This window comes from Triticum aestivum, chromosome 4B (genome assembly GCF_018294505.1).
Source record: "Triticum aestivum cultivar Chinese Spring chromosome 4B, IWGSC CS RefSeq v2.1, whole genome shotgun sequence".
Classification (NCBI taxonomy): domain Eukaryota; kingdom Viridiplantae; phylum Streptophyta; class Magnoliopsida; order Poales; family Poaceae; genus Triticum; species Triticum aestivum.
The window spans coordinates 428672653-428744741 of NC_057804.1; the positions used below are offsets into that span (position 1 = coordinate 428672653).

At 44.7% G+C, this 72089-nt stretch overlaps 1 protein-coding gene and 4 long non-coding RNA genes across 8 annotated transcripts; 1 reads left to right on the forward strand and 4 right to left on the reverse strand.

Moving 5' to 3' along the window:
- Positions 1-31310: 31310 nt before the first annotated feature.
- Positions 31311-35698, reverse strand: LOC123092539 (uncharacterized). 2 transcript variants are annotated; one of them, XR_006444720.1, is made up of 3 exons: positions 35449-35698; positions 34469-35369; positions 31311-33958 (listed from the first exon to the last, which is right to left on the reverse strand). It is a non-coding gene; the product is annotated as an uncharacterized lncRNA (long non-coding RNA). The 2 variants fall into 2 exon arrangements; XR_006444721.1 differs by having other exon boundaries at positions 31311-31553; positions 31654-35369.
- Positions 35699-37467: 1769 nt separating this feature from the next.
- LOC123094940 (vegetative cell wall protein gp1-like) lies at positions 37468-38916 on the forward strand. Its single transcript, XM_044516799.1, has 2 exons — positions 37468-38080; positions 38172-38916. Exons 1-2 carry the CDS (start codon positions 37823-37825, stop codon positions 38571-38573), a joined length of 660 nt encoding a protein of 219 aa, XP_044372734.1. The 5' UTR covers positions 37468-37822; the 3' UTR covers positions 38574-38916.
- Positions 38917-42795: 3879 nt separating this feature from the next.
- LOC123094941 (uncharacterized) lies at positions 42796-44326 on the reverse strand. Its single transcript, XR_006446050.1, has 2 exons — positions 43415-44326; positions 42796-43051 (listed from the first exon to the last, which is right to left on the reverse strand). It is a non-coding gene; the product is annotated as an uncharacterized lncRNA (long non-coding RNA).
- A 19215-nt stretch (positions 44327-63541) lies between these two features.
- LOC123092540 (uncharacterized) lies at positions 63542-66551 on the reverse strand. Its single transcript, XR_006444722.1, has 2 exons — positions 64395-66551; positions 63542-63847 (listed from the first exon to the last, which is right to left on the reverse strand). It is a non-coding gene; the product is annotated as an uncharacterized lncRNA (long non-coding RNA).
- A 1554-nt stretch (positions 66552-68105) lies between these two features.
- LOC123092541 (uncharacterized) lies at positions 68106-71740 on the reverse strand. 3 transcript variants are annotated; one of them, XR_006444723.1, is made up of 2 exons: positions 70964-71740; positions 68106-70719 (listed from the first exon to the last, which is right to left on the reverse strand). It is a non-coding gene; the product is annotated as an uncharacterized lncRNA (long non-coding RNA). The 3 variants fall into 3 exon arrangements; XR_006444724.1 differs by having other exon boundaries at positions 68106-70884; XR_006444725.1 differs by having other exon boundaries at positions 70812-71740.
- Positions 71741-72089: the final 349 nt, after the last annotated feature.

Genomic DNA, 72089 nt, shown 5'->3' on the forward strand with positions numbered 1-72089 from the left:
TCCTTTATATACGGGGGCAGGGGGCACCCCATAGAAACACAAGTTGATCTACGGATCATTTCTTAGCCGTGTGCGGTGCCCCCTTTCACCATATTCCACCTCAGTCATATCGTCGCGGAGTTTAGGCGAAGCCCTGCACCGGTAGAACATCATCATCGCCACCACGCCGTCGTGCTGACGGAACTCATCTCCGGAGCTCGGCTGGATCGGAGGCCGGAGATCGTCATCGAGATGAACGTGTGCTGAACTCGAAGGCTCCATACGTTCGGTGCTTGGATCAGTTGGATCGTGAAGACGTACGACTACATCAACCGCATTGTGCTAACGCTTCCGCTTACGGTCTACGAGGGTACGTGGACGAACACTCTCCCCTCTCGTTGCTATGCCATCACCATGATCTTGCGTGTGCGTAGGAAATTTTTTGAAATTACTACGTTCCCCAATAGTGGTATCCGAGCCAGGTTTTATGCATTGATGTTATATGCACGAGTAGAACACAAGTGAGTTGTGGGCGATACAAGTCATACTGCTTACCAGCATGTCATACTTTGGTTCAGCGGTATTGTTGGATGAAGTGGCCCGGACCGACATTACGCGTACGCTTACGCGAGAATGGTTTTACCGCCGTGCTTTGCACACAGGTGACTAGCGGGTGTCTGTTTCTCCAACTTTAGTTGAACCGAGTGTGGCTACGCCCGGTCCTTGCGAAGGTTAAAACAGCACTAACTTGACGAACTATCGTTGTGGTTTTGATGCGTAGGTAAGAACGGTTCTTGCTCAGCCCGTAGCAGCCACTTAAAACTTGCAACAACAAAGTAGAGGACGTCTAACTTGTTTTTTAGGGCATGTTGTGATGTGATATGGTCAAGACGTGATGAGATATAAGTTGTTGTATGAGATGATCATGTTTTGTTGAAGTTATCGGAAACTGGCAGAAGCCCTATGGTTGTCTCTTTGTTGCATAAAGATGCAAGTGCCAAATATTTGCTTTACATTATCGCTATACGATAGCAATAGTTGCAAGAGCAATAGTTGGCGAGACGACCATGTGATGACACATTGATATAGATCAAGATGATAAAGATCATGGTGTCGTGCCGGTGACGATAGAGATCATGACAGTACTTTGGAGATGGAGATCAAAGGCGCAAGATGATCATGGCCATATCATGTCACATATTTTGATTGCATATGATGTTTATCTATTATATATCTTATTCTTGCTTTGATTGACGGTAGCATTTTAAGATGATCCCTCACTAATTATCAAGAAGTGTTCTCCCTGAGTATGCACCGTTGCCAAAGTTCGTCGTGCCCAGACACCACGTGATGATCGGGTGTGATAAGCTCTACGTCCATCTACAACGGGTGCAAGCCAGTTTTGCACACGCGGAATACTCAGGTTAAACTTGACGAGCCTAGCATATGCAGATATGGCCTCGGAGCACGGAAACCGAAAGGTCGAGCGTGAATCATATAGTAGATATGATCAACATAGTGATGTTCACCATTGAAAACTATCCATCTCACGTGATGATCGGTTATGGTTTAGTTGATTTGGATCACGTGATCACTTAGATGACTAGAGAGATGTCTGTCTAAGTGGGAGTTCTTAAGTAATATGATTAATTGAACTTAAATTTATCATGAACTTAGTCCTGGTAGTATTTTGTAAATTATGTTGTAAGATCAATAGCTTGCGTTGTTGCTTTCATATGTTTATTTTGATATGTTCCTAGAGAAAATTGTGTTGAAAAATGTTAGTAGCAATGATGCGGATTGGATCCGCGATCTGAGGTTTATCCTCATTGCTGCACAGAAGAATTATGTCCTTAATGCACCGCTGGGTGACAGACCTATTGCAGGAGCAGATGCAGACGTTATGAACGTTTGGCTAGCTCAATATGATGACTACTTGATAGTTTTGTGCACCATGCCATGGCTTAGAATCGGGACTTCAAAGATGTTTTGAACATCATGGACCATATGAGATGTTCCAGGAATTGAAGTTAATATTTCAAGCAAATACCCGAGTTGAGAGATATGAAGTCTCCAACAAGTTCTATAGCTAAAAGATGGAGGAGAATCGCTCAACTAGTGAGCATGTGCTCAGATTGTCTGGATACTTCAATCGCTTGAATCAAGTGGGAGTTAATCTTCCAGATAAGATAGTGATTGACAGAATTCTCTAGTCACCATCACTAAGTTACTAGAACTTCGAGATGAACTATAGTATGCAAGGGATGACGAAAACGATTCCCGAGCTCTTCGTGATGTTGAAATCAACGAAGGTAGAAATCAAGAAAGAGCATCAAGTGTTGATGATTGACAAGACCACTAGTTTCAAGAAAAGGGCAAAGGGAAAGAAAGGGAAACTTCAAGTAGAATGGCAAACAAGTTATCACTCCCGTGAAGAAGACCAAAGCTGGACCAAAGCCTGAAACTGAGTGCTTACACTGCAAAGGAAATGGTCACTGGAAGCGGAAATGCCCTGAATATTTGGTGGATAAGAAGGATGGCAAAGTGAACAAGGGTATATTTGATATACAGGTTATTGATGTGTGCTTTACTAGTGTTTATAGTAGCCCCTGAGTATTTGATACTTGTTCGGTTGCTATGATTAGTAACTCGAAACAGGAGTTACAGAATAAACAAAGACTAGTTGAAGGGGAAGTGACGATGAGTGTTGGAAGTAGTTCCAAGATTGATATAATCATCATCGCACACTCCCTATACTTTCGGGATTAGTGTTAAACCTAAATAAATGTTATTTGGCGTTTACGTTGAGCATGAATATGATTTGATCATGTTTATTGCAATACGGTTATTCATTTAAAATCAGAGAATAATTGTTGTTCTGTTTACATGAATAAAACCTTCAATGGTCATACACCCAATGAAAATATTTTTATTGAATCTCGATAGTAGTGATACACATATTCATAATGTTGAAGCCAAAAGATGCAGAGTTAATAATGATAGTGCAACTTATTTGTGGCACTACCGTTTGGGTCATATCGGCGTAAAGCGCATGAAGAAACTCCATAAAGATGGATTTTTGGAATCACTTGGTTATGAATCATTTGATGCTTGCGAACCGTGCCTTTTGGGCAAGATGACTAAAACTCCGTTCTCCGGAACAATGGAACAAGCTACTGACTTATTGGAAATAATACATACCGATGTATGCGATCCAATGAGTGTTGATGCTCGTGGCAAGTATCGTTATTTTCTGACCTTCACAAGATGATTTGAGCAGATATGGGTATATCTACTTGATGAAACATAAGTCTGAAATAGTTGAAAGGTTCAAAGAATTTCAGAGTGAAGTGGAAAAATCATCGTAACAAGAAAATAAAGTTTCTGCGATCTGATCGCGGAGACGAATATTTGAGTTACGAGTTTGGTCTTCAATTAAAACAATGTGAAATAGTTTCACAGCTCACGCCACCTAGAACACCACAACGTTATGGTGTGTCCGAACGTCGTAACCACACTTTATTGGATATGGTGCGATCTATGATGTCTCTTACTGATTTACCAATATTGTTTTGGGGTTATGCATTAGAGACAGCTGCATTCACGTTAAAAGGGCACCATCTAAATCCGTTGAGACGACAGCATATGAACTGTGGTTTAGCAAGAAACCCAAGTTGTCGTTTCTTAAAGTTTGGGGCTGCGATGCTTATGTGAAAAAGTTTCATCCTGATAAGCTCGAACCCAAATCAGAGAAGTGCGTCTTCATAGAATACCCAAAGGAAATTGTTGGGTACACCTTCTATCATAGATCCGAAGGCAAGATATTCATTGCTAAAATGGATCCTTTCTAGAGAAGTAGTTTCTCTCGAAAGAAGTGAGTGGGAGGAAAGTAGAGCTTGATAAGGTAATTTGTACCTTCTCCCGAATTGGAAAGTTGTTCACCACGGAAATCAGTTCCAGTGATTCCTACACCAATTAGTGAGGAAGCTAATGATGATGATCATGAAACTTCAGATCAAGTTACTACAAAACCTCGTAGGTCTTCCAAACTACAGTCCGCACCAGAGTAGTACGGTAATACTGTTCTGGAAGTCATGTTACTAGACCATGATGAACCTACGAACTATGAGGAAGCGATGATGAGCCCAAATTCCGCGAAATGGCTTGAGGCCATAAAATCTGAGATATGATCCATGTATGAGAACAAAGTATGGACTTTTATTGACTTGCTCGATGATCAGCAGGCCATGTTAAATAAATGGATCTTCAAGAGGAAGACGGACACTGATAGTAGTGTTACTATCCACTAAGCTCGACTTGTTGCAAAAGGTTTTCAACAAGTTCAAGGGGTTGAATACGATGAGATTTTCTCACTCGTATCGATGCTTAAGTCTGTCCGAATCATGTTAGAAATTGCCACATTTTATGAAATCTGGCAAATGGATGTCAAAACTGCATTCCTTAATGAATTTATTAAAGAAGAGTTGTATATGATGCAACCAGAAGGTTTTGTCAATCCTAAAGATGTTAACAAAGTGTGCAAGCTCCAGCTATCCATCTATGGACTGGTGCAAGCATCTCAGAGTTGGAATATACGCTTTGATGAGTTGATCAAAGCATATGATTTTATACAGACTTTTGGAGAAGTCTGTATTTACAAAAAAAGTGAGTGGGAGCACTACAACATTTCTGATAAGTATATGTGAATGACATATTGTTGATCGGAAATAATGTAGAATTATTCTGCAAAGCTTAAAGGAGTGTTTTGAAAAGAGTTTTTCAAAGCAAGACCTCGGTGAAGCTGCTTACACATTGAGCATCAAGATCTATATAGATAGATCAAGACGCTTGATAAGATTTTTTCAAATGAGTACATACCTTGATAAATTTTTTGAAATAGTTCAAAATGGAACAGTCAAAGAAGGAGTTCTTGCCTGTGATGCAAAGGTGTGAAGTTGAGTAAGACTCAAGACCCGACCATGGCAGAAAATAGAAAGAGAATGAAAAGTCATTCCCTATGCCTCAGTCATAGGTTCTATAAAGTATGCTATGCTGTGAACCAGACCTATTGTATACCTTGCTCTGAGTTTGACAAAGGAATACAATTTTGATCTAAGAGTAGATCACTGGACAGCGGTCAAGAATATCCTTAGTGAGGACTGAGGACATGTTTCTCAATTATGGAGGTGATAAAAGAGCCCGTCGTAAAAATTTACAACGATGCAAGCTTTTACACCAATCCAGATGACTCTAAGTCTCAATCTGGATACATATTGAAAGTGTGAGAAATTAGCTAGAGTAGCTCCGTGCAGAGCATTGTGGACATAGAATATTTGCAAAATATATACGGCTCTGAATGTGACAGACCCGTTGACTAAGCTTCTCTCACGAGCAAAACATGATCACACCTTAGTACTTTTTGGGTGTTAATCACATAGCGATGTGAACTAGACTCTAGTAAGCCCTTTGGGTGTTGGTCACATGACGATGTGAACTATGGGTGTTAATCATATACAGATATGAATATTGGTGTTAAATCACATGGCGATGTGAACTAGATTATTGACTCTAGTGCAAGTGGAGACTGAAGGAAATATGCCCTAGAGGCAATAATAAAGTTATTATTTATTTCCTTATTTCATGATAAATGTTTATTATTCATGCTAGAATTGTATTAACCGGAAACATAATACATGTGTGAATACATAGACAAACATAGTGTCACTAGTATGCCTCTACTTGACTAGCTCATTAATCAAAGATGGTTTTGTTTCCTAACCATAGACATGTGTTGTCATTTGATTAGTGGGATCACATCATTAGAAGAATCATGTGATTGACATGACCCATTCCGTTAGCCTAGCACTTGATCGTTTAGTATACTGCTATTGCTTTCTTCATGACTTATACATGTTCCTGTAACTATGAGAATTATGCAACTCCCGTTTACTGGAGGAACACATTGGGTACTACCAAACGTCACAACGTAACTGGGTGATTATAAAGGAGTACTAAAGGTGTCTCCGAAGGTACATGTTGAGTTGGCGTATTTCGAGATTAGGTTTTGTCACTCCGATTGTCGGAGAGGTATCTCTGGGCCCTCTCGGTATTGCACATCACTATAAGCCTTGCAAGAAATGTGACCAATGAGTTGGTTACGGGATGATGCATTACGTAACGAGTAAAGAGACTTGCCGGTAACGAGATTGAACTAGGTATTGGATACCGACGATCAAATCTCGGGCAAGTAACATACCGGTGACAAAGGGAACAACGTATGTTGTTATGCGGTTTGACAGATAAAGATCTTCGTAGAATATGTAGGAACCAATATGGGCATCCAGGTTCCGCTATTGGTTATTGACTGAGAATAATTCTAGGTCATGTCTACATAGTTCTCGAACCCGTAGGGTCCGCACGCTTAACGTTACGATGACAGTTTTATTATGAGTTTATAAGTTTTGATGTACCGAAGGAGTTCGGAGTCCCGGATGAGACCGGGGACATGACGAGGAGTCTCGAAATGGTCGAGACGTAAAGATCGGTATATTGGACGACTATATTCGGAGTTCGGAAAGGTTCCGAGTGATTCAGGTATTTTTCGGAGTACCGGAGAGTTACGAGAATTCGCCGGGGGAAGTATTGGGCCTTATTGGGCCATACGGGAAAGAGAGAGGGGCTGCCTAGGGCAAGCTGCACGCCCTCCCAAGGCCTAGTCCGAATTGGACTAGGGGGAGGGGCCGCACCCCCTCCTTCCTTCCCTTCCCTCTTCCCCTTCCTTGTCTCCTACTCCTACTACTTGGAAGGACCCCTAGTTGGACTAGAAAAGGGGGAATCCTACTCCCGATGGGAGTAGGACTCCCCTAGGGCGCGCCATAGAGAGGGCCGGCCCTCCCCTCCTCCACTCCTTTATATACGGGGGCAGGGGGCACCCCATAGAAACACAAGTTGATCTACGGATCGTTCCTTAGCCGTGTGCGGTGCCCCCTTCCACCATATTCCACCTCGGTCATATCGTCGCGGAGTTTAGGCGAAGCCCTGCGCCGGTAGAACATCATCATCGTCACCACGCCGTCGTGCTGACGGAACTCATCTCCGGAGCTCGGCTGGATCGGAGGCCGGAGATCATCATCGAGCTGAACGTGTGCTGAACTCGGAGGCTCCGTACGTTCGGTGCTTGGATCGGTCGGATCGTGAAGACGTACGACTACATCAACCGCGTTGTGCTAACGCTTCCGCTTACGGTGTACGAGGGTACGTGGACGAACACTCTCCCCTCTCATTGCTATGCCATCACCATGATCTTGCGTGTGCGTAGGAATTTTTTTGAAATTACTACGTTCCCCAACACTTAGCACCCAGGTCGCCGTTGTAGACCACCCTCCTGCAGCAACCTAGATAGGCCACTACCCACACACCGCGCCACCTGCCAACCGCTCAGCAACAAAGCTTGCCGGATCTTGCCGGGATCAGACCCGAGCCTGCCAGATCTGGCCTAAAGGAGATCCGCACACACCTGCCCGACTAAAATGCTCCCGCAGCCGCCGCGCATTAACCGGGAGTAGATACGCTGACGCACCACTCTCAGGCGACCACTCCGCCACCTAGCATGCCTGCCATCGCGCCACCACCCAACGCCGACGTCTCACGCTGGCCCCCGTCGGGAGGAGGGGAAGAAAGGCCCCGTCGCTGCCGCGCCAACCAGGCTTTGAAACCCGGGGGAGATGGTGACAAGGGGGAAATCCTATGAGATTGGGTCTCATCAGCGAGCATGTGAGATCCTACACGATGATTGACACGTGGCCTCTCTAATCTCAACATGTACATGGGGTTAGGTCTTATTTTCCATGACGACTATGGCGGCCATGCCAAAAGACCTGACGGCGGCGGCCAAACAGCAGGACCCAGCGACGACCTCCCGTCCATGGCCTCGCCAAAGTAGCTCGTCGCTGGCAGCCTGTCTGACTGCTCGTCCATGGCAGATGCACGACATGTTGTTCGCCCGACGGACAGGACGTTCACGGCGGCGGTGCACCAAGGCGTCGTCGCAGATGGCCGGACCAACTCACTGTCGATGGTGGTCGCGCACCAAGACGGCCGCTATACTGCTCTGCACTCGCTCGTGCCAGAGCTCGTCGCTGCCGTCGCAACGAGACGGACTGCTCGTCTATGGCGGCCATGCCGAAAGACCCGACGGCGGCGGCCAAACGGTAGGACCCAGCGACGACCTCCCGTCCATGGCCTCGCCGAAGTAGCTCGTTGATGCTTCCGCAAACCGTTTTAACTTCTTACATCCAAGGTGGCTTCATTTTGTCGACAACTTTTCTTGCAAATGCCCCAAGCCTTTGTTGTTGATCCAAATATGTAGCAAGTAGAAACATTGGAATCATATTACCTTTGCCAAGAATCTCTCGCTACAAGCCATCCCTGCCTAATCCTATTACCTTTGCGTTAGTCAAACTAGAAGCGCCAGTGCATACATATATTATGAACTGTTTCGTGTTGCGTACTTATCAGAAATGAGAAGAATGGAAGCTAGTTTAATTATTGTAATTCAAGCCTGGTCGGCAGGTGCTACGCACGACAAATCTTTCAGAGTCTCCGCGTCTGGTGCCGCAGGGCGGTGGTGCCGTAGGACGCCGTGATGGCGTCGACGGATGGTCAGACTTGCAAGGATGATGTGGATCTCTGTTCTGAAGATGGCTCAGCCTTTCGATGATGATGGCGACTTCTAAAACGTGTGCATGTGGTGTACGCTTTGGGTTTGCTGCACCGGTTGTTGTTTCCAATATGTTATGTGAATGGATCGGCCACAACACTGGTTTTAGAAATGAGGAGTGATAGCACTCCACATTATCAAGTTTGTACGTGTGAGTGATGGCTTCAAGTGGTTTGATGTATGTTCTTGTCGGACCTTTGTTGAATAATTAATAAGAATGGTTGTATGCTTCGATTGATGCAGAGGCGGGGGTTTTAACCTCCATCTCTAAAAAAATGCCCCTCCCTAATTTATTTATTTTATTTTATTTTGGCCCAAAACAATAGGGTAAAAACCCACTATATTTTTTATCAAGTAAACAAAGTATGTGAAGGATTGAATGAGACAAACCAAAGAAAATTTAAACTTAGAAAATCAAAAAGGAAAATATTATAACTGAGTGCGAAGCAAAACCAAGTGACATATTTCCTTTTTACTTTATGCCCAACCAAACGATCATAAGGCCAACTCCACCTCGCGACCCCAAACGGGCGTCCGTTTTGTCCGGATTCTGTCCGTTTGGGTAGGGGTTTGGGGTCGTGTCCGGGCCTGTCCTGGGATGCGGTGGCCGTGCGCCCAGCGCGCAGCCGCATCCATTTGCCCCATCCAGTCCGCGTATATTTCTTTGCAAGTCCTTAAATTTTTATATCATTCATTTTCGGTACATGACAATACATCATCACATTCTGACTAGTAAAACAAGGCCAAAGAAAACAAGAACCACAAGAATACATTTGAGAAGATACCCAACTTCCATAACTGCTCCCTTGAGTTGCGTTAGCGCCTTCTCGATGCACTCACTGTTGATCTATGGAGGAGGCACGACGTTGCCCCCTCCTTTCTTCTTTAAGCCAGAAGTCGACGTTGCTTCCTCACACGTAGTATCGTGCCTTGTTGCTTCTTCGCACGTAGTATCGTGCCTAGACTCTAATCTAGCAACAAGTGCACTTGTCTCATCTAAAGCCTCTAGGCTAGCTAAAAGTGTTGGGAACGTAGTAATTTCAAAAAATTTCCTACGCACACACAAGATCATGGTGATGATATAGCAACGAGAGGGCAGAGTGTTCGTCCACGTACCCTCGTGGACCGTAAGCGGAAGCGTTAGCACAACGCGGTTGATGTAGTCGTACGTCTTCACGATCCGACCGATCCAAGCACCGAACGTACGGGGCCTCCGAGTTCAGCACACGTTCAGCTCGATGATGATCTCCGGCCCTCCGATCCAGCAAAGGCTCCGGAGATGAGTTCCGTCAGCATGACGGCGTGGTGACGATGATGATGTTCTACCGGCGCAGGGCTTCGCATAAACTCCGCGACGATATGACCGAGGTGGAATATGGTGGAAGGGGGCACCACACACGGCTAAGGAACGATCCGTAGATCAACTTGTGTGTCTTTGGGGTGCCCCCAGCCCCCGTATATAAAGGAGCCAGGGGGGAGGAGGCGGCCGGCCTAGAGGGCGCGCCAAGGGGGGGAGTCCTACTCCCACCGGGAGTAGGACTCCCTCTTTCCAAGTAGGAGTAGGAGAAGGGGGAAAGAGGAGGAAGAGGGGAAGGAAAGGGGGGGCGCCGCCCCCTTCCCTTGTCCTATTCGGACTAGGAGGGGGAGGGGCGCACGGCCCCCTCCTGGCTCCTTCCCTCTTCTCCCTCTTGGCCCATGTAGGCCCATTAACCCCCCGGGGGGTTCCGGTAACCTCCCGGTACTCCGGTAAAATGCCGATTTCACCCGGAACTATTCCAATGTCCAAACATAGGCTTCCAATATATCAATCTTTATGTCTCGACCATTCCGAGACTCCTAGTCATGTCCGTGATCACATCCGGGATTCCGAACAAACTTTGGTACATCAAAACTTATAAACTCATAATAAAACTGTCATCGAAACGTTAAGCGTGCGGACCCTACGGGTTCGAGAACTATGTAGACATGACCTAAAACCATTCTCGGTCAATAACCAATAGCGGGACCAGGATGCCCATATTGGTTCCTACATATTCTACGAAGATCTTTATCGGTCAAACCGCATAACAACATACGTTGTTCCCTTTGTCATCGGTATGTTACTTGCCCGGGATTTGATCGTCGGTATCCAATACCTAGTTCAATCTCGTTACCAGCAAGTCTCTTTACTCATTCTGTAATACGTCATCTCATAACTAACTCATTAGTTATAATTCTTGCAAGGCTTAAGTGATGAGTATTACCAAGAGGGCCCAGAGATACCTCTCCGACAATCGGAGTGACAAAACCTAATCTCGAAATACGCCAACTCAACATGTACCTTCGGAGACACCTGTAGTACTCCTTTATAATCACCCAGTTACGTTGTGACGTTTGGTAGTACCCAAAGTGTTCCTTCGGTAAACGGGAGTTGCATAATTCTCATAGTTACAGGAACATGTATAAGTCATGAAGAAAGCAATAGCAGAATACTAAACGATCATGTGCTAAGCTAACGGGATGGGTCATGTCAATCACATCATTCTCCTAATGATGTGATCCCATTAATCAAATGACAACACATGTCTATGGTTAGGAAACATAACCATCTTTGATTAATGAGCTAGTCAAGTAGAGGCATACTAGTGACTATATGTTTGTCTATGTATTCACACATGTATCATGTTTCCAGTTAATACAATTCTAGCATGAATAATAAACATTTATCATGATATGAGGAAATAAATAATAACTTTATTATTGTCTCTAGGGCATATTTCCTTCAGTCTCCCACTTGCACTAGAATCAATAATCTAGATTACATAGTAATGATTCTAACACCCATGGAGTCTTGGTGCTGATCATGTTTTGCTCGTGAGAGAGGTTTAGTCAACGGGTCTGCAACATTCAGATCCGTATGTATCTTGCAAATCTCTATGTCTCCCACTTGGACTTGGTCCCGAATGGAATTGAAGCGTCTCTTGATGTGCTTGGTCCTCTTGTGAAATCTGGATTCCTTTGCCAAGGCAATTGCACCAGTATTGTCACAGAAGATCTTCATTGGTCTCGATGCACTAGGTATGACACCTAGATCGGAAATGAACTCCTTCATCCAGACTCCTTCATTCGCTGCTTCAGAAGCAGCTATGTACTCCGCTTCACATGTAGATCCCGCCACGACGCTTTGTTTAGAACTGCACCAACTTACAGCTCCACCATTTAATATAAACACGTATCCGGTTTGCGATTTAGAATCGTCCGGATCAGTGTCAAAGCTTGCATCGATGTAACCTTTTACGACTAGCTCTTTGTCACCTCCATATACGAGAAACATATCCTTAGTCCTTTTCAGGTATTTCAGGATGTTCTTGACCGCTGTCCAGTGATCCACTCCTGGATTACTTTGGTACCTTCCTGCCAAGCTTATTGCTAAGCATACGTCAGGTCTGGTACACAGCATTGCATACATGATAGAGCCTATGGCTGAAGCATAGGGAACATCTTTCATTTTCTCTCTATCTTCTGTTGTGGTCGGGCATTGAGTTTGACTCAACTTCACACCTTGTAGCACAGGCAAGAATCCTTTCTTTGCCTGATCCATTTTGAACTTTTTCAAAATTTTGTCAAGGTAAGTGCTTTGTGAAAGTCCTATTAAGCGTCTTGATCTATCTCTATAGATCTTGATGCCCAATATATAAGCAGCTTCACCGAGGTCTTTCATTGAAACACTTTTATTCAAGTATCCCTTTATGCTATCCAGAAATTCTATATCATTTCCAATTAATAATATGTCATCTACATATAAAACTAGAAATGCTACAAAGCTCCCACTCACTTTCTTGTAAATACAGGCTTCTCCAAAAGTCTGTATAAAACCATATGCTTTGATCACACTATCAAAGCGTTTATTCCAACTCCGAGATGCTTGCACCAGTCCATAAATGGAACGCTGGAGCTTGCACACTTTGTTAGCACCTTTTGGATCAACAAAACCTTCCGGCTACATCATATACAACTCTTCTTCTAGAAATCCATTCAAGAATGCAGTCTTGACATCCATTTGCCAAATTTCATAATCATGAAATGCAGCAATGGCTAACATGATTCGGACAGACTTAAGCATCGCTACGGGTGAGAAAGTCTCATCGTAGTCAACCCCTTGAACTTGTCAAAAACCTTTCGCAACAAGTCGAGCTTTATAGATAGTTACATTACCATCAGCGTCAGTCTTCTTCTTAGAAATCCATTTATTCTCAATAGCTTGCCAATCATCGGGCAAGTCAACCAAAGTCCATACTTTGTTTTCATACATGGATCCCATCTCAGATTTCATGGCCTCTAGCCATTTTGCGGAGTCTGGGCTCATCATCGCTTCCTCATAGTTCGTAGGTTCATCATGGTCAAGTAACATGACTTCCAGAATAGGATTACCGTACCACTCTGGTGCGGATCTTACTCTGGTAGACCTACGAGGTTCTATAGAAACTTGATCTGAAGTTTCATGATCAATATCATTAGCTTCCTCACTGATTGGTGTAGTTGCCACAGGAACCGGTTCTTGTGATGAACTACTTTCCAATAAGGGAGTAGACACAGTTATCTCATCAAGTTCTACTTTCCTCCCACTCACTTCTTTCGAGAGAAACTCCTTCTCTAGAAAGGATCTGAATTTAGCAACGAAAATCTTGCCCTCAGATCTGTGATAGAAGGTGTACCCAATAGTCTCCTTTGGGTATCCTATGAAGACACATTTCTCCGATTTGGGTTCGAGCTTATCTGGTTGAAGTTTCTTCACATAAGCATCGCAGCCCCAAACTTTAAGAAACGACAACTTTGGTTTCTTGCCAAACCACAGTTCATAGGGCGTCGTCTCAACGGATTTTGATGGTGCCCTATTTAACGTGAATGCGGCCGTCTCTAAAGCATAACCCCAAAACGATAGTGGTAAATCAGTAAGAGACATCATAGATCGTACCATATCAAGTAAAGTATGATTATGACGTTCGGACACACCATTTCGTTGTGGTGTTCCAGGTGGCGTGAGTTGCGAGACTATCCCGCATTGTTTCAAGTGCAGACCAAACTCGTAACTCAAATATTCTCCTCCACGATCAGATTGTAGAAACTTTATTTTCTTGTTACGATGATTTTCCACTTCACTCTGAAATTCTTTGAACTTTTCAAATGTTTCAGACTTGTGTTTCATTAAGTAGATATACCCATATCTGCTTAGATCATCTATGAAGGTGAGAAAATAACGATATCCGCCACGAGCCTCAACATTCATTGGACCACATACATCTGTATGTATGATTTCCAACAAATCTGTTGCTCTCTCCATAGTACCGGAGAACGGCGTTTTAGTCATCTTGCCCATAAGGCACGGTTCGCAAGTACCAAGTGATTCATAATCAAGTGATTCCAAAAGCCCATCAGTATGGAGTTTCTTCATGCGCTTTACACCGATATGACCTAAACGGCAGTGCCACAAATAAGTTGCACTATCATTATCAACTCTGCATCTTTTGGTTTCAACACTATGAATATGTGTATCACTACTATCGAGATTCAATAAAAATAGACCACTCTTCAAGGGTGCATGACCATAAAAGATATTACTCATATAAATAGAACAACCATTATTCTCTGATTTAAATGAATAACCGTCTCGCATCAAACAAGATCCAGATATAATGTTCATGCTCAACGCTGGCACCAAATAACAATTATTTAGGTCTAATACTAATCCCGATGGTAGATGTAGAGGTAGCGTGCCGACCGCGATCACATCGACTTTGGAACCATTTCCCACGCGCATCGTCACCTCGTCCTTAGCTAATCTTCGCTTAATCCGTAGTCCCTGTTTCGAGTTGCAAATATTAGCAACAGAACCAGTATCAAATACCCAGGTGCTACTGCGAGCATTAGTAAGGTACACATCAATAACATGTATATCACATATACCTTTGTTCACTTTGCCATCCTTCTTATCCGCCAAATACTTGGGGCAGTTCCGCTTCCAGTGTCCAGTCTGCTTGCAGTAGAAGCACTCAGTTTCAGGCTTAGGTCCAGACTTGGGTTTCTTCTCTTGAGCAGCAACTTGCTTGCCGTTCTTTTTGAAGTTCCCCTTCTTCTTCCCTTTGCCCTTCTTCTTGAAACTAGTGGTCTTGTTGACCATCAACACTTGATGCTCCTTCTTGATTTCTACCTCCGCGGCTTTCAGCATCGCGAAGAGCTCGGGAATAGTCTTGTTCATCCCTTGCATATTATAGTTCATCACGAAGCTCTTGTAGCTTGGTGGCAGTGATTGGAGAATTCTGTCAATGACACTATCATCAGGAAGATTAACTCCCAGTTGAATCAAGTGATTATTATACCCAGACATTTTGAGTATGTGTTCACTGACAGAACTATTCTCCTCCATCTTGCAGCTATAGAACTTATTGGAGACTTCATATCTCTCAATCCGGGCATTTGCTTGAAATATTAACTTCAACTCCTGGAACATCTCATATGCTCCATGACGTTCAAAACGTCGTTGAAGACCCGGTTCTAAGCCGTAAAGCATGGCACACTGAACTATAGAGTAGTCATCAGCTTTGCTCTGCCAGACGTTCTTAACGTCGTCAGTTGCATCAGCAGCAGGCCTGGCACCCAGCGGTGCTTCCAGGACGTAACTTTTCTGTGCAGCAATGAGGATAATCCTCAGGTTACGGACCCAGTCCGTGTAATTGCTACCATCATCTTTCAACTTTGCTTTCTCAAGGAACGCATTAAAATTCAACGGAACAACAGCACGAGCCATCTATCTACAAACAAACATAGACAAGCAAGATACTATCAGGTACTAAGTTCATGATAAATTTAAGTTCAATTAATCATATTACTTAAGAACTCCCACTTAGACAGACATCTCTCTAGTCATCTAAGTGATCACGTGATCCAAATCAACCAAACCATGTCCGATCATCACGTGAGATGGAGTAGTTTCAATGGTGAACATCGCTATGTTGATCATATCTACTATATGATTCACGCTCGACCTTTCGGTCTCCGTGTTCCGAGGCCATATCTGTATATGCTAGGCTCGTCAAGTATAACCTGAGTATTCCGCGTGTGCAACTGTTTTGCACCCGTTGTATTTGAACGTAGAGCCTATCACACCCGATCATCACGTGGTGTCTCAGCACGAAGAACTTTCGCAACGGTGCATACTCAGGGAGAACACTTCTTGATAATTAGTGAGAGATCATCTTAAAATGCTACCGTCAATCAAAGCAAGATAAGATGCATAAAGGATAAACATCACATGCAATCAATATAAGTGATATGATATGGCCATCATCATCTTGTGCTTGTGATCTCCATCTTCGAAGCACCGTCATGATCACCATCGTCACCGGCGCGACACCTTGATCTCCATCGTAGCATCATTGTCGTTACGCCATCTATTGCTTCTACGACTATCGCTACCGCTTAGTGATAAAGTAAAGCAATTACAGGGCGTTTGCATTTCATACAATAAAGCGACAACCATATGGCTCCTGCCAGTTGCCGATAACTTCGGTTACAAAACATGATCATCTCATACAATAAAATATAGCATCACGTCTTGACCATATCACATCACAACATGCCCTGCAAAAACAAGTTAGACGTCCTCTACTTTGTTGTTGCAAATTTTACGTGGCTGCTACGGGCTTAGCAAGAACCGTTCTTACCTACGCATCAAAAACCACAACGATAGTTCGTCAAGTTGGTGCTGTTTTAACCTTCGCAAGGACCGGGCGTAGCCACACTCGATTCAGCTAAAGTGAGAGAGACAGACACCCGCCAGTCACCTTTAAGCACGAGTGCTCGTAACGGTGAAACCAGTCTCGCGTAAGCGTACGCGTAATGTCGGTCCGGGCCGCTTCATCTCACAATACCGCCGAACCAAAGTATGACATGCTGGTAAGCAGTATGACTTGTATCGCCCACAACTCACTGTGTTCTACTCGTGCATATAACATCAACGCATAAAACCTAGGCTCGGATGCCACTGTTGGGGAACGTAGTAATTTCAAAAAATTCCTACGCACACGCAAGATCATGGTGATGATATAGCAACGAGAGGGGAGAGTGTTCGTCCACGTACCCTCGTAGACCGTAAGCGGAAGCGTTAGCACAACGCGGTTGATGTAGTCGTACGTCTTCACGATCCGACCGATCCAAGCACCGAACGTACGGGGCCTCCGAGTTCAGCACACGTTCAGCTCGATGACGATCTCCGGCCCTCCGATCCAGCAAAGGCTCCGGAGATGAGTTCCGTCAGCACGACGGCGTGGTGACGATGATGATGTTCTACCGGCGCAGGGCTTCGCCTAAACTCCGCGACGATATGACCGAGGTGGAATATGGTGGAAGGGGGCACCGCACACGGCTAAGGAACGATCCGTAGATCAACTTGTGTGTCTTTGGGGTGCCCCCTGCCCCCGTATATAAAGGAGCCAGGGGGAGGAGGCGGCCGGCCTAGAGGGCGCGCCAAGGGGGGAGTCCTACTCCCACCGGGAGTAGGACTCCCTCTTTCCAAGTAGGAGTAGGAGAAGGGGGGAAAGAGGAGGAAGAGGGAAGGAAAGGGGGGGCGCCGCCCCCCTTCCCTTGTCCTATTCGGACTAGGATGGGGAGGGGCGCGCGGCCCCCTCCTGGCTCCTTCCCTCTTCTCCCTCTTGGCCCATGTAGGCCCATTAACCCCCCGGGGGGTTCCGGTAACCTCCCGGTACTCCGGTAAAATGCCGATTTCACCCGGAACTATTCCGATGTCCAAACATAGGCTTCCAATATATCAATCTTTATGTCTCGACCATTCCGAGACTCCTCATCATGTCCGTGATCACATCCGGGACTCCAAACAAACTTCAGTACATCAAAACTTATAAACTCATAATAAAACTGTCATCGAAACGTTAAGCGTGCGGACCCTACGGGTTCGAGAACTATGTAGACATGACCTAAAACCATTCTCGGTCAATAACCAATAGCGGGACCTGGAGGCCCATATTGGTTCCTACATATTCTACGAAGATCTTTATCGGTCAAACCGCATAACAACATACGTTGTTCCCTTTGTCATCGGTATGTTACTTGCCCGAGATTTGATCGTCGGTATCCAATACCTAGTTCAATTTCGTTACCGGCAAGTCTCTTTACTCGTTCTGTAATACGTCATCTCATAACTAACTCATTAGTTATAATGCTTGCAAGGCTTAAGTGATGAGTATTACCGAGAGGGCCCAGAGATACCTCTCCGACAATCGGAGTGACAAAACCTAATCTCGAAATACGCCAACTCAACATGCACCTTCGGAGACACCTGTAGTACTCCTTTATAATCACCCAGTTACGTTGTGACGTTTGGTAGTACCCAAAGTGTTCCTCCGATAAACGGGAGTTGCATAATTCTCATAGTTACAGGAACATGTATAAGTCATGAAGAAAGCAATAGCAGAATACTAAATGATCATGTGCTAAGCTAGCGGGATGGGTCATGTCAATCACATCATTCTCCTAATGATGTGATCCCATTAATCAAATGACAACACATGTCTATGGTTAGGAAACATAACCATCTTTGATTAATGAGCTAGTCAAGTAGAGGCATACTAGTGACTATATGTTTGTCTATGTATTCACACATGTATCATGTTTCCGGTTAATACAATTCTAGCATGAATAATAAACATTTATCATGATATGAAGAAATAAATAATAACTTTATTATTGCATCTAGGGCATATTTCCTTCAAAAAGTGCACGAACATGCACTACATTTCGCTCTATCAACATATCGATATGCTCTTCTTCCCAATACCAAAACGTGCATCCGGTCTACACAATAAAACTTAAAGTTAGCACCACTAGTCTAATCCAAGAGCACAAACATGCACCGAAGCTAAAAGAGCACATACCCCATCGTTTAAGCACTTGAGGAACACCCATCCGGGATGCTCCGGCGTTGTAGACACGCGGCGCACGACCACCCTTGGGTAGTGGTTGCACTTGATGAGGGGCAACGGTGCGCCGACGAGCTTTTGGGCAAGCTCCGAGCCCGGCCGGCCGCCATTCGCGTATCTGCCGGCGGACCACCAACGGTGCAGATCCGAGCGGCTAGAGGACGAGCCACTGCCTGCATGTGGCTTTGCGGCCCTGCCAGGGCCTTCTGGCAAGGTGCCCGGCCAGTCCATGGCGCGGCCCGGCCTCCCACAGCCGGGCGAGCTCAAGACCGACCGGATCCGCCCCAAATCCGGCCGGCGGGTGCGCAAACAAGGTGGCCATGCTTGGGTAGCTCGGCGGCGACGAGAGGAAGGGGCTGGGCAAGCGCGCGTCCGAGGTGCACGGCTGCAATGGCAGCGGGCGGCCGGCGGCGGCGAGGGGCACTAGTAGAAAAAGGACCTTATATGAGACACATTAGTCCCGGTTCGATTTTGTCCCGGTACTAATGGTACCATTAGTACCGGTTCGAACGGCTATGCATTAGTGCCGGTTCGTGTTGAACCTTTAGTACCGGTTCGTGCCACGAACCGGTATTAAAGGGGTGGTGGCAGGCTGGCGTCAGGCCGGGGCCCCACGAGCCCCTTTAGTCCCGGTTTGTGGCACAAACCGGTACTAAAGGGCCAACCTTTAGTACCGGTTCGTGCCACGAACCGGTACTAAAGGGGTCTATCCTATAGTCCCGGTTGGAGACACAAACCGGGACTATATGGAAATTTTCAAACTTGGAAAAATCATAACTAAATCATCCTAATTCAGAAAAATATATATAATATATCAAAATTTGCAGAACAAAAAGATTGATCTGCTGAAACAAGTTTTCCGTTTCGACAATTTTTTAAAATCTCAAAATTCCAAAGGGAAAATAGAGTTTTTGGACGTTTTTTAGACGTTTTGTGCCTTTAGTGCTAGGGTTTAGATTTCAGAGTTTAGGGTTAGGTTTTATGGTTTAAACCCTTAGTTTTTACTGTTTAGCATAGAGTTTCCGACGTTTTAAGTCCCGGGTTTAGGGTTTAAGACAATTTTTGAAATGACAAAATTGTAAAAGGAGAAAAAGATATGCTCTAATTTATGTTTTTTAAAATTTTGGTTAAATCTTGTCAAACCGGTCAAACAACTGATTCAAGAAATATAGAGTGTTACTAAATAATTACGCAATAATATTAGTGTTACTTATTCAAGAAGTATTAATGTTGTTACATAATTTCAATTTTTTTAATTTTGGTTAAATCTGGTCAAACTATGGTCAAACTACTTATTCAAGAAGTATTAATGTTGCTACATAATTATTAAAGAATATTAGTGTTACTAAATAATTATTTCAATTTTTTGAATTTTGGTCAAAGCTGGTCAAACTATGGTCAAACTGTGGTCAAACTTATTCAAGAAATATTAGTGTTACTAAATGTTTTTTAGAATAATAGTTCCAAACTCAAACGGTGAAATGTGTGACCTAATGCTCAAGCTAAACTGCTGAGGGTTAATAGGATTGACAGCTTACATTTGTCATGAAAACAACAAGTGCAGACTTGGAAACCAGGGAGAATAGAACCTGAAAGTTAAGCGTGCTCAGGCTAGAGTAGTGAGAGGATGGGTGACCGTCCGGGAAGTTAGAGGATTTGGAATGATGAGGGGTGATTAGAGATTAGATATTAAATTGAGCAGTGGTGAGGGGTGATTAGAGATTAGAGGTTAAAATAATTCAAAAAATTGAAAATAAAAAAAGTCAAATATTTTTTACAAAATTTTCAAAAAAAATACCTTTAGTACCGGTTGGTAACACCAACCGGTACTAAAGGTCCCCCATACCACGGCGCGAGCTCACGCCATGTGGTGGGCCTTTAGTGGCGGTTCGTGCCGAACCGGTACTAAAGGGGGCTTTAGTCTCCACCCTTTAGTGCCGGTTGCAGAACCGGCACTAAAGGCCCTTACGAACCAGTTTTAAAGCTCCGGTTTCTACTAGTGGGGAGAGAGGGGAAGAGTGTGGAAGAGTGGAGTGGATGCGGCCGGAGGGAGGAGGGGCGGATAGAAAAAGGCCCGTCCTGTGCCACCGACGGGCGGGCCAGGGGAGGACACGCGCAGACGACCCGCGCGTCCGCGTGTTGTCCGTTTCACCCCAAAAGCGGCGCAAACTTGGGCCGCGGATGGGTCGAAAGCGGACACAAAACGGACAAAAGTCCGTTTGCGCCCGCGCGCTGGGCCGCCTCCTTTGTCCCTTTTACCCCAAATGGACTGGGGCGGACAGGATAGGGTCACGCGGTGGAGTTGGCCTAAGACTTGGCAAAAGCCCCACTGATCACATGTGGATGGTCTAGAGACTGCGTTGTTGCGTGAATCGAGGGGAGACTGGCAGGGCTGCGCTGTCAGACGGTCCGTGACCACAAGTAAAATGTTGACCGTTGGTGAGCGCTCAGAGAAGCAAATTTCAGGAGGCATTGGCAGATATCATAATACTATATGCTAAGAGTCTGTTTTCCCTCTAGTTAGGGTTTGCCTTTTCTCCCGGAGGCGACCACGCCACCTCGAGTTCTATCTTCCCCTACCACGTGCCCCTATCTCAGGCGATCGCTTACGACGCTGGGAGCGGCCGCGCGCCGCAGCCTTGCTTCTGCTTGGCTAGGGAACGGTGGAGTTAGGGTTCCCCCAACAAAAAACCCGATCTGTTGTCTCATCGGGTTAGGGTTCTTGATGGCTTCGAACGCGGCATCGGCCACGGCGGAAGTAGATGATGTTGAGGCAATGATGAGAGAGCTGGGACTGACGGAGGAAGACCTAGATGATGTGATCTTTGATGAGAAGCAAGCTCCTGCGGAGGGACCTAGATGGATCATGCTTGCCAGAGTCAACACCACCAAGACATACAGCCAGACCTAGTTTTATAGGAACATGCGATCGGCGTGGGATGCTGTGTAGGAAGTGAAGTTCAAACCCCTTGAAGAGAATCTGTATACCATCCAATTCTCGTGCTTGGGAGATTGGGAGAGGGTGATCAATGACGGGCCGTGGAACTTCAAAGGAGATGCGGTGGTAATGGCTCGCTATGACAGGATCTCAAAGCCGTCGACGGTCAAGCTAGAGACGATCGATATCTGGATTCAAATCCATGATCTGCCCGATCTGTATGCCCATCTGATTACCCCTCTGGCGGCAAAAGTAGGGGAAGTCCTGTTTACGGAGCCCTCATCTCATGATTTCATTGGTAATTTCTACCGGGTCTGGGTGCGGATCAACGTATACAAACCTTTGAAGAATGATGTATCCATGGTCAGAGAGGGGAAGAGGCAGATCTACAGAGTCAAAGGAGCATGGGAACGGGATCCATCCTCCATCTGCCTTGGTGTTCAAGGATCTGCGAGCGAGCTGGGCAATGCGTACAGGAAGAGGCCCGGGGGGAGGCCGTGGCAATCGTGGAGGCAGGAGAGGAGGACGCTCTGGAGGTAGGAACAACACCATGTATGAAGAGGGCAATACTAGCTATTCTGGGACCAAGAACATGGGAAGAACAGGGACGGCTGTAGCGCCGGGGGCTGAGCATGTAGACATGGAAGACTTGAGAAGAAGGTCACAGGAGGGTCTTTCACGCGTTGTAGACTTGATCGTGCCTTGGTGAACACAGATTGGATGGCAAGGTTTCCTCTGGCAGTGGTAACGCACGAAGAAGCGGCGACATCTGATCATGCAGCGATCCTGGTTGACTGGGGGGTAGAAGGGAGCGACCGAAGCCACGGGATTTCAAGTATGAACTGATGTGGGAATCACAAGAAGGGTTTCATGATGTGGTCACGGACGGTTGGGACTCCGAACCGCCATGTGCCACGGTGGGAGAGCTTCGCCAAAAGCTTGCTGATCTAGCAGGGGGTATGGCGCGCTGGAGCACTGAGCGTCCGGAAAGAAATCAAAACACTCAAGAAAAAACTAGAGGAGTTGCGGGCTGATCCTTTGCGGCCGGGACCGTCCCATATGGAGTTAAAGATCAATGAACGACTGATAGAGATGTATCACCGAGAGGAAATAATGTGGCGCCAGAGGGCAAGGATTGAGTGGCTGGCATCTGGAGATAAAAATACAAAGTTCTTCCATCTAAGAGCAAGTCTGCGCCTAAAAAGGAACATGATAAAAGCTTTGCAAAACTCTTTGGGAGTAGTTGTGGTTGATCCTGATGAACTAAAACAAATGGCCAGTAGTTTTTATCAAAACTTATACACCTCAGAGGGGGTGCGCGATATGGAGGCGGTGCTGAGCCATGTCCCCAGGAGGGTGACAGATGAGATGAACGCAAGTCTGAACGCTAAGTATACTGCCCAGGAGGTAAAAACGGCGCTTTTCCAGATGTTCCCTACAAAGGCACCAGGGCCTGATGGTTTTCCTGCTCATTTCTATCAATGCAACTAGGATATCTGTGGTGAGGATGTCACGAGGATTGTGCTTCGTATAGTACGGGGAGAGGAAAGCCCGGAGGGAATCAATGATACAATTCTGGTTTTAATACCAAAGGTAATCAGCCCCTCTCTGTTATCACAGTTTCGTCCCATAAGCCTTTGCAATGTACTATATAAAATTGCTTCTAAGGTTGTGGCCAACAGACTGAAGTTAGTGCTGCCTCACATAATCTCTGACGAGCAATCTGCTTTTGTGCCTGGTAGACTTATCACAGACAATATCATATGTGCTTATGAATGTTTGCATTTCATGAAAAAGTCAAAATCAAAGTCAAACAGTTTTTGTGCTTTGAAGTTAGATATGATGAAAGCATATGATAGATTGGAATGGCCATATCTGAAGGGTATTATGGCTAAGTTGGGCTTCTCACAGCAGTGGATCAACACAGTTATGAGCTTTGTTTCTTCAGTATCTTTCTCAGTTCTTTTCAATGGAGAGAAACTTGAATCTTTTAAGCCGACGAGAGGTATTCGGCAGGGAGACCCAATATCCCCTTACTTATTCTTGATTGCAGCAGAGGGCCTTTCGTGCCTCCTGAAATCCAGTTCTGAGTCATCAATTGCAGGTATTAAGGTGGCCCCAACGGCACCCGCCATAAACCACCTTTTGTTTGCAGATGACAGCCTGCTGTTGTTCAAGGCTACTGTGGAGGGATCAGTTGCAGTGTCAAACCTGCTGGATACATACTGTAATGCATCAGGACAGAGGATAAATCATGACAAATCTTCAATCTTCTTTAGCAAGTGTTGCCCCACAATTCTAAAGGAAGAGATCAAAAGTTCTTTGCATGTGCATAATGAGTCATTAAGTGAACGTTACTTGGGAATGCCTACTGACGTAGGACACTCAAAAAATGGCACCTTCAAGTATTTGAGAGATCGGGTATGGGAAAAAATCAAAGGGTGGATGGAGAAGCTGCTGTCAGCTGCTGGTAAGGAAGTGTTGATCAAGTCTATTGCACAGGCTATTCCAGTGTTCTCCATGTCATGTTTCCGCTTGCCAAGGGGATTGTGTGAGAATATTACATCAATTATAAGGCAGTTTTGGTGGGGAAGCAAAAACGGAAAGAGGAAGCCTAGCTGGGTCGCGTGGGATACGATGACTAGGCCAAAACAGTTGGGCGGTTTGGGGTTCCGTGACTTGGAGATATTCAACTTAGCACTCTTGGCCAGACAATCTTGGCGGTTAATGACAGACGAGACATCTTTGAGTGCTAGATTGTTGAAAGTTGTTTACTATCCACATTGTACATTACTGGAAGCCGAACCGGGAGCTCACCCTTCTCAGATTTGGCGTGCGGTGCTGGACGGAAGGGATATCTTGGCCCAAGGTATTATAAGGAGGATTGCCAATGGAGCGGAGACTGACGTATGGACACACAATTGGATACCGAGAGACAATTTCAAACGCCCGATTACATCCTTAGTTCCTAACCCGCCCACTAAAGTTTCAGACTTTATCGAGTCATCAACTACTGAATGGAATGAGGGATTAGTGCCGGTGGTCTTTACCCATTTTGATGCTGAGGAGATTCTGAAAATACCTTTGTGCACGAGGAACATGGCAGATTTTTGGGCATGGCATGAGGAAGACCGAGGTGTCTTCACCGTCCGGTCGGCTTATCATATGATCTTGAGGACCAAGATGAGTAGGGAACGATGGCTATACCAAGAAGAAGGTCCATCAACAAGGGAAAGTGAGAAGTGGTCAGCGATTTGGCACCTACAGGTCCCTTCAAAACTTCGGATGTTTGTGTGGAGGCTAGCTAGACAGTCGATGCCGACCGGCGAGGTGCTACATCATAGAAACATGTCTGATTATGATACATGCAGAATCTGTGGGGCCCGAGATACTTGGAGACATGCGCTTATGACATGCTCTATGTCGAGAAGCATATGGGCCCTTGCACCCGAGGAGCTTGTGGAGAAAGTCATTGTTAATCAAGAGGAGGATCCGAAGGCATGGTTGTTTGCATTACATGAAATATTGGATCAGGAAGAGTTCACTCGCTTGGTGGTTACGGCTTGGGCCATATGGGGAGCGCGGAGAAAAGCTGTGTATGAGGACATTTTCCAATCACCCTTCACCACCAATAGTTTCATAACTAAATACCTGTCAGAGTTAAAGCATGTGAGCTGTCGGACTCAACGGCCTATGACAGTGCCCGTTTCAAGACCGTCAACCTGGCTTCCTCCCCCTCAGGGGTGTGCAAAGTTAAATGCAGATGCTGCTATCTCAGTGCGGAGCAGGTATGGCGCTATTGCTTCAGTATGTAGAGATCAGCAGGGGGATTTCTCGGTGCGTCGGCCATTGTGGTGAAACATATCATTGATCCAGCAACACTCGAAGCAATGGCAATAAGGGAAGCTCTGTCCCTCGCGGCAGATCTATATGTCCAAGATATCCATGTGGCATCGGATTGCAAGAGGGTGGTAGATGATGTGAGCAAGGGCACATCCGCGGTATATGGGTCGGTAATCAAAGAAATTATAGATAGATCTTCCGAGTTTCATTTTTGTAACATAGTTCATGAGTTTAGGAGCTCCAATTTTGAAGCTCACAACCTCGCAAAGCATGCACTTACTCTCTAGGTTGGCCGCCATGTTTGGTTAGGACAACCCGGAAATCTTTCTTTCGTCCCTGTAAACATTGTGACGGGATAATAAAGGCTTGCGAGTTTGTCTCAAAAAAAAAGCAAATTTCAGAGCTTCCTTTCACTTGTATCAGACATGCTTTTTGTTTTGATAGCATCTTGAGGAAACATGCATGCATTATGTCCAGTGGGCTCGGCCATGCAAAGATAAAGGGGGGGTTGACCAGTTGAATTTGGGCATGGTAGTATGTCAGGGTGGACACGGTCCGGGCCGGTCCGGTCCCTGACCGAGCCGCCGTTTGGACCGGCCGCCGGCGGACCAGACCGGACCGGACCGAGCAGCACAGCGGTCCTCTTTTCCTAGACCGGACCGGCAGTGGTAAAGCTCGGGCCGGACCGACAGGACCGGCCGCGGCGGCGAGGTTGTGACTACGGCGGCGTCGAGAGACGACTCCGGCGAGCTTCTAGACATGATGGAGACAACTGCATGATCGAGAACGGCGACGGTTCACACATGGAAACAAACAGGACGCGGTGGTGCCGGCCGGGGCACACATGTTTATTCTTTCGCAGTTTTTCCGTTACATGCATGCAATTTAATGCATGCATGACCCCACGATTTTGTGCGTAGGGGACTGCCGTAATTAGAGGATCAGTTTTTACATGGATTCAGTCGTGGGATGACGCCGTAATTAACGGATCGAACCTCGTTTGTCTAGTTATTTCTATTTTCTGTTCGACGGAAAGAAAGGAAAGGAAAACGGCCCACGATTTTCTGTGTGCGGGCGGGGCAGCCACGATCACCCCCGCGTGCAACCAGTGTTGTCGTGGGCTTGTGCCGCTGCTAAAAATACTGACAAAACTGAAAATACTACAGATTCTGAAAATACTGACGAAACTGAAGATTCTGACGAAACTGAACCACGACGAGTTTAACACTTACTGTCGTGCTCATGTACTGCTTCTTAGCGCGCGTGCGTTTGCAACTAGATCGTCTGCTGGTGCCCTTTATTACTCTTGTGCTGAAGATGCATGTGCAGCGTGTGTCCTTCTGCAGCTCGCCATGGCCACCGTGCTTCTGTGGTCACCGACGCAACCGAACATCATGGGGAGAGGCACAAGGAGACCATAGCAAGCGCACGCAGGAGGAAGGCCGCACCCTCTTTTACTGGTGCAGGTGGCTGGGGACACGACAACGGCGACAAATTTGATGGCGGCAGACAACGGCCGTGGTCGACGAATTTGATGTGTGGGTCGTCTTTGTTGCGATCTTGACTAATTCATTGCGCAGGGAGGGCGATGACGATGCCGTGGTTCTCGGAGACATGGTGATTCACCTGAGGGTCGCCGGTGGCTGCGACAACGACTAACGCGGCGGCAGGGACTGCGTTTTCTTCTCGGTCCGCTCGGTCGGCTCGGTCAAAATCCGGACCGGACCGAAAGATTTTCGGGCCGTTATTCAGGGACCGGACCGCCCCTTTTCTTCAGCGGGCCAGGACCGATCGGTCCGGTCCTTAGCGGGCCACGAGCGGGCCGAAAAGCTCGCTCGCTACGTCCACCCTGAGTAGTATGGCCGGTCTTGATCTGCTTGCCAAAAGTAATGCACGGTTAGCTCTGCACAAAACAACATGGTAAACTGAGGATCAACGCATTGTTTTGTCGCGCCTAAAATGCATTGCTGAATGCTAAATGCATTTTTTTCCACCTACAGTCATCTAGATGGTGCGTGTGTGCCATAGCATATTTAGGAGCTAAACCATTGCTGATTTATGACACAATTGATGCTAGAAATTGACACCAAAATGATTCCTTGCATGGCCGTCTTTGCCATCGTACCATGCATTGATGGAGCTGCTTTTGTGCATCTGACCTCCATAGTGCTCCTCCAGGCAAGACATCACCGCAAATGTGTGATACTTCGTGGCGATTCCATGTCCTTGATTGTCTCCCAAGTCAGACTGTTAAATTGATTCCGGAGCTTTTGTATCTAAGCCATTGCAAGAGGACGATTAGGTTGCCTCTGTCTAGCCTGCCTCGTGTCTAGTGACATGATGCGGTATAGGATGGTGGGCTTGGACGATGGCGACTAGGCCGCGGCCAGCGGGTGCAGAGGCAGGGACCAGTGCGGCCAGGACCGGACTGCTTGTCGTGCCATGATTCCCTGCTACGCATACAATGTCTAAGAAGAGTGCAGCGAGCTTGTCAGAATGTTCAGATTATTGCACCTCCTATTCTTGCTATACCAGATACGTCCTTTAACATGTAATCTGTTCAAAGTTTACATAGAAGGTTTCCTGATTGCAATGACCTGCGTCTAGCTTAGCTCGGTTAGACTTGTTTTTCCTTTAAGTAATTCATGATTGCAATGTCCTGTTACAGAAGCCGGTGGTAGTAAGAACCCTGAAGACAACTTAGTATTTTCAGTTTTTTTAGAAATCAGAACCAATATCTTAGCAAAAAAACAAAAGGATTCTTATTCATCTCATTTTGATACAAAACTATCATTCGGTCAGCACAAGCTGGGCAACAAACTGCCACTTTCAGGGGGGAAACATTGCATTAGGGTACAAGACGAGTCAATATAGCTGAAACCACGACAATCAGGAAGAGCTCAAAAACTCCAGGTCAACGCAGTAGTATGTGACACGAAAAAAGTTCTGCACTACAAGTTCAGCCATGATTCGAATAAGAACTACAAGTTCAGCCATGATCTGAATAAAAATTATATCAATTGCGGCCACAAGCACGCGCATGGGCATCAAAATTTCATCAACACCAGCAGCTGGCGGCATGCACACAATATCTTCAACAACTTTAACTAACTACATCTTACGATATTTCACATAAAAAGCACAAACTGCATGCATGGAAGCAAAAAATTTGAGCCGAAAAATCAGTGGAGAAATCAGCCTCATTGCTACAGAGGAGGGGCGAGGAGGGAGCCAGAAGGAGGATGGTGATGATCCATGAACATCTATTTTATTAAAAAAAACTAGAGACCTTGTCAGCAAGGCAAAAAAAATCCTAATTAAGCCAAAACAGTAATTAATTACAAAAGGAAAGGAAAGTTGAACTATAAAAAGCAAGCATAAGTGTGCTCACCCGTGCACATGTATCTACTAGATGCAAAATCAAGCAGGCACAAGTCACAGCCTCAACAAAAAAGTCCATCACTATCTGCACTTCACAATCTCACCATCCTCACATAACAAAATAGCCACGCAATTCTAAGAGCAGGGTGCACATTTCATTTATTCAGAGAACATAGTGCACACGCACACGCATGGGTCAAACATTTATCAGACAACACAGGTTAAAAAGATATAGAGATTGACACTTCATGGTCATTTAAAACAAACTGGATAATCTGCCATCAGATTAAGGGTAGAGAGCGGTTTTTTGTAGGATGAGCTACACGGTACCCTCTATCATAGCCGTCCAATCTGGGCTCTAGTGTATTTGGATGTGTGTCTAGATTTGAAAATCGGCAGGTTCATGTGGACGAGTTGTCTCATATGTCCATGGTCCGTCAGAGTTTGCCAGTAATTAACAGAGGAGGAGCAGTGCGCTCCTTGCTACAGTGGTCATATGTTTGTCCGCGCACTTTGTCACCTTTAAGTGACAGCTTTTTTCAATCACGCACGTCAGCCCTTTCTTCTCATTTCTCTTACACAACACCTCTGCTCTTTCTGTCTGCTCTCTCTCTCATAGCACCCCTCTCCTCTCTCACATCACCTCTTTCTCAGAAAAAAAAATCTCTCAGATCACCTCTCACTAAAAAATGTTTCCTGTGTGCTCTCTTTCTCAGAAAACACACACTCTCTCTCTTCTTTCTCTCGGTCATAGCACCTCTCTCTTCTTTCACGTCACCTCTTTTCTCAGAAAAACACGCTCTCTCACCTCCCCTCTTTCACTGACACACAATGAAAAGATGTGCAGGTTCTCTCTCTTTCCTCCCAATTCTTCGTGTCTGCATAGAAAACCAACTCACGTGACTACAGTTGCTGGAACAGTAGCACCTGACATCCAAGCCCGGTCAAATCTGGTTAATGACACTGGCGCAGGCAGGAGGCGGTCACATGATGCACAAATCACCACGCAGAAACTGACGGCCAGGATAATGGGTACCGTAGAGCTCCAGCTACACTGCAACTTTCTCTTAAGAGCAACTCCCAAAATTTCAGAGAAGAGTCAAACTGACAGATCTAGCAGGTTTTATCATTGTCAGAATAGCATAAATGAAATATATGAAAACATGATAGAAAATCTTGAAGCGAATGGATAACCAATAAGCCAGCCACCCCAATTCACGCACCTATGTGATAGCACGCTCCCCACGCCCCGGTTGCAAGCGAATGCGCCGCCGCAGGCAGCGAGTTCTGCACAACCATTGGCGCGGGTGTCTTCCCCGTCACCGGAGCTAAAAAGTTCAGAGGGTGAGGCAGCTAACCCATGTAGCACATACACCTTAAAACTGGAACCACGAGCCATGTATGATGGAAAGTAACCAGTTCAAAATCCATCCAGCTCGCTCTAGAACTACATACAACGATGGACATTTTAACATCAAAATTTAAAAATATGAAACGACCGACAACGGCACTAGCCAGAACACCAACAATGCACATGAGCTAAAGAGAAAGTTGGGTAGCAGGGTGAAGAACTCGCAGCAAATCAAAAAAAATGTAACAGCAATCTCACCTTCGAGCAACCATAAAATCAACTTCAACGCATGTGGTTATCCCAATCTGCAGGTAGCTCTCCAGACAAATCTGGCCTTGTGGAAGAGGATGGGGGAAACGAAATAAAAACTACTACAATTCCCACAAATCCACTTCAATTTGGCGACATGGCGCAGGAGGGTTGTTGCCGTGTGTGCCTGGGAGGCGAAGGTTGCATGGTGGGAGACAAATGAGCGATTCCTCATCCATGAATTACATATTAGCACCTGCATAATTGTCGCACGGCCCGTGATGGATGAGCTCCACAGGTGACGCCCATGACCTCCGGAGAAGGGGTGGGAGTCGAGTGGAGGTCCTCGCTGGGGAAGGGTTGGGGCGGTGGGATCTAGATCGAGATGAAGACGAGAGAGAGAGAGGGACGGGTGATGGAGGACTGAACGAGGAAGAGAGAAACGGGATGGAAATAGCCCAGCCCACAACCTTAGAATGCAAACCATCAAAAAAAAATGCACGAACCTTACCTGTGCATGGAACCGATCGCACATTGAGAACCTTTTGTGGGCTGGGACTCTTTGCTCGGCCGGAGCACTGACACAGTGCAGGCACGCCAGGCTATGGGCTGGGCCTAATGCCTATGCACGTCAGGAAGTGGTCCAGATTCAGCTAAAAGAGGAAATAAACTTCACACAGCCAAAATGATGAAAATGTTTAGAGGGAAAGGAAGTGGACCAGATCCCAACACGAGCATGTGGCTCAGATTGCCACCTCTAGAGAGAAACACAATAGCTTTGCTTTTCCCTATATATATATATATATATATATATATATATATATATATATATATATATATATATATATATATATATATATATTATTGTAAGTTCTCTGGTAATGCGGTGGGTTTAATCAAGCGAAGTACCAAGCAAATAAACTTTACAAATAATATAAATGGTTAAGATGATTTCATATACAAATTATAAAGCCAAAAAGCAGTAGAAGTTAACACAATAGCTGGTAAGAGCCTGTAGGAGCAGCCTCGCCCTCATAGATGGAGACCTTACGCCACCAAGAACACAGACATCACATGTGCCTATGGGAGCAGCCTCATCGTCACAGTACTAAGCCCCAGTTCCTGGATGGATACGTGACAAAACCAAGGCAATGTTAGTACTATATTTAACCAAACAGAATATAACATTACAACGGCAAGATGAGAAAAGTCTAAGAACTACTCTGTAACTCTTTTGCATCCTCCTCTCATCACTGTACTCATGATCCTTTCCGATGCACCAGGAATTTGAAGCGTCCGCTGCACCAGCAGTGCATGGTTGAAATAAGTTGAACACCAAACATCTACGGAGATTTTGACCGAAGCCTATCCAGCCAGGGCTGCGCAGGGTTCATGGGCGGGGCAACATATTTCCCAGGTTACAGCTTCTTTGGATCACAGGATCTGCAAAACAAAGGAATAGGAAAAATGGAGGATTTGATTGCCATGCCATAGCCAATCCTATGGAATTTTTCCAGAGATCGGACCTCATGTGTAAATTCCTCTGGAATCAGCACCTTGGAGTCCCAATCCTAAGGAATTTTAATGACCCAATCCTGTGATCCAAATGCGTTTCATAGGAAACAATCCTGAGGATTGATATCCCGTGAAAATCCTATAAAAATCCTCCAATCCAAAGAAGGCCTTAGTCGGCGATAGGTCAGCCAAGCAGCATGGGACCCAGCTCCAGGGCGGCGCACAGGAGGCTGGGCCGCTGGGGGCGAGGCGGTGGAAACAGATAGGCATCGATGTGTCCAGGCATGGACCGGGAGCACGGCAGCGGCAACACGACAATCAGCACAAGGAAGATGACACCGTGCGGACGTTCGGCTGCATGAGAGTCCTTGTGTAGGCGTGATTGCACTGTCGTGGCATGGAACTTCCAAAGAGATGGGAATATGGGATTCGAGGCAGAGCGGTCTCGTCGTGGAGATAGCCACCGGCGGCGTCGCTTAGTCAACGTAGAGGGCGACTTGGAGGCCTCCAGAAACCACCGTTGAGGGACTGATCTGGGCGGCAACCCTAATCACAGGGCCTCGCTGATCTCGGCCTCGTCCGTTCGTCCCACCTAGCTAGTGCGCTCCTTCACCAGCGCAGCACGCTGCTCGCCGCTGCTGGCCTTGATGGTCCTCTTTCCACTCCGACCGCAACCGGATCCTCCCGACCTGAGCTGCATCATGCTTCATGCCGCTATCGTCCTCGGCAACAACCATGCAGGCTCCGTTCGCGGGCTTCAGCCTCGGCGCCGGGCCGCGCGGTTCAGGGTGCCCGCCATGCAGACCGCGTCTACCCCAACGCCCGGTCCGCAGGTGCAAGCAATCGCGGGTGGCTTCTGGCCCTTCTTCCAGCTCTGGCTGCTGCTCGCCGTCCCAGCGCTCGACTCCACCAACACCCGAACAAAAAAGGAAATATAATTGGGGACGATGCGTGTGGGTATGTAGGGGAAGGAATCGTGAGGCGTCCGGATTGACTTGGCGGTTTGGACTCTGGCTAGTTACCTGTGGGCTTCTATTGGGCTTTTCTCTTTCAGTACCAGTTTCGCGTGCGTGTACGGTTTGGTTTGTGTGCTTGTAGAGAGGGTTGTACCCTATTTTTCTTCAGCCGTTTGTTTATTTTTCTATAGATTAGTACCACCTCGCTTATATGTTTTAAATTCAAACTGAAAGCGTAAAATCACGGAAAAAAGCGTATTGTGACGGTGAACCCGACAAAGTCAATCCGTGTTTTATTATTACTAGCACAAATGCCCGTGCGTTGCACCGGGCTGAAAAATGGGATAACCTGCTTCATGTGCCATTGTGCATCATTTTTATATCTATTTTTAATAAATGTTGATAATATGGTTAAACGTAGGAATTTTCTTATTTTTAATAAAAGTTAACATTTTAGCAAAAGAGCCCGTGAGTTGCAACGGTATGAAATAAGTTCCAGGGTTTGCGTGATATTCGAGAGTTTAACTATCATGGTGAAATACTGAGCTCTATCTCTCAATATGTTAGATTCTTCCTCGCACTTTCAGTATTAAAAAACTAAAGCAGAATATGAAAGCTAGCGAATCTCAGTTCCTAACACAAACATCCAGCGGTATGCAAAAAAAAACAAACAGAAGTAATATGACATAACCAACAGTGCGCAAAGAGATATACTACAGATATGATGTTCGTCAGTCAAGTAGGAATAGTACTTGCCTGAATATAAGAGGATTCTCATTGTGGTCGTTTCCTCCTGTGACCAACTGATGGGCTATCTCATCTGTATCATCCCAAACAAGAGGAACTGAGGAAGAAACTTCTTGTTGATGTTGTTCAATCCATCAAAAAAGAACCGATGTTGTTCAACCTTTACGGTTGTAACTTGTAAGTTCATATATGATCAAAACTAAAATGCAGCCCCAGCCCATGGGGCACCTGGAGTGCAGGGGAAGTGGCGGACGCGGGAGCTGTAATCTGTCAGGTGATTATAAGCGTTTTCCATGTCTTGTTGGTTTCCTGCTCCATCAGAAATACGGTTACAATTACTGCAGAAATGAGGAAAAGGCAGAAGCATGTAGTCGATACACATTAACACATGCAAGTGTAGCATGTGAAATACCACTACAGCTTACCTCGCCGGACTGAACTATGATCTAGAGACCTTGACAGAAGTGCTCGGATTCTAATTAAGATCTCCAGCTATTGACTAATTCAATCGATTCAAGTTGTGTGTATTGTACAAATTGCAGCTAATATGTGAGCAAAGGTTGTCACCAATCAAAGTCCGTGTCCTTATGTAAACAGATCCTTGTAAATGTGTGAACAAACTGATGAGAGGTAAAAAGGAACGGTGTCTTAAAAAATTGGAAACCAAGTTCTTAGCCCCATTCCCCTTTATCTGGTTTTTACCTTGCTTCTGCTAATAAAAAGATTGTTTTCACGTAAACAATTCAAATGCACACTCTGATCTTTTCCTAAACCATCTCGTAATGGCAAAAGAATTGCATTCAGAGAAATCGCATTTACCTCAGCACAGCACCCTGCTCAAATAGTCATCTCCATCAATGTAGACCAACCATCGTGCAAGGCACCTATAATTTACTTTTTTTTTTTTGAAACGTCACCGGGGGGGCAGAGAAAGACTGCCCACCTGATAATTTACTTTGTTATCATCACAACATGGAAAATCTGACCTGCAAAGAACATTATACTTGCATAATCTAATCACCATAAGTAGAACAATATTCTTCCGCGATCTCAGCATAAATTCAATTGCACATAATCAGAACCGACGCATCACAGGATAGATCAAACAATTCCATGGTAAAGTTATTTGGAGCGAGTGTTTTTTCAGCGGAATACGTGTTTCATTTGGATTGGAATTTTGAGATGCCTGCACGTTGTACTATTTTCTGATGTATTATATCATATTCTTAGAAGCTAAATGCAGTTTGAATATAAGACAAACACCATGAAGCTACCTATCATTGTGCTTTGCTTTCTCTACCTGCAGCTTTGTTTTCACCTCGGATCCGTAAGGAGTGGAGACAGATAATTGTAGAGGAAAAAGATTTTCAGACACACTTGGCTTATCACCACACAATCCATCGAAGTATTAGCACAAAATGTGGAACTACAAATCACCATCTCCACTCCACAAGTAGTTCAAAATCTCTCGGGACTTTAAACCTGACACAACATATGCTAATATACCAATACATGTATCAGTTGTAATTTTAGCTAGCTAGGAGCAGAGGTAATTAGGAAGCAAAGCTTGTTATTGTTGTACCTGGAACTAAGGCCAGATGAGAACCACCACAGCAGATATTCCACATCCATTGCTCCCCACGCTGATGGTGGCCGTCTTGTCCACTGACATCGCGCGTGAGACGTCGCTCCAATGTGTCCGAGAGGAGGGGCGGCTTGCCTGTCTCCGCACACAGGTGTCAGCAGGTGCTCTCCACGAGAAACTATAGGCTGTAGTGGATCTCAGGAAGAGATGAGACCTCAGGGTGGGACGAGCCGGAGAGTTCGGGGCGGCGGCGAGATCCGGACTTCCATGGAGGTGGAGAGCACCGGGGAGCCGGCGGCCAGGACACCGTTTTGGGCCGGCGGCGGGGATCTACGCTGGACGCAGCAAGGCGAAGGAGAAGAGGGTTGCGGATGGCCGGAGTCGGAGAGGAAGAGCGGCCGCGGCGGAGTATGTGCGCATCGAGGAGAGCCCTCCCGTGCGTTTTCTGTCTGTCCAGATGCGTTTTTTCCTGTGCATCAGGGTCAATAGCAAGTACCATAGGGGGCTCCCTGCAAAAGCAAAACGTTTTCCTGTTTGTAATATCTAATATGTAATACTTAAAAACGTACCGCGGGTTGAATACCCAAAACATCAAAGACCTTTGTGTAAAAAGTCCGCGACGGTGAACCCGAAGACCCAATCCGTGCTTTATTATTACTAGCAAAAGGGCCCGTGCGTTGCAACGGGAGAAAAAAATTCATAATTTCAAATGGTCATGATCACATTTCGTTGCATCACCGAGATACAATATCTCTCTCAATTTCTCGAAATCATGAACATTTTGAAATTATGAACAATTTGTTAAACTCATGCACATATTTGAAATCGCAAACAACATACTATTACAAATCTCTGAACATTTTCTACAATCAAGAACATTTTTTCAATTTATGAATATTTTTTGCTATTTACAAACATTTTTTAAAAATTGTGAACATTTTTAAGCAATTTTCTTGAACTGGCAAACATTCTATAATCGATGAAAATATTTAGAAATTGGGTGGAATAGTTATTGAATTTGACGAACTTTTTTTGATTTAGCGAACATTTTTGGAAATGCCCGTGCCTTGCAACGGAAAAAAACTATCAAGTTATACATGTGTGGTAGATATAAAAAAGTATGAATCAAATTCACAAAGTATATACAAATCATGTCATGATGCGATAAGACACTTTTAAAATGTAATTTCAAAAACGAACAATATGATGCTCATCAAGACTTGATTTTTTAAGGCGTCACAACAAAATATTTTGTGGCTGAGCAAACTGCATTGACGGACCCTGCCTGAGCTATACTGATAAATAAAGTGTCTCGTCTGGACTTAGCGTAGCGGTGTTTACCATAACCACTATTGTGATATGAAAATAAGCATAACTGTGTATGGAAGCAAAATAGACATTTAGTCATTTTAATATAGCTTACAAAAACAAACCCTTAGAAAGTTATGTCAATTTTGTTGGGTTCAGCGTTGTACAAAACACGGAAACCCTTTTTTACCCAACGCGAAGGACTAAATAAAATCATAAAACGAGCTATATAGATCTCCTAATAAAACCTTTATGGAACCTACAATTAGTTTTGTTCATTATTTACGGATGTGTTTTAATTTTTGTGAACATTTTCTAAAAGCTGATGGACATGATTTTTAAATTCCTGAATATGCTTTGAATATTGGCTCATTTAAAAAAATCATGAACATTTTTTATTTCATGAAATCATTAGAAATCGTGATTTGTTTATAATTTGTGAGCAATTTTTTAAGTCATGAACATTTTTTGATTTTTAGAATATTTTTTAAATTCACAAACAGTTTACCATTTTCCTACTTTTTTTCAGAACTCGCAATTGTTTGATATTTTGGAAATCCGAAATTAATTTTGAGATAAAAAACCAAAACAGAAATAAAAAAGTAAAAAGAAACAAAAAATAGGGGGCGCCATCAATCCGAAATTTATTTTTAGGGAAAAAACAAAATAGAAATAAAAAAAAGATATAGAAAACAGGGGGCGCCACGACCCGCACATGGGCTGGCCCATTACTGCGCTTGGTAAAAAGAAAGAGAAAAAGCATGAGAACCAGGGATCGAACCCTGGTCTCCTGTGTGGAGCATCGTTGCCTCAGCCATCGCGCTGCTCATGCAATTGGTGCTATAGCACACATGCCCGTGTGTTGCAACGAGATATACGCATTTAAGTGATTTAACATGCATCATCGGTAATGCTACACTCTCAAACAAACTCCTTTTGTCCCTATAATATTTGTAAAATAGAGAAAAGAAAACAGTTTCCACATTAGAAGATAACACTGCCCCTAGCAATCCAAGCGTTCATGACATTCTCGGACAGCAAGCAGGAAGCAAAATCTGCAGCAAGCAATACATGGAGCAAACAAGAACTTTTTGGAATTCAGACACTTGCATCTTTAAAATGGTGTACTACTCCTGGAGCAAGCAACAAGCAGCAAAGCAATACATGGAACAGAGAATGGCGATGGCAATAGCGTGGACGAGGGAGAAGAGGCTGCGGAGCGTTGCTCTCACTCTCACGCGGCTCTCACTCACTCTGTCCCACTGCAACAAGGAGCCGCCATGGCCATCAACGCCAACTGCCGCCGCGTGCAGGCCTCGCTCCGATCCAGCCGCCCAAGACCTCTCCGCCCCAGTTCCATCCCATCCTCGCCTGCCGGAGCCCCGCGTCCCAGCCGCCGTCACCCGAGCTTGGCCATGGCGCCGCCAACCGGAGCTTCGCCCGCCTCCGGCCATTCCTCGGCCGGCTCCTGCAGCCCCGCGCCCGTCCCGGCCTCCTCCACGCCAAGCAGCAGCTCGTCGGAGCACGAGCTCCACCGGGTCCGCCTCCCTCTGTCGTCCCTCTTCTTCTTCTATCTCTTTTACTCCCTCTCTGCCTCTTCTCTGAAATTTCCCCACCTTGACCTTGCAGCTCCCGCCGCCGCCCTGCTCCGTTCATCGCCTTCTCCGCCAGATCCGGCGAGGCCCTGCGTTCCCAGCCTCGTCCCCGCCACCAGGTCGCCGCGCCGCACCACCGGAGACCAGCAGCGCCGTCGCACTCCGTGTCCTATCCCTGCTCGTGTACGTGCGCAGGAGACGCGCCAGGTCGCCTCGATTCAGGCCTCCTCCTCGCCCGTGGGCCACCAGCACCGAGCCGGCTTTCTGGCGAGACCCCAGTCCTGCCTCAGCCACTACGCCTGAAGCCGCCCCGCCGCAGCGCGCCTCCTCGCGTGCCTCGCCCCAACTGAGCACGCCGGCCGCCTTGTCCTCCTCCGCCGCGACGCCTCGGCCCGCGAAGGCGCCTCGCCAAGCAGCGGGAGGAGTTGCGTGCTAGGCTCACCTGGCGCAAGCGCGCCCGCGAGCTCACCCCCGTGCCGGCCAAGGCCGCCTTCGGCGACTCCACAACTCCCTGTCTGTCGCGCCCTCGAACGCCCGCCACAAGGCCGCTCCCCATTCCTGGCCTCGGGCGGCGTGGACGCCGGCAGCAAGCGGAGGCGCGTGCCAGGCGGTGGAGGACGGCTCGCGGGCGTCAGCGGCAAGCGGCGTGCCCGGCGGTGGAGTACGGCAATGGATAAACGGCGGCGGAGAACGCAATGGACGCAGGGGGCTTTTTGCAAAATCCAACCGTTTTCTGCAGTAACACATTAAAATAGGACTGCGGGTTAATTTTTTATAAACTGAGGGGCTTTTATGCAAAATCGCTAGCGCTTTATTAGTAGGGAAAGATATAAGGAGAGATTATATATATATATATATATATATATATATGACTCCTCTTTTGTACTCCCACGAGTACATACTCCCACCCCAATGGATAAGTTTTTGCATGTGAGATGGGTATATTCGATAACAACAGCCGTGCTAATCAGCAGAAAGAAACTAATTGATAATTAATTTGTTTGCATGCGTTACCTACTCCCTAGAATTAGGAGTGCGTCACCCAATGTTCAACTACTAGGCCATTTTTTTATGCATGGAGTATATGGCTACTCACTAAAGGGCTATGCATACCCCTAATAAAAAACTTAAAGTAGTACGCATCTTCGGTAGGAAAAACTAGTATGCACCTTTGGAGTATATACTACTATGCTGAAATTTAGACTATGTCCTACTAACAGCCGAGTACATACTGTACAGCTTTTTATTTTAAATAAAAGTCAGGCTACTAACTAGCTACTTTTTAGAATATCATAGGAGCAGTATATACTTAAATGAAATAAAGAGTATATACCATATTTTGCATTTTTTAGGTTTATCTTTAAGGGGGTATGTATTACCTTTGCCGAGTGGGTACATACTGCCTATATTAAAAGGAGTATATACTACTTTGAGACACACTTTATTTAGATGACCAATATAACTGAATGGTTAATATATACCTTTTCGGCCAAAAATAATATATACCACAACGTGAGTGGTATGTTGAACTATCAAAAATTAACATGGATATAAAACATTCAAAAAGAACGAGCCAACACACACGTATTGCATATCTAGACAATAGCAACACATTAAGTTTGACTACACATGTTTCAGACGAAAATATACACAGTACAAAACTCTGGAGTAAAAATAGTGTGGCATTTTTTTTCCAGAGAAAAGTAATTCTCTTTGATCATCCATATGATCCAAACTTTAGCTGATGCTTCACCGATGATATTGTGGTAGCGTATTGATCAAACCATTTCTTATGGGTATATGCTGCAGTTTTAAAGGAGTGTATACAACTCTGCTTTCAATGGATACATACTGCATTTCTGAAGGAGTATATATACATCATTTTTTTCAGTGGGCACATACTGCATTTTTAAGAGGTATATACAACAATCTTTTCAATGGGTCCATACTGCATTTTCTAAGATGTATATACTGCATTTTTTTCAGTGAGTACTTTTTTTCCGGCTAAGTGAGTACTTTGGTCGGTGTGCATATTTGTGTTTCATTCATGGCAACCAAGCTCCATCTAGGTAAGGTCGCATGTAGCCATTCCAGAGAAAATTAGAAGAAGAAAATACATGTGTGAGGATGTGATATCCACAAGAAAATTAAGAAGCAGGTCGTTGCCGGATCGACTGGTTTTCCAAAAGTCGAAACAAACTAGTACTCCCTCCGTTCCAAAATAGATGACTCAACTTTGTACTAATTTTAGTACAAAGTTGGGTCATCTATTTTGGAACGGAGGGAGTATGTATGTACGCGGGTTATCAAGAAAACAATATGCATGTTTATCCCAAATAATCCGGAGTCGGTTTGAGAGTCCACTTATCCCTTCCGTGGGATTTATACCATAATTAATTAGTAGATGTTGCACGGGCTTGTTAGTTGCAAAAACAATGACACGTGGCCAGGGAGTATGTACTCCTAGGAGTACTAACCCATTTTCCTATATATATAGGGTCACGCTATTTGCCACCCTGGGTGAGGAATAGTTATTGTTCACCCCCCTCTATTTTAACATCAATGCATCGTAATTTTACGTTTCGTAAATTTTGTCTTATTTTAGACGTAAAAAGAGAACGTAAGAAAATATATAACTGCCGTAAAAAATATTTTATATTACGTAAATTACAAATGTAAAAACATAGTGTAAAATGTACATAAATGTATTTTTTCTGGTATTCTGCCTTTTTTATGCCAAATTTTACACAATGAATCAATATGACTGTAACTATTTATATTTGAAACATAATTTATTTATGAAATGATCGTAAGATTAGCTCGGGTGAAGAATAATCATTCCTCACCCTGGGTGACGAATATATATATATATATATATATATCACCCTGGGTGACGAATATATATATATATATATATATATATATATATATATATATATATATATATATATATATATATATATTCGTCACCCAGGGTGAGGAATGATTATTCTTCACCCTCTCTCTATTTTGACACCAATGCACTATATTTTTACGTTCGTAAATTTTGTCTTATTTCATACATAAAAAGAGAATGTAAGAAAATATGTACTCGCCGTAAAAAATATTTTATATTACGTAAAATTACGAATGTAAAAACATAATGTAAAACATACATAAAATGTAATTTTTCTAGTCTTATAACCTATTTTTTTGTTTTTTTATACCAAATTTTACATATTGAATTAATATGCATGTAACTATTTATATTCTAAATGTAATTTATTTAGGAAGCAATCGTAAGATCTTATTGTGCACCCTGAGTGATAAATAATAACACTATATATATATAAGGAGAGACTAGCAAAAGAGCCCGTGCGTTGCAACGGGTACAAAATCAATTTACCTCTCAAACAACTTTGCAAATAAAAAAAACAATAACAATGGCACGCCGAGCAGCACACAGGAGGAATAAGGCCAGGCAGGATCGGGGCAGGAAGATTCAAGTGGTGGAAAAATTACGACGGGGATCAAAGCGTTTTTTTTTCTATTTACCGATGGTATGGTGGGTAAATTTTTTTTTTGGAACGCAGTTTCAAGTACTAAAAATTAATAAAAGAAGAAGCACTCCCTCATTTAATAATAGAGAAGAATATTACTGGAAACAATTACCTGACATGTCTATCTACATTTGTTTGCCATAAACTAGGAATTTGCCCGTGCGTTGCTACGGGATATAAATATTTTTGTACATTAGCCCACAATTTACCTGTCCATATTACATGATTGTGTAAATAAATGTAAATCCAGTCCGTGTTTTTATATTGTAATCATTTATTGACTTACCAAACAAAATATGGTTTATTTGATAGTTAACATGATTTTCAAGGAATGATCATTAGGAGAATAGTTAACTCCCCGTGCTTTCAACAGGGACACAAAAATTGACTGACAATAGATGTATGCCTTTAGCATTTACATGCATATATACATAATCATTTTTAACGAAATGTAGTCGATTTGTTTTTGCCATTAAGTTGAACACTCGCCCTATTCCACAAGCCCATATCTTCATCTCCCCAAACAATGTTCGCCAACTTCGTTTATACCTCATCCGGCTCGCACCCACGCTTTGAATTTTAAGCACAAAATCACATAGTTGTTAACATGAGACAGATTCACACATGGAGCAATTACAAGATTTCGATAAGAAGAAAAATTATTTGTGAATTATAAGTAAACCTATCATTCCTCTCATATTTTCTTGCTCCCTTGAGATCCTCCGTCCTCTCAATGCCCATAGAACAAAAATTAAATAAAGTAATGAAACAATTGATCTAATTAAGAATTGTGTGTCAACATCATGACATGTGGTCTCCATTCATATAGTAGCAAACTGATCATGTCTGGTTCTCCTTTTTTTGTGGTAATCTCCAGTTCTCGTTCCCTAACATGCAATCCTCATGCCTCCTTAGACGCCATCTACTAACGCGACATATTTCTCTTTACCCTTCATTACCCTCCGCTTTCATTATTGACATTGTGCGTGAGCTCTCTATGTTTCGACATTTTTTTGATCATTTTGAAGTATTCTTTCATCTCTTTTGTTGACAATCAGTCAATTTAAAAGGAAAATTAAGTTAAGTGCCTCTCAAATCTATATAAAACATGAACTATGGTGAAACAAAATAATGAAATCTTATATTTTTTGAAAAAAACATAACCCTCCCTGTCCCACACCCAAATGAAAAAGAAGACTCTATAGAAGATATATATTTACTGCAAAATATCTGAACTTCAAGCCACGTCACAGAAAGCATAACACTCTTACACGCCAAAGCATATGATGTAATCACCTCCAAGCTACAATTTTACCTTTAGCCTAAGACATGCTTTCTGATCTCATGTAGCTGCAGACCAAAGCTCCAAGCATGACTAAAAATCAAGAGTAATATGATGAGTTAGGAATTAAGTAGGACAACTATTTAACAAAAAATGTCGATAACAGAAAAAGATGATGCCACACTACTGTCCCACATAATATGTAAAGTTTAGGTTGTGTATGTGTTTTTAGGTCGGCACACAACATTAGTTCAGCTTAATTGGACATATTAAAATCTTAAAATCAGCTTCATTTTGTCACCAATGAACTCTCGTTCTTAGTAGAGAATTTACATATAGAACTGACGTTGATATGATGTAGTAGAGGTAGAGAACTTGCATATTTATTGGGATCTACCAAAATCAAAACAAAAAGAAGAAGAAGATTTTCACTGCGGTGGTGTGTCTCCCAAGTACCTTGGAATTAAAGGCCAAACGAGGACCACCACATCTGTTGTTCCTGCCGCTGAGCGCGAGACTGTGGACGTCTCCTCCATTGATGCCGCATGTGAGGAGGGACGTCCGTGAGGAGGGGCAACGGCCTCCTAGTAGGGTGAATGAAGACGAGGAGGACCGTCACCACTGCCATGGATCTGGAACTGAAAGGAGATGAGGGCTCACATATGCCGCCACTGCTCCATTATAGTTCACCCACCGCAGCTGCCCTCGTTCGTCCGCCGCCACAAGTTCCGAAAAAAATGTTTTCTCTAGCTACTACAAAAAAAGAAAGGCCCATGGATTGGTGAATGAGGAGCAGGTCTTTTTGAGTTCGGATCAGGTTGGTGTACGTTTTTGGGAAGGCCCGATGGATTGCTTAGAAAAGGGAGATCTGTAACAACAAGGAAAGATGATTATATGCCTCAACTGTGATTGATTACTTCTCGACCACTTTATTCTGCTACCAAATACTTGTTACGAATGCAGTTGATACGCTCCTTTTTATTGATTCCTTCCTTTCCTTTCGAATGTGATTGGTTAGATGGATTGACTTTGATTGCCCACCGTGAATTGAGTCCTTCCCGTGTGACCTTTATTGCGTTACTAATTACGAAAGATTTTATTGATCTGATTTGGCACTCTAGATGAAAACCGGTTTAAATGAAAACCAGATGGATAGAAAAACCATATGGGTGGGGGTTAGAAAACGGTGGGAGGTGGGAACGTACGAGGGAGTTAAACGAAGGTGTCAGACGAAACGTAAGAGGGGAGAGGGAACCTTATGTTTCTTTTAGGTAGTAGAGATAATAGAAGTACATAACAAACTAAACTAACTAAAGGAAATTTACTCAGTTTTTTGATTGAGTTTTGCGTGGAATCCTTGCTAACCTAAAGAAGAAATAAAAAATAGAGTGAAATTAAGTGGACTGCTTTCATAGAAGGATCGGTGGAACCATTGCTAAGCTGAAGAAAAATAGAGAGACAATTTAAATGAAGGGGTTGGTTTTTAGAGGAGTTTTGATGGAATCGTTGATGTCCAGAAGTAAAAAAAAACTACATGAAAATCAAATTAAAAGAGACAAAGAACTGAAGTTACAGCAAGATGACATGCCACGGCTATTCCTTGAGAAGGCCACCGCGCCGGCGAGACGACGACCGTTGAGTAGATGGCCTGCAATTTCTCCAGCGTGATTCCCCCTAGCTTACAACAGCTTCTTTCCGCCACCACTCCAGCAAGACGTCGGCCGTCGTGTACATGACCTGCGGTTTCTGTGGCGTGCTTCCGCCTAGCATACACAACAACTTTTTTCCTCGTATTCCCCATGATGAACGGCAAGCACATGCCGTGCATTGTAACAGGAAAAAACTGATATGTGATAATATGCTAAAGCTTGTGAGGACAGAACATGAAAATGTCGCAAAAACAAAAGCCCATTCTTCTAGTGATCATACCTTTTGTATGTATCCAACATATCCGGGTCAAAGTTCTGAAAGTTTTTCTCAAACTTTTCAGTTATGACCTCAATAATGAGAGATGACAATTTTCACAACATATCTGAATCTCGGACAAAAACATCAAAATATGTGGCAACTTACAAAGTTACTTCTCCCAAGTAAGGATAGCAAGGTCCTGTAAATTTGCTTCCATGTTCACCCAAAACCAGGAGCTTTATGCTTTTCTAGATCTTCTTCAACAATCAGGGGGAGGCTTTTGCGCATGTAGTAGTCACTACAGCACCGAAGACCACAGTGACAACAACTTGTTGAAGGCTCGACTTAGTTGTGGAACTCTCCCCAGCCAAAAGCCAGATCTGGATTGATAAATATATATGTGCCCATGAATCCTATGGATGGAAAAAGATGGACATGACACATGACGAAGTAATTCTCAGTTCAAGTATTCAAGTACATATCAGGTATAAAAACGTCACTTATATTTAAAGAAACGACATGATGAAATATGCAGAATTGCAACAATGTTCTCACTTAACATCCCCAATGATGGTGCTGGTCGTGATGCCACCCTGCTGAGGAGCGAGTCAAGAAACCATGGCAGTATGGGTGGAGCTCGGTGGCCATATCGAATCGGCTTCAGCGAAGGTATGATAGCAAGAGGCAATTTGCGCGAGCTTGAGGCACCATGTGAGGGCTCCGGTGGCCTGTGGAGAGCAGCCTTGCCGCCGTCGCCGGCAACTGGTACAGAGCAGAATCGTTGTCGGACTCCGGCAGTAGAGGCCGGGCGTGGTGGCATCATCATGGTCCGGGCCTTGGGGCTCTATAGGCTGATGACCCGGGGCAGAACGGGTTGGCTTCATCACACTACCTCGCCGGTGCCTCCGTACCACATAATCATACGTCGCTTGCGCAGTCAGGGCATGATCTCAGGTTAATGAAGCTGGCCTGCCGGAGCTGGCGTGCCATGATGAGAGCGGCCTTTTCATGAAGCTGCACCAATCACTATAAGTCCATAATAACGCCGCACGGGAGTCGATATGGAGTGCTGCATGTAACCTCTCGAAAAAGCTGAGACGTGTCAACTGTGTTCGTGATTGAGGCTCCTAATCCACTTCTGCTTGCACATGTATGTGTCTTTGGCTCTACCACGTGATCTTTCCCGATCGACTTTAATCGGATCTAGGCCCCCCTTGGCTTTTCCTTGGCCTATTGCCCACTGCCGAAGAACACCAGGTAGCCGCTGCTGTGATTGCGAAGCAGGCCCGATCGAGCCTGGCTGGTCGATCCCGAGGGCCGGGGCCTATATCCAGGAAGAGCAGGAGCTCCGGCGAGCACGTGCTGTGCAAGACGGGCGGTGCTGGCGGCGGGTTCGATGTAGTTTAAGTCAGAGATAGTTACGTCGCAGGAAATAATTGGATTAAAGAAGAGGAAAGAGATCTTGTTGGATCAAAGAAGAGGAAGGATACTGGGTCTCCTGCCGCAGCCGATCGAGCTTCTGTGGGGGACATCGAGAGGAAGAAGGAGATCGATTGAGGAAAGAAGAGGAAGGAGACCCGGTCTCGGCAACGCATCGTGTTGTCTTAAGGAAAAAGAAGGCCCAGCCCAAGTTAGAACGTCGGCAGCCCAATATAAGGTCGGGTCTTCCCCTAGTCGAAAGAACTAGGGTTTCGCAGTCTTCCGGCGCCTTTTTCGCCGGAATCATATCTTCGGCGCTCCACGAGGGCGCGATCGAATCCTCTCGACTCGGGCTGACGCAGGGGGATCCCTGTGATCTTACCCAGCCGGGACGAGGGATAAGATAGCCTTGCGAGGAGTTTCGAGCAGGGCTAGGGTTTTTTCCAGATCGAAATCGTGGAGATGGCGGATGGAGTAGGATCGCAGAGGGAGAAGGGAAAAGAGACAGCAGAGGATCTGCTCGCTCGCCTTACTCTGCAGGAGGAGGAGGAAGATGATTTTGTGTGGGAAGAAGAACTCCCGGATCTGATGGAACCGGCGCAATGGCTGGCGATCGCCAGGGTACACACATCAAAAACCTTCAGCCCTAATGCACTCTATGGCGACATGCGGGCAGCCTGGAACCCGGCTAAGACAGTAGTTTGGAGGAAGATCAGGGAGAACCTCTTTACAACTCAATTTGGGTGCCTTGCAGATTGGAAGAAAGCTATGCTAGTGTTGGGGAACGTAGCAGAAATTCAAAATTTTCTTACGTGTCACCAAGATCTATCTATGGAGAGACCAGCAACGAGTAGAAAGAGAGTGCATCTACATACCCTTGTAGATCGCTAAGCGGAAGCGTTCAAGTGAACGGGATTGATGGAGTCGTACTCGTCGTGATTCAAATCACCGATGATCCTAGTGCCGAACGGACGGCACCTCCGCGTTCAACACACGTACAGCCCGGTGACGTCTCCCACGCCTTGATCCAGCAAGGAGAGAGGGAGAGGTTGAGGAAGACTCCATCCAACAGCAGCACAACGGCGTGGTGGTGATGGAGGAGCGTGGCAATCCAGCAGGGCTTCGCCAAGCACCATGGGAGAGGAGGAGTAGGAAGAGAGGTAGGGCTGTGCCAGAACTTCGTGTATAGCTCCCATGCGCCTCCCCACTATATATAGGGGTGGAGGGGCTGGTTTCTTTCCCTCCAAGTCCATTGGGGCGTTGGCCAAGGTGGGAGGAAAGAAATCTCATTATTTCCTTCCCCACCGATTGTTATCCCCCCTTTTTAGGGATCTTGATCTTATCCCTTCGGGATATGATCTTATTCCTTCTAAGGGGGGATCTTGGTGCGCCTTGACCAGGGGTGTGGGGCCTTTCCCCCACTACCCACGTCCATGTGGGTCCCCCATGCAGGTGGGCCCCACTCCGGAACCTTCTAGAACCTTCCCGGTACAATACCGAAAAATCCCGAACATTTTCCGGTGGCCAAAATAGGACTTCCCATATATAAATCTTTACCTCCGGACCATTCCGGAACTCCTCGTGATGTCCGGGATCTCATCCGGGACTCTGAACAACATTCGGTAACCACATACAAACTTCCTTTATAACCCTAGCGTCATCGAACCTTAAGTGTGTAGACCCTACGGGTTCGGGAGACATGTAGACATGACCGAGACGTTCTCCGGTCAATAACCAACAGCGGGATTTGGATACCCATGATGGCTCCCACATGTTCCACGATGATCTCATCGGATGAACCACGATGTCAAGGACTTAATCAATCCCGTATTCAATTCCCTTTGTCTATCGGTATGTTACTTGCCCGAGATTCGATCGTCGGTATCCAATACCTTGTTCAATCTCGTTACCGGCAAGTCACTTTACTCGTTCCGTAACACATCATCCCGTGATCAACTCCTTGGTCACATTGCGCATATGATGATGTCCTACCGAGTGGGCCTAGAGATACCTCTCCGTTTACACGGAGTGACAAATCCCAGTCTCGATCCGCATAAAACAATAGATACTTTCGGAGATACCTGTAGTGCACATTTATAGTCACCCAGTTACGTTGTGACGTTTGATACACCCAAAGCACTCCTACGGTATCCAGGAGTTACACGCTCTCATGGTCGAAGGAAGAGATACTTGACATTGGCAAAGCTCTAGCAAATGAACTACACGATCTTTTGTGCTAGTCTTAGGATTGGGTCTTGTCCATCACATCATTCTCCTAATGATGTGATCCCGTTATCAACGACATCCAATGTCCATAGCCAGGAAACCATGACTATCTGTTGATCACAACGAGCTAGTCAACTAGAGGCTCACTAGGGACATATTGTGGTCTATGTATTCACACGTGTATTACGAATTCCGGATAATACAGTTATAGCATGAATAAAAGACAATTATCATGAACAAGGAAATATAATAATAATACTTTTATTATTGCCTCTAGGGCATATTTCCAACAGTCTCCCACTTGCACTAGAGTCAATAATCTAGTTCACATCGCCATGTGATTAACACTCACAGGTCACATCGCCATGTGACTAATACCCAAGAGTTTACTAGAGTCAGTAGTCTAGTTCACATCACTATGTGATTAACACTCAATGAGTTTTATGTTTGATCATGTTGCTTGTGAGAGAGGTTTTAGTCAATGGGTCTGAACCTTTCAGATCCGTGTGTGCTTTACAAATCTCTATGTCATCTCCTAGATGCAGCTACCACGCTCTATTTGGAGCTATTCCAAACAACTGTTCTACTTGGAGCTATTTTAAATTATTGCTCCATTATATGTATCCGGTCTCTCTACTCAGAGCTATCCGGATAGGTGTCAAGCTTGCATCGTCGTAACCTTTACGACGAACTCTTTTACCACCTCCATAATCGAGAAAATTCCTTAGTCCACTAGTTACTAAGGATAACTTTGACCGCTGTCCTGTGAGCCATTCTTGGATCATTCTTGTACCCCTTGACTGATTCATGGCAAGGCACACTTCAGGTGCGGTACACAGCATAGCATACTGAAGAGCCTACGTCTTAAGCATAGGGGACGACCTTCGTCCTTTCTCTCTATTCTGCCATGGTCGAGCTTTAAGTCTTAACTTCGTACCTTACAACTCAGGCAAGAACTCCTTCTTTGACTGGTCCATCTTGAACACCTTCAAGATCATGTCAAGGTATGTGCTCATTTGAAAGTATTATTAAGCATTTTGATCTATCCTTATAGATCTTGATGCTCAATGTTCAAGTAGCTTAATCCAGGCTTTCCATTGAAAAACACTTTCAAAATAACCCTATATGCTTTCCAGAAATTCTACGTCATTTCTGATCAACAATATGTCAACAACATATACTCATCAGAAATTCTATAGTGCTCCCACTCACTTCTTTGGAAATACAAGTTTCTCATAAACTTTGTACAAACCCAAAATTTTTGATCATCATCAAAGCATACATTCCAACTCCGAGATGCTCACTCCAGTCCTTAGAAGGATTGCTGGAGCTTTGCATACTTATTAGCATCTTTCGGAATTGACAAAACCTTCCGGTTGTATCACATACAACCTTTCCTCATTAAAATCGTCGAGGAAACAATGTTTTGACATCCTATCTGCAAGATTTCATAAATAATGCAGTAATCGCTAATATAATTCCAACAGACTCTTAGCATCGCTATGAGTGAGAAAATCTCATCGTAGTCAACTCCTTGAACTTGTCGGAAAACATCTTAACGACAAGTCGAGCTTTCTTAATGCTGACATTTACCATCATTGTCCGTCTTCCTTTTGAAATCCATCTGTACTCATTAGCCTTACGACCATCGAGCCGTTCTGCCAAAGTCTACACTTTGTTTTCATACATGGATCCTCTCTCAGATTTTATGGCCTCAAGCCATTTATCGGAATCCGGGCCCACCATCGCTTCTCCATAGCTCGTAGGTTCATTGTTATCTAGCAACATGACCTTCAAGACAGGATTACGTACCACTCTGAAGTAGTACGCATCCTTGTCATCCTACGAGGTTTGGGGGTGACTTGATACGAAGTTTCATGATCAATATCATAAGCTTCCACTTCAATTGGTGTAGGTGCCACAGGAACAACTCCCTGTGCCCTGTCACACACTAGTTGAAGAGACCACTACTAGAAAAACCTCTACTAATGGCGCACCTATTATGGCCATTAATGGCGCATCTGTGGTGCGCCACTAACAGCACGCCATTAGTAATTTTTACTAATGGCGCACCAGTGGTGCGCCATTAGTATCTGGTATACTAATGGCGCACCACTGGTGCGCCATTAGTATAGGCCACGGTGCGCCATTAGTATGCCTCCCAGGGGCCAGGTGCTTTGGATACTAATGGCGCACCACAACTAGATGCGCCATTAGTAACCGCGGCATACTAATGGCGCACTTTCCTGTGATGCGCCATTAGTGATGGGTCATTTAGAATCTAGATCTGGATCGTGATTTTTTGCCCATTTTTTTGCTCGTTTTTTTTGCTTGTTTTTTGGCACGACAATATTCTCAAATTTTGTTCCTGTTGTTTTTGGATCTTGTTGCCATGGTCTTTTGTCGGAGAGGAGTTCGCCGGAGAGGAGGAGGAGGAGCTCACCGGAGAGGAGGGAGGAGGAGCTCACCGGAGAGGAGGGAGGAGGAGCTCACCGGAGAGGAGGGAGGAGGAGCTCACCGGAGAGGAAGGGATTTTTTGCCTCACCGGAGAGGAGGGAGGAGGGAGAGGAGGGAGGAGGAGCTCACCGGAGAGGAGGGAGAAGAAACCATGAGGGGAGGGGAGGGGAGGGGAGGGGAGGGGAGGGGAGGAGGGAGGAGGGAGGAGGGAGGAGGGAGGAGGAGGTCGCTGGAGAGGAGGAGGTCGCCGGAGAGGAGGGAGAAGAAACCATGAGGGGAGGGGAGGGGAGGGGAGGGGAGGGGAGGAGGGAGGAGGGAGGAGGTAGGAGGAGGTCGCCGCAGAGGAGGAGAGAAGGGAAGATGAAATGAAGAGAGGAGGAGAGGACCAGCCATATATACGGCATACTAATGGCGCACCGCGGGCAGGTGCGCCATTAGTAATTTTTTTTATTTTTTTTATTTATTTTGAATTTTGAAGGCGGGAAGATACTAATGGCGCACCACGGTCAGGTGCGCCATTAGTAATTTTTTTTATTTTTTTGATTCATTTTGAATTTTGAAGGCGGGAAGATACTAATGGCGCACCATGGTCAGGTGCGCCATTAGTAATTTTTTTTATTTTTTTGACTTATTCTGAAATTTGAAGGAGGGAAGATACTAATGGCGCACCATGGGCAAGTGCGCCATTAGTAAGTTTGAATTTTTTTGATTTTTTTGCCTCTCTAGATCTTAAAAGCCCCGTATCTTTTTTTCTGTTAGGTTTTTGAGGATTTTGGAAATGTTTAACGGGGTTCACTTTTCGAGTAGATGATTTTTCATATAAAAAACTTTTTCATCCGAGTTAGTATGCAAAAGTTATGCCCATTTTTACAAATTCTCGCGAGATTTTGCAAATGAAGTCAAAATTCATATTTGCAAATTTTCCCAACAACTAGGCCACATATCACATGGGAAACTTATTTTCTTTTATTTTTTTAACATTTTTATCATTTTGTTTTATTTTTTTTAAAACTGAAAAGGCGATCCACCGGGGGGGGGTGCATTCGGTGGAAGTGGTGGCCAAGGTTACTAATGGCGCACCGTGGCATGGTGCACCATTACTAGTTTAACTAGTAATGGCGCACCACACACACGGTGCGCCATTAGTATGTTTGGACACAGGCGCACTAGTTCAAAAAAAAATTTGGTACTAATGGCGCACCGTAGGCAGGGTGCGCCATTAGTAGTTTCAACACTAATGGCGCATCAGAAGGTGGTGCGCCATTAGTATATACTGGCGCACCACATGTCTGGTGCGCCATTAGTGCCATTTCCATCTATAGCCCTTTTCCTAGTAGTGGACGGTTCAATAACCTCATCAAGTCTCCACCATCCTCCCACTCAATTCTTTCGAGAGAAACTTTTCCTCGAGAAAGGACCCGATTCTAGAAACAATCCATATTGCTTTCGGATCTGAATTAGGAGGTATACCCAACTGTTTTGGGTTTCCTATGAAGATGCATTTTATCCGCTTTGGGTTCGAGCTTATCAACCTGAAACTTTTTCATATAAGCGTCGCGGCCCCAAACTTTTAAGAAACGACAACTTAGGTTTCTCTAAACCATAATTCATACGGTGTCATCTCATCGGAATTATGTGGTGCCCTATTTAAAGTGAATGTGGTTGTCTCTAATGCCTAACCCATGAACGATAGTGGTAATTCGATAAGAGACATCATGGTACGCACCATATCCAATAGGGTGCAACTATGATGTTCGGACACACCATCACATTATGGTGTTCCAGGCGGTATTAATTGCGAAACAATTTCCACAATGTCTTAATTGTGGGCCAAAACTCGTAACTCAGATATTCATCTCTATGATCATATCATAGACATTTTATCCTCTTGTCACAATGATCTGCTACTTCACTCTGAAATTACTTGAACCATTCAATAATTCAGACTTGTGTTTCATCAAGTAAATATACTCAACATTTACTCGAATCATCTGTGAAGTAAGAACATAATGATATTCACTGCATGCCTCAGCACTCATTCGACTGCACACATCAAAATGTGTTACTTCCAACAAGTTGCTATCTTGTTCCATCTTACTGAAAATGAGGCTTTTCAGTCATCTTGCCCATGTGGTATGATTTGCATATCTCAAGTGATTCAAAATCAAGTGAGTCCGAACGATCCATTTGCATGGAGTTTCTTCATGCATATACACCAATAGACATGGTTCTCATGTCTCAAACTTTTCAAAAACGAGTGAGTCCAAAGATCCATCAACATGGAGCTTCTTCATGCGTTTTATACCATTATGACTTACATGGCAGTGCCACAAGTAAGTGGTACTATCATTACTATCTTATATCTTTTGGCATGAAAATGTGTATCACTACGACCGAGATTCAATAAACCATTCCTTTAGGTGCAAGACCATTGAAGGTATTATTCAAAAATAGAGTAACCATTATTCTCCTTAAATGAATAACCGTATTGCGATAGACATAATCCAATCATGTCTATGCTCAACGCAAACACCAATCTCGGTGGTAGAGGGAGCGTGCGATGCTTGATCATATCAACCTTGGAAACACTTCCAACATATATCGTCAGCTCACCTTTAGCTAGTCTTCGTTTATTCCGTAGCTTTTATTTCGAGTTACTAACACTTAGCAACCGAACCGGTATCCAATACCCTGGTGCTACTAGGAGTACTAGTAAAGTACACATTAACATAATGTATATCCAATATACTTCTATCGACCTTGCCAGCCTTCTCATCTACCAAGTATCTAGGGTAATGCTGCTCCAGTGGTTGTTCCCCTTATTACAGAAGCACTTAGTCTCGGGTTTGGGTTCAACCTTGGATTTCTTCACTAGAGCAGCAGCTGAATTGCCGTTTCATGAAGTATCCCTTTGTTCCCTTGCCCTTCTTGAAACTAGTGGTTTCACCAACCATCAACAATTGATGCTCCTTCTTGATTTCTACTTTCGCGGTGTCAAACATCATGAATATTTCAAGGATCATCATATCTATCCCTGATATGTTATAGTTAATCACGAAGCTCTAGCAGCTTGGTGGCAATGACTTTGGGGAAACATCACTATCTCATCTGGAGGATCAACTCCCACTCGATTCAAGTGATTGTTGTGCTCAGACAATCTGAGCACAAGCTCAACGATTGAGCTTTTCTCCCTTAGTTTGCAGGCTAAGAAAATCGTCGGAGGTCTTATACCTCTTGACGTGGGCACGAGCCTGAAATCCCAATTTCAGCCCTCGAAACATCTCATATGTTCCGCGACGTTTCGAAAACGTCTTTGGTGCCTCTACTTAAACCATTTAATTGAACTATCACGTAGTTATCAAAACGTGTATGTCCGATGTTCGCAACATCGACAAACGACGTTGGGGTTCAGCACACTGAGCGGTGCATTAAGGACATAAGCTTTCTACTGGTCGCATAATCGCTACTATCAACTTTCAACTATATTTTCTCTAGGAACATATCTAAACAGTGGAACTAAAGCGCGAGCTTACGACATAATTTGCAAAAGGTCTTTTGACTATGTTCAGGATAATTAAGTTCATCTTATGAACTCCCACTTAGATAGACATCCCTCTGGTCATCTAAGTGATCACATGATCCGAGTCAACTAGGCCATGTCCGATCATCACGTGAGACGGACTAGTCATCATCGGTGAACATCTTCATGTTGATCGTATCTACCATACGACTCATGCTCGACCTTTCGGTCTCCGTGTTCCGAGGCCATGTCTGCACATGCTAGGCTCGTCAAGTTAACCCTAAGTGTTTTCGCTGTGTAAAACTGTCTTACACCCGTTGTATGTGAACGTAAGAATCCATCACACCCGATCATCACGTGGTGCTTAGAAGCGACGAACTGTAGCAACGGTGCACAGTTAGGGGAGAACACTTCTTGAAATTTTGTAAGGGATCATCTTATTTACTACCGTCGTCCTAAGCAAACAAGATGCATAAACATGATAAACATCACATGCAATCAAATAGTGACATGATATGGCCAATATCATTTTGCTCCTTTTGATCTTCATCTTCGGGGCTCCATGATCATCATCGTCACCGGCACGACACCATGATCTCCATCATCGTGTCTTCATGAAGTTGTCACGCCAACGACTACTTCTACTTCTATGACTAACGCGTTTAGCAATAAAGTAAAGTAGTTTACATGGCGTTCTTCAATGACACGCAGGTCATACAATAAATAAAGACAACTCCTATGGCTCCTGCCGGTTGTCATACTCATCGACGTGCAAGTCGTGAATCCTATTACAAGAACATGATCAATCTCATACATCACATATCATTCATCACATTCTTCTTGGCCATATCACATCACATAGCATACCCTGCAAAAACAAGTTAGACGTCCTCTAATTGTTGTTGCATGTTTTACGTGGCTGCTATGGGTTTCTAGCAAGAACGTTTCTTACCTACGCAAGACCACAACGTGATATGCCAATTGCTATTTACCCTTCATAAGGACCCTTTTCATCGAATCCGTTCCGACTAAAGTGGGAGAGACTGGCACCCGCTAGCCACCTTATGCACCAAGTGCATGTCAATCGGTGGAACCTATCTCACGTAAGAGTACGTGTAAGGTCGGTCCGGGCCGCTTCATCCCACAATACCGTCGAAACAAGATTGGACTAGTAACGGTAAGCATATTGAACAACATCAACGCCCACAACTACTTTGTGTTCTACTCGTGCAAAGAATCTACGCAATAGACCTAGCTCATGATGCCACTGTTGGGGAACGTAGCAGAAATTCAAAATTTTCCTACGTGTCACCAAGATTCTATGGAGAGACCAGCAACGAGTAAAAAGAGAGTGCATCTACATACCCTTGTAGATCGCTAAGCGGAAGCATTCAAGTGAACGGGGTTGATGGAGTCGTACTCGTCGTGATTCAAATCACCGATGATCCTAGTGCCGAACGGACGGCACCTCCGCGTTCAACACACGTACAGCCCGGTGACGTCTCCCACGCCTTGATCCAGCAAGGAGAGAGGGAGAGGTTGAGGAAGACTCCATCCAACAGCAGCACAACGGCGTGGTGGTGGTGGAGGAGCGTGGCAATCCAGCAGGGCTTCGCCAAGCACCATGGGAGAGGAGGAGTAGGAAGAGAGGTAGGGCTGTGCCAGAACTTCGTGTATAGCTCCCATGCGCCTCCCCACTATATATAGGGGTGGAGGGGCTGGTTTCTTTCCCTCCAAGTCCATTGGGGCGTTGGCCAAGGTGGGAGGAAAGAAATCTCATTATTTCCTTCCCCACCGATTGTTATCCCCCTTTTTAGGGATCTTGATCTTATCCCTTCGGGATATGATCTTATTCCTTCTAAGGGGGGATCTTGGTGCGCCTTGACCAGGGGTGTGGGGCCTTGCCCCCACTACCCACGTCCATGTGGGTCCCCCCATGCAGGTGGGCCCCACTCCGGAACCTTCTAGAACCTTCCCGGTACAATACTGAAAAACCCCGAACATTTTCCGGTGGCCAAAATAGGACTTCCTATATATAAATCTTTACCTCCGGACCATTCTGGAACTCCTCGTGACGTCCGGGATCTCATCCGGGACTCCGAACAACATTCGGTAACCACATACAAACTTCCTTTATAACCCTAGCGTCATCGAACCTTAAGTGTGTAGACCCTACGGGTTCGGGAGACATGTAGACATGACCGAGACGTTCTCCGGTCAATAACCAACAGCGGGATCTGGATACCCATGATGGCTCCCACATGTTCCACGATGATCTCATCGGATGAACCACGATGTCAAGGACTTAATCAATCCCGTATTCAATTCCCTTTGTCTATCGGTATGTTACTTGCCCGAGATTCGATCGTCGGTATCCAATACCTTGTTCAATCTCGTTACCGGCAAGTCACTTTACTCGTTCCGTAACACATCATTCCGTGATCAACTCCTTGGTCACATTGCGCATATGATGATGTCCTACCGAGTGGGCCCAGAGATACCTCTCCGTTTACACGGAGTGACAAATCCCAGTCTCGATCCGCATAAAACAATAGATACTTTCGGAGATACCTGTAGTGCACCTTTATAGTCACCCAGTTACGTTGTGACGTTTGATACACCCAAAGCACTCCTACGGTATCCAGGAGTTACACGCTCTCATGGTCGAAGGAAGAGATACTTGACATTGGCAAAGCTCTAGCAAATGAACTACACGATCTTTTGTGCTAGTCTTAGGATTGGGTCTTGTCCATCACATCATTCTCCTAATGATGTGATCCCATTATCAACGACATCCAATGTCCATAGCCAGGAAACCATGACTATCTGTTGATCACAACGAGCTAGTCAACTAGAGGCTCACTAGGGACATATTGTGGTCTATGTATTCACACGTGTATTACGAATTCCGGATAATACATTTATAGCATGAATAAAAGACAATTATCATGAACAAGGAAATATAATAATAATACTTTTATTATTGCCTCTAGGGCATATTTCCAACAGCTAGATGGGCCATGGCTTTTCAGGGATCAGGCTGTGATCTTGGAGGAATATGATGGGTTCAAAAACCCTGACTCGTTCAAATTGGATAAGATCGAGGTGTGGGCTCAGATCCATCGCTTGCCAGATAACTTTCTCATAGAGCCGGCGGTGAGAGGATTGGCTTCACGGATCGGCGAGGTGAAGGAGGTGCAACTTAAGCTGCCGGCTGGATTCTTCGGAGAGTTCGTCAGAGTCAGAGTGAAAATAGATGTGAATGCAAAGATTAAGAGGTTTGTCACGGGGAAGAAGGGTGATGAGAGGGTGAGATATCAAGTCAAGTATGAGAAGCTGCCCATATTTTGTTACAACTGTGGAGAATTTGGTCATTGGCATGAGGAGTGTGGCAACGGGGTTCATGATGAATCTACCTTTGAGTGGGGAGATTTCTTATTTGCAGATAATGTGACAGTCCGATCAGCAGGAAGAGGGTATGCTCAATCACAGAGGGGGAGAGGAGGTTTTGTGATGGGAGGACGAGGCAGAGGAAGGGAACGGTATAATCCGAACCAGAGCTGGCGGTTCAATGCAAGAACACCACATACCAATGAGGCAGCAGCTGGATCAGAGGAGAAGGCGCAAGAGGATGAAGGCATGAAGGCGTCGAATGAGAAGCAAAACATTCAGAGTCAGCCGCAGACCCAGAATCTTGGTGTGGGAGGAAGCAAAACCCCCATGCAGGGGAATAATGAATCAGAGCATATTGCTTTGGGGGGCAGAGGCGGAAACTTGCCATTGGGAGATGAGCATGGATCAGGGGGGACTTCGCTCAAGAGGCTGTCGGTTGATAACCCAAAAGCTAACCCACTCGGAACAGGTGCAGGAGCAGGCGAAGGAGTGTTGCCAGGCACGTCTACAGCAATGGTGGTGAGGGAGAAACCTTCGGGAGTGCCTCCTATGCCTCCGGTGTATGTATCTCCTCGAAAAGAAGTGAAGAGGCCGAAGAAGGGGGGTGGTAGTGGGAGGAAACTGGAAAACTCGCTTGAAGCAGTTTGTGAAGCAGCAGGAACCAACATGGTGGACAGCAATAAGGCAGACAAGAATTTATCGGCGGGCTCCCGCGAGGAGTACCGTCGGGAGCAATGAGTATTATATGCTGGAATTGTCGGGGTGCGGGCAAGGCCTCGACAGTTCGCGAGCTTCGCGAGATCGTGAAGAACTTTGCCCCTATCGTTCTATGTATAGTAGAAACCCAAATTGAAAAGAGTAGAGTAGAGAGGTTAGCTGTCTCAGTTGGTTTTGATAATGGTTATGCTATCAGTAGTGTAGGTAGAAGTGGAGGAATCGGTTTGTTCTGGAATAATTCAATGAATGTCGGTATTTCTAGTTACTCGGATGATCACGTGGACTGTGAAGTGAGGAACCCGGGCTGGGACCCGTGGAGATTGACAGTGGTGTATGGTGAAGCTCAGACAAACATGAGACACCAGACCTGGGAGACTTTGAAGAATATAGCGAGTATGAGCCCTCTCCCTTGGCTATGTATAGGGGATTTCAATGAAGTGTTACGTCCGGAAGAACATGAGGGGGTTGGAGAGAGAAGCAATGCTCAGATTCAAGGTTTCAGGGACATGGTTGATTCGTGCATGCTTGTGGATTTGGGGTACACAGGGAGATTTTGGACATTTGAGAAGAAAGTGACGGGGGGCACTTATACCAGAGTTAGATTGGACCGGGCTCTCGGTTCGACTGAGTGGTGTTCTCTTTTTCCATTAGCTGGGGTTAATCACCTAACATCAGCAACATCCGATCATGGCCCGATTCAGCTTGTGTTAAACATGGAGCAGGATCAACGCCCACCCAAGGAGAAGATCTTCCGCTATGAGGTGGCATGGGAAACTCATGAGGATCTGAAGGGCACAATTGGCGTCTCGTGGGCAGCACCGATGGAAGAAGGAAGAGTGGAAGATCTGAGGAATAAGCTAGCTAACTTGTCAAATAACTTGAGGAAATGGGATAGGAGGACCTTTGGGTCAGTGCGCCGTGAAATACAGGAGTTGAAGAGGAAACTAGATGAGTTGCGGAATGCCCCAGGTCGTCTTGGACCTTGTTACGAAGAGAAAAAGGTGAATGAAAAACTGGTGGAATTATATCACAGAGAAGAGCTGCTGTGGAGGCAGCGATCGAGGATAGAGTGGTTGTCTGCGGGAGACAAGAACACGAAATTTTTCCATATGAGAGCTAACATGAGAAGGAAGAAGAATATGATCAAAGCCTTGATGAATTCCTTGGGGGTTCAGGTGGAGGACTCGGAAGAACTTAAAGAGATGGTAACAACCTTCTATAAGAATTTATACACATCCGAGGGGGTGTCGGACATGGAGGCGGTCCTCATGCATGTGCCGCGGAAGGTAACTACAGAAATGAATGACATGCTATGTGCAGATTATTCAGAAGAGGAAGTCAAGGCTGCTCTTTTCCAGATGTTCCCAACAAAATCCCCGGGTCCGGATGGATTTCTGGCTCACTTTTACCAACGCCATTGGGATGTGTGTGGGGATGAGGTGACAAAGGCTGTTCTCAGGATAGTTCGAGGGGAGGAAGATGCAGAATGTATCAATGACACCTTCTTGGTTCTTATCCCAAAGGTATTGAGTCCAACATTACTTAGTCAATTCAGACCTATCAGTTTGTGCAATGTTTTGTATAAAATTGCTTCGAAGGTGATTGCAAACAGATTGAAGCAAATTTTACCGGAGATAATATCGGATGAACAGTCGGCCTTTGTTCCTGGCAGACTTATAACAGACAATATTATAACGGCATATGAGTGTCTGCATTTTATGAAGGGAAGTAAATCAAAGAGTAATAGTCACTGTGCTCTTAAGCTGGATATGATGAAAGCGTATGACAGGCTCGAGTGGGATTATCTCCAAGCGATGATGGAGAGGCTCGGCTTTGCGCAACAGTGGATAAAGGTGGTGATGAGCATGATCAAATCAGTCTCTTTTTCGGTTCTGTTTAATGGAGAAAAGTTGGAGGATTTTAAACCCAGCAGAGGGATTCGACAGGGAGACCCTATCTCCCCTTATCTTTTCTTGATTGCAGCGGAGGGCCTTTCGTGCCTACTGAAATCAGTTCCTCAGTCATCAGCATTTTCTGGAGTCCAGGTGGCCCCGACAGCTCCGGTTGTCAACCACTTGCTCTTCGCTGATGATAGCCTATTGTTGTTCAAGGCGAGTACAGAGGGGGCAGAGGTGGTGTCAAATTTGCTGGAGACTTACTGCAGAGCATCTGGGCAGAGAGTGAACAAGGAGAAATCTTCGATCTTCTTTAGCAAAGGATGCCCTCAAGCGACAAGGGATGGGATTAAAAACACCTTGCAAGTTCATGATGAGCAATTAAGCGACCGGTATCTTGGGATGCCAACAGATGTGGGACATGCTAAGAATGGCATCTTCAAATATCTACGAGACAGGGTATGGGAGAAAATCAAGGGGTGGATGGAGAAGCTACTATCATATGCGGGTAAGGAGGTGCTAATTAAGGCGGTGGCTCAGGCTATACCTGTCTATTCTATGTCTTGTTTCAGGTTACCTCGAGGCATATGTGGAAGTATTACCTCGTTGATCAGACAGTTTTGGTGGGGAAGTAAGAGAGGGAGGAGGAAACCTTGCTGGATTTCGTGGGACATATGCACAAAACCCAAGTATTTGGAAGGTCTGGGTTTCAGAGATATTGATCTCTTCAATCTTTCACTCTTAGCAAGGCAAGCATGGCGCTTAATTCAGTCACCGTCCACTTTAAGTGCTAGAATACTAAAAGCAAAGTACTTTCCATCTGTGTCGTTCCTTGAGGCAGAGCTAGGAGGCAAGCCATCGCAGATCTGGAGAGCTATTTTAGATGAGAGAGAAGCACTTGAACGAGGACTGATAAGGAGAATTGGATCCGGAGAAGAAACCAACATATGTGAACAGAATTGGATTCCACGTTAGGGTCTTATGAGACCAATTGCGAGTTTGGTCATGGACAAACCAGTTCGAGTTGCAGAGTTAATTGATGCCACCGAGGCAAGTTGGATAGAAGAAAAGGTGCGCACAGTTTTTTTGCCCGTAGATGCCAACTTAATACTCAAGATACCACTCTGTACTACAAGAGTAGATGATTTTTGGGCGTGGGGAGAAGACATACGTGGAATTTTCTCAGTAAGGTCAGTTTATAAACTATTGCTCAAACTGAAATTGCAAGGGGAGGCGTTGCTGCAGCCAGTGGGAGGACACTCAAATGAGGCAGTAGAGGAGGCAGTATGGACTGCTTTGTGGCACATCAAGGTTCCCTCAATACTGAAAGTGTTCTTATGGAGGTTATGCCATGAATCGATCCCAACAGCAGGGGTGTTACATCACAGGAATATGGCAACATCAAGTGTGCGCGCTTTCTGTATGGCGCAAGACGACTGGAAACATGCATTAATAGACTGTGTGATGGCGAGAAGTGTGTGGTCACTTTGTTCAGAAGAAACATTGGAGATAATGCTTGACAACTTGTCACTTGATGCAAAAAACTGGATCTTCACTATGCATGATCTGCTATCACATAAGGAGTTCACACAGATGGTGGTGACATTATGGGCGGTATGGCGGGCGAGAAGACGAGTTATACATGAAGAAATATTTGACAGCCCTTCATCAACTAACCTGTTCATAAATCGCTACTTGAGGGACTTGGAGTTGTCGGACAGGAGAGATAGGGGAGCATCGACACAACCTCGTATTGTCAGACAAACAGCTTGGTTACCTCCGCCTGATGGATATGTGAAGCTGAATGTGGATGCGGCAGTGAACAGCGAAGGAGAGTATGGTGCAGCGGGGGTGGTGTGCACAGACCACAAAGGTAGATTCTTGGGGGCCTCGGCTCTGAAAGTGAAGTTCATAACGGATGCAAGCACAATGGAAGCGATCGCTGTACGGGAGGCTCAAGCATTGGCTGAGGATCTATATGTTAATATGATCCACATTGCATCGGATTGTAAAAGGGTGGTTGATGATGTCCAGAAGAACGTGGATGCTGGATATGGAGCCATAGTGCATGAGATTATACATCGGGTGGAATCTTTTTTGTCTTGCAAAATAGTCCATGAGTATAGGAGCTCGAACTTCGAGGCTCACAATCTCGCTAAATTTGCTTTGTCATTAGGATTTGGTCGTCATGTATGGCTGGGCCAACCAGGCGATTTGAGTTTTCTTCCTGTAAACATTATGAACAATGAATAAAGCATGCGAGGTTGTCTAAAAAATAAATAAACAGCGAAAACGCACAGAAAAGAAAATAATCCAAGAAAAAGGGATAAAATAGTACCACCTCGGATGTAGAAAATAACATAGGTGAAAAAAACTGAAAGCGTAAATTCACAGAAAGAAGCGTATTGTGACGGTGAACCCGACAAAATCAATCCGTGCTTTATTATTACTAGTACATATGCCCGTGCGTTGCAACGGGCCAAACAATTCGCAAAATCTGCTCTAGGTGCTATTACATGCCACTTGAGATATCCAACTATGGAGAAGTCACAAATAAGGTTACCCTTGTCACTGGTGACATTGAAAAAGTAGTCCGTGCGGCGAGGCGGAAGAAAAAATTGGCATATACTCAAATTTGGTGAGAATTATTAGATGTCGCTCAGTTCGCAAATCTACTCCGCATGCCATAATTCACCACTGCTTCTATCCAACCGTGACAAATGTCACAAATAAGTTACTCTCATTTGTATTGACATTGTGAAAGTAATGTTATTGTCATCATGTCCGGTATAATTTTATTCGTGCGTTGCATCCTAGGTATAATATTCTAGTTGTTAAACATCACTTGTCAAACATACTCCCTCAGGATCCTCATACACATCAAACATCATTGTCTACTTACATCACATAAATCAAGATATTTCATCTATGAGAAAAATAACAAACTTTTTGCTTCCTTGCAAAAAAGTTCAGAAAAAAGTAACAAATTTCTTGCTTAGGTGAACTGAGCAAGCTACATATGCAAAATTGTGGATAAATTTTAGGACATGGTCATGAATGACAGCACCCATTTAAGTATACAATCACAATGTGTTCTGTAAACATTTCAAATTGCGAGAAACAACTAATTCAGGAATTGATGTCATATTATCATCTATACCCTTCAGTCGGTCCGGATCGTCATTCTTATGGTTGTACAACAAATATTTCTGGAGAACTCACAACTAATTATGATTATAATCTAGAGAACTACCTAGTCCTACCAAAGAAACAAACTTCAATTTTGGTAGGGATACATGATGGTGCTACATCCTGGTATCTAGCTACTCATCCAAGATGGGCTCAATAGAGATCCTGTAGACCACTGAAAAAAGCGTCAAACACAGTTGGAACTGGGCAGTATGGATGGATAATAAACATCCAGCAGAAAGTTCATGAGTATGCATGCTCAAAAAAACCTTTAAAATGTTTAAAGAAATACTATGAGTTACAAGCATGTAGGATAGATATGACAAGTTCCCAAGAGCACAACGAGTGAAGCTATTGGTTGATTAGCTCTGATGAAAATAATTACACGCTAACTCGATGCATCTTTAATGAACATTTAAAAGAATGCAAGAATATTGAAGTACATGTATTCCAAATAATTTAAATTTATATCTTGAGAACATATATTATTAATGAACTGAGAATAACAAATGAATGCAAGCACACTTAAGTAGCCAAAGATGCTTATTTAGGCTTCAGAGTTACAGCCAGAAAGAAGTAAGCTATCAGTGTGTGTTAAGAATTGAGGGCAGCAAGCAAACTGATACTGCTCTAACCTATATAATACTACATGATACACATGAGTAAAAAAATAAATAAGCCAAACTGTATAAAAGAAAAAAAAAAGGGCAACCTGGTGCATGTAGCTCCCGCTTGCGCAGGGTCCAGGGAAGGGTCCGACCACTTTGGGTCTATAGTACGCAGCCTTTCCCTACATTTCTGTAAGAGGCTGTTTCCAGGACTTGAACCCATGACCTCATGGTCACAAGGCAGCAGCTTTACCACTGCGCCAAGGCTCCCCTTCCCAAACTGTATAAAAGAAAATGTATGAATTACTATGGGGATGACATTTACAACCTGAAAAGAATATATACCTTTTGGATGTAATGTGTGAATCATTTTTTGAACCAAACTGTGCATGAAGCAAAACTGAGTGGCATCAGAGTAGTTCAAACAACCTTCGGATATACCTATAAAATACAAATGCTACAAGTTTGTCAGTTGAGAAGTATACACTGCTTAAAGGCAATGGGCCTCTTTAGATGTTGTTTATTCCTTTATGATAAACACAACAGGGTGTGCTTTCAGGCAACAACATTGAGCATTAGTATTAGTGTCGATATGACACAATCACACGGCAAGGCAATAGAGCTAAGCATCAGTAGCAGAGTGGATACGCCGCAATGATAAGACAACCCGCGCAATCATCAGCACAAACACCTTGCGGCTCACCAGCAACACAGTCGCCTGGTCCACCGGTGAGGCATCTATCCCAGCACCACGCAACAATCAACGACTGGTATCGCCTGATGATGCCTGGCAGATGAGCTTGCTACCGCCGCAAGATGTGCCTCCTGCTAGATGCACCGATGCATCTGTTGGCTACGGACAGGTGGAGTATCATCGATGCTTCTCCTCCCATCTCGCCTCGGCTGGGCCTCCCAAATCAACTGCAGCCCAACTCCCTCTTCCTGTACCGCTGCTAGTGCTCATCTCCTGTTGCGCGGGTAAGCATGAGGTCGAGCATGGAGGCGACAACCGCTGCATTGACTCCACAAAGTGCTGCTGTCGTGCAGCCAAGGACTCTCCACCGTCACTGCCAGGCGAATGAATCACGCCGACAAAGTCAATACAGAGGTTGGTATGTTTGCGCCATCAGGGGTGTCCTCGCCACGAGCAGAAAAGTTCCACCTTGATTCTGATCGATCCTTCCTGGCCGCTTACAAAGGCAGAGCTTCACGTCAAAATTACAAAGTACTTAAATTATCAGGATATTAAATCAAGAACTTGTAACTCATGTCAACAAGGATTACATACCTTGTTGTCTGGAGTTCCAATGAACCATGATTAGCATCAGTGCAAATCCTCTTACATGATAGTGCAGCAAATTCATGTACTGAAAAACGAACCTCAACTAAACAGACAACATGACTATTGGCATACATTAAAACATAAGTTTTTGTTCGTTGCTATTAGGTTATGCTCAGGGCAAAAACTTCAAGCAAGTACAACAAACTGATGTTGTTAAATCCCTAAAAAAATAACTGACGTTGTTCAACCTTCACGGTTGTAACTTGTAAGTTCATATATCAACCTTGATGGCAAGAAAAGTAGTTTCTCAACTCCTAAAAAATAACTGACATATGCCTTTCTCAAATATAACAAAATACCACCTAATAATGTGCAAGAAAAAAGTTCAAAATCTCTCCAGAATTTTAAGCCGACATAGCAGATGCTAATACACCTATATATATACATGTATCAATTGTAATTTTGGCTAGCTAGGAGCAAAGGTAATTAAGCAGCAAGCTTGTTACTGTCGTACCTTGGAATAAAGGCTAGATGAGGACCACCGCAGCAGCAGCTGTTCCGCATCCATGACGGTGGCCGTCTCCTCAACCAACGTTGCTCCAGTCTGTCCGCGAGAGGGGCGGCCTGCCTGTCTCCGCACGCCGGTGTCAGGAGGTGATCTCCATGAGAAACTCTAGGTTGGAGAGGATCTCTGGGACAGATGAGAATTCAGGGTGGGGAGAGAGCCGGAGAGTTCAGTATGGCGGCGAGATCCGGACTTCCATGGAGGTGTAGGGTACCGAGGAGCCGGCGGTCGGAACACCGTTTTAAGCCGGCGGCGGCGACATAAGATGGCCGCAGCAAGAGGAAGGAGAAGTGGGCGGCGGATGGCCGGAGAAGGAGACCGGCCGCGCGTGGCGGCGGCGGCGACGGTGCCGTATCCATGGCATCGAGGAGAGCCCCTCCCGTGCGTTTTTCTGCTCGTCCTCGTTCCTTTTCCTCCCGTGTGCATCAAGCCCAATAGCAAGACTTAAAACAGCATCGCGGGTTTATTAGCCAAAACGACGGGGGGATTTCTGCAAAACCGAAACGTTTTCCCACAATACCACTTAAAGAGGGACCGCGGGTTCAGTACTACAGAAACAAAAGGCCTTTTCTGTAAAAACGCCGCGACGATGAGACTAGTACAAATGCACGTGCGTTGCAACGGGCAAAAAAAAATTGCAAAACCTGCTACACATGTGATTACCCACCATTTCCCATATCCATTTCTGATAAACGTGTAATAAGTTTAAATTCATTATCGATTTTCGGAGAATGAATTGTGGCATGAAGAAAACACTATGTTGCCCTTCATTTGATGGAATAGTAGTGGTGCATGGATTAGTCTAATTAATCACTTTTATTTTTTTGCTTTTTGGAAAAACTGTGTGTTGCAATGTGTAAAAAAAAATTATGGTCCTTCTCACAGTAAGCATGACTCAAGACTTCCAGGAGCCCATACCCTCTAATTCAACACACGTCCATTTGTACTGTCACTTATTATTGCCCTTGTCGTCCATGGCCTTTGAAGCGTTCCGCACGGCTAAACTTAGCCGCTCGCTCGACCTTATCGAGGCGTCCAAATCGTCTGTCGGCCAACCCCGCCGGCGTATTAACCCCACGAGCTCTTTCTCAAACCTCCTCGGCTAGTTTCGGCGGCTACTAATGGTTGTTCCAAATAATACATAATTATAATCTAAATTTTGCTATTTTTTTATTTTGAGTGCCTTTTATCAATATGAATTTAAAATTAATGTTAAAGTTATTTAAAAATCCATAATAATTCCTAATCAAATAATTTCTCCACCATATAAAATCTAAAATAAGTATTTTAAACTTTCACTTTGAAAGATTAAACTAAAGCATTAGGTATATGCAGCTCACCTAAATTCAACCAGTAGCTTAATTTTGAGTTAAAATAAATAGGATATTTTTTTAGTATTTATAAGAGAGTTCGTGTAGTGCTGGCTGCTGCTGATTTACAAGGTGATCATTGATGGGATCGATGTACATATTTGTAGTTAATCTATATTAGCGCCCACACACACATGTACCTAGGGTGTTTCCTCACGGCACCATACCTAGCGGAGGTAGACTTGGACCGCATTGAGGTAGAGCATCGTCGCCATCAAAGATAGATGGCAATCAGAGCGGTGAAATTACATATGCCTGGTAGAAAGACATCCATTGTAGAGTGAAATCTCTTTTTGTTTTTCTCTGATCGTAAAAAACAGTGGGGAATGCTGACAATCACACAAAAAGAGCGAAACCATATTGCATACCTGAGTGTCTGGATGTGACTACGAATTCACAAATCAGGGTGCGTGATCATGTAGGTTCTCGTTTACAAATTAGCATGGTGCGAAAAGCATAACCAGATAATCCTGGAAGTTGGAAATATCCGACCAGTAAGGAGCAGTCATTATTTTGCTACTGGCCTTACCACACATAACTGAAAGTGGAATCGGTATTACTTAAAATGCTGAAAAGAATCTTCCGACAATAGCAGTCATCAAGGAAACATCAACAGCTTGTGCATAACTTGGCTGTTAGCCTTGGCACGAATAGATTAAAAGTGTGATTAGTAAGACAATTACATTATCAAAAACTCAAAGCTTTTACAAAATAATGGTAAAACTGCATACACAAAAGACAACTTACATAACCAAATATACTATCTAATTGACTCGATTTCCTTTGCTTCCACGTCGTGGAAGTAGGGACGGACTCGTACGCATCTAGCCTGTAATCTGCACTTTGCGCAACGCCATTGGCAGCCACACCGGAGCGAACCGCTGTGCGACTTCTCGTCGGCTCTCTTCTTCTATGTCCCAGCTCATGACGACTTGTAGAAGGAATGCTACATGTATTTTTCCACAACCTAGAATGGAAAATCTTGGTAGCAAAGGAAAATTTCGAGGAATGAGAAAGACCACATGTCTCTGTCTAAATAGCACAGTTAGTATTACAACAAATAAACCAGCACCAGCTGCCTTAGCTGGACCTTCAAATCAAGACCTAGTTTAATCTGATCGGGCCAAAATAATCAGTCAATTCATGGAACATATAGTCAATTTTCTACAAGGAAACATAATGTTAGATGGTCCACTCAAGGTTGAAGACTGCAGTTTGAAGGGACTGTCGAATCTACATAAATCATGACCACATTTTCTACATTTCCTAACTAAAACAACATTGTCTGACCATTGGCTTAGGCATACTGTAATACAAATTGCAAACTGCTGACAAGTGTTGACCTGTCGTTGGTTTTTGATGACCATATAAATCTACTTGGGTGAAAACAAATCCAGTCATAGTGATAGCTCCAGCCAACAACCAAAAAAGTAGTCTCATTGGTTATAAACATCAAGCAGTCCAAAAAGTTGCGGCTCCAAAGTACTCCCTCCGTTCCTAAATATTTGTCTTTCTAGAGATTTCAACAAGTGACTACATACGGAGCAAAACGAGTGAATCTACACTCCAAAATATGTCTACATACATCCGTATGTGGTAGTCATTTGAAATGTCTAGAAAAACAAATATTTAGGAACGGAGGGAGTAGTACTGAACATCATCATAATCAGATATATCCTGACAATACTGAAAATGTACAGCCAGCAACATGAACAAAGATAGCATGCCACACACTTAAATGATGGGGAAGAAACAGGATGTATTTCTTACAATGTAAAAAATAAGTTATCTCTTCACTGGTGCAAACACATTATTGGCACACTGGGCATAGGAGTCGCTTTGCAGGCTAAAAATACTACATGTGTACCAAAATATAAGATATTTGGTAGGCCTGGTACGGAGGTAACACTATTTTTGTTGGTGATAGCACATAGAGCATAATATAGACAACTAAATGAAGTTAAAAATGGTATGTTTAATCATGTAATATCATGCATGTACACTGAAGAAAGGAGAGTTGTCTTTGATAGAATCATGTAATATCATGTTCAACAAAAAGTTGTAAGCAGACATGTCCTAGTTGGATGGAGATCCAGATAGCTCCCTCTCCAACTGGACGTTGGTGTTTCCAACACATTTTGGATTCATTCAGGCAGCATTCCTCAGTTGTTCATTATTAGTTCAAGTTACAAGACATTTCATGTTAATTAGCTGGAAAAACATTTACCTTAAGGTCTGCATAGCTGGCCTGAACATCCATCATCCCAAGGCTGCGCTATAATAGCTCAACAGTTCTCACTTCTAGAACTGTATGTTCCTTTGAGTAGTTGGATTGTGTAGCTACAGACAAAAATGAGTATCTAGTGAATGTTAATATATTGTAGGTTTATAACCTAAGGCATTATTGTTATAAAAAATCAATAAAACCGGTGGGAAGGGGAACGCACATGCGAGGTGGGTAGGTGGAGATGAAATGAACAAAACGGCATACATATTTCCCTTCAATAGTAGCCTAAAAGATCACTTGAACTTGTACCCCAAATAGAGAAGACATGAGTATCATACGGAACCCCTAAATCCACATCTATTTTTGTCTAAATCCATAACGTCTATCTTCTACTAAGATCCAAAAGCAACCTTGACTTATCCAAACTGAAATTAGGGGAAATTTTATTTGTCAGATTATGAAAGAAGAAAACAACATTCTTATAATATTAAGACTTTGTTAGAGAAGAAAAGAAAGAAGATTAGTGTGCCCCCTGTTATGATCAAGTTATCAGCTAACCACCACTAATATCATAGTTTGAATTTTACTCTGCTCTAACAGTGAGAAAAACTATAACTACAGTAATCAGGAAAATAATTGGCACACCAAATTCCCTCTAAAAGATTTGCACACCAAGAGGGAAGAGCTAAAAACTTGAGACATGAAAAAATATCAAATCCTATTGAATCATGTTTATGAATTAACTGTACCAATGTATGGCTACATATAAATAGAATAGCTAGAAAGCACAGCAGGTTGTACAGTTCAGAGGTGGAGTGGTCTAGGAACAACCTTGTGGCTGCCGCTGCACTGCCAAGGTTGTTTCCACGCTTGCAGCTACCAAGGACGATGTCAAAACAGGAGGTCGCCTTAGATTAGGCACCCGTGGCCGCGGTTGCGGATGGACCGCTGCTGTATCTACGGTCCTTCCTGAACACCACAACATCTGCAGTTTTCACCAACATCTATAATTATTTGCAAGAGCATTATAGCACAAATCAAACTGGTTCGTGGTAGTCTCTGAATGAACAAACTAACAGTCAGTTGTTGCATCCACACGAGTACTGCCATCTATCCTTCCAATGCCACATCCACGCACATAGTAAGAAACCTAAATAATTATTTGTGATTGGGACGTTGCTGTTGGAGACGGTTAGCTCAACTAATAGTGAAGGTTCAATTGAACATACCTGGCGGGGGAGGTTGATGTGCCTGCGTGATTGCTCTCCCCGTGGTGGCCTGTGAGATTCCAATGAGCTGACCATAGACCTCCCTCTGCACAAACCGATGCGCCTCCCACTGCACTTCACCTTCGGCCTCCCTGCCTAGCCAGCCTCGTCCTCCTCCCTGTCTTCGGCAGCTGTGGGATGGAGAGGTGTTGCGGAGAGTAGTTTGGACGGCTATGGGGGCGGCGATTTGGACGGCGGTGGTGGCGGCGGCAAAGGGCGGCGGCGCGGACGGCGATGGGGGGCGAGTAGAGGGTCTTCCCTTGAACTTCGAGGCACCGGCGCCGGCGGCGGAGGGGATGGCCAGGGGCTATGGATTTGCTGTCGCATCTGATGGTGGGCGGGTGAATCGCGTCGATGTTCGCCATTGGAACCAGTCGGATGGGTCCGACGACGGCGGATAGAGTGCGCCTGAAGGAGTGGCTGGTGGCGAAGCCGGCGGGGTTGGGAAAACCAATGTCGAGGTGGAAGGAGCGGGGAGGACTCCCGGAGGCGCCATGGTAGCAGGGCCGGGGAGCCGCCAATGGCCGCGACGTCGAGCGTCGCCGGCGGTGGAAGGCCGCGGGTCGCCCGTAGTCGATGGACGTGGGTGTGTTGGCACTTGGGGTAATGGGTAGGCGCGCCGGCGGAGTAGGGGGTGGCGGCGCGCAGCCGCGGACGGCGGTGAGGGGCGGGGCGGGGCGGGGCTGGAGGTCCAGATGAGATCGAGAGAGGAAGGGTCGTGGGCTGGTGGCTCGGTTTGTTTTTCTTTTCTCTAGCTCGTATCGCTTCAGGTTCAGTTAATATAATATGAGGACTGCGGGCCGAATTACTAAAAAGTGCAGGCATTATTTTGCAAAAACGGCGCGACGGTGAAACCGGAGACCCAATCCGTGCTTTATTATTAGGGAGAGACTAGCACAAATGCTCGTGCGTTGCACCGGGATAAAAATAACAGGGTGCTGATGATAAAAATGATATTCTTTTTGCTTGAGATATATCAATTGTGAGCGACCATGCACATAACAGACTGAAGGGGAAACTTAATTGTCATATGAATTCTTATGCTTAAAGTACCAATCTATTCACAATGCCAAGTATGAATTAGAAA

Bases quoted from the DNA above. Each gene is read 5' to 3' on its own strand.
- LOC123094940 (XM_044516799.1), top strand. From the start codon at position 37,823: ATGGCCATCAACGCCAACTGCCGCCGCGTGCAGGCCTCGCTCCGATCC. The intron at 38,081-38,171 runs GTCCGCCTCCCT...TTGACCTTGCAG, and splicing joins CGGAGCACGAGCTCCACCGG to CTCCCGCCGCCGCCCTGCTC.